Genomic DNA, 65,353 nt, shown 5'->3' on the forward strand with positions numbered 1-65,353 from the left:
AAACGCATGTCTTTTAATCACTCAGTCAGTGTTTCAACAGTGGAAAGACGTCCATAAAACAGCTTGTAAACGTAGCATTTACCTCAGAAGGTTTTTTTTAATTTGATTTAATATATGCACTATATTCGCCTATATATTCATTATTATACTTAACCTGTAAGTTATGTCTTTATTATTTAATGTAGGCTATGTTTGAATAAATTTGTCATGAAAATAACAGCCACTATAAATGATTACATTTCAACAACTTTATAATTAGATTTAGAAGTTAATACAAAAACTGCCTTATGTGAAGTTTACTTGCATATAATAGTCTGGGCTCTGTAGCTTTTATGTACCTTTAATATTATAGTAATGTATAAGGGTAAAGTAAGGGCTCCCTATATAGTTTACAGCATTATCTTTAAGAAAAGTACAGTTATAATTGAATTAATTTAAGGACAGACGCATGTTTTTGAGTAAACAACTGTTTAACAAAAATAAATAAAAAGCCATTTTTTAAAACTGCTGTACCGAAGCCGTACTGAACTGTGATTTCCAAACCAAGGTACGTACCGAACCATCAGTTTTGTTTACCATGCACACACCTACTAACTATCTATCTGTCTGTCGCTCTTATATTAAAGACGTCTGAATGACTTTGTTCATGAAAAGTAAAGCCTGTTCTCTGTCACTCAGGCTGTGTTCTGCCTCAGGGTTTTGTTTGCATTGCCGTGAAAAGTGCTTTTACTGTAAGATCTGAATTCCTGTGTGCCATTATAAACAGCTGATGAACAGATAATTTCAGTGCTTTTGACAGTTCTTTTGCACATTTGCATGTACCATATGCACACCTTTGTGTAAATGACCTGCAAAGTATATCTAATCGCTCCTGCCTGTTACTTGAACATATGTTTTGTTATGTTAAGTGTCTAGAAAATATTCTGGGTAATTTATGTTGTAATGCTGTAAAAAGTGTGTGACAGTTTTGTTTGTCCTCAGGCTACAAGTTTCCTTTAGCATTATTTTATGGTGCTAGACAAACACGATGGTGTTGTGCATAGGAAATTCTGGCTTGACGTGTGTGCACAGGTTTCATGTCTATAGTACTGCCAGTAATTCCTTTTAGCAATACACACACACACACACACACACACACACACACACACACACACACACACACACACACACACACACACACACACACACACACACACACACACACACACACACACACACACACACACACACACACACACACACACACACACACACACACACACACACACACACACACACGTAATTTTGTCTCATCAGAGGTTGCCTCAGCTCAAGGAAACATGCCATTTAAAATGCAGTGACAAAAATAAATTAATCAATATGGTTCCCTATATTCACTAGCAGTGGTTCAAATAATAAATTGAAAAAGAAAATTGCTTTAAACAAGAAAGAATGAGAGTTCTATTTGCATTCAATATTTGCTTTATAGAAAAAAATGTCTACTGCTTTTGATATGCAGTAACATGATGTTGATTAAATAGGTGGTAGATAAATATGTATCTGTGTGGCAGCAGGAGACAGAGTGCTACTATCACAGTGGTCGATTTGAGACGTGAAGCCGCTGTTTTCATTACAGGTCCTCTTCAGCTACATTTATGGTAAAACCGTTTGATCCGTCTGAATCCTCTACCAGTAAAAAGCCAATTGAATGCAAAAACAGCAGGACTGAGTAGTTCAAAATTCCACTCGATACAAAGGTGAGCCTCTATTTTTGATTAGATTGCTCATGATGTTTTGTCAGTGTACATTTTTGATGTCTGAAAAAAGTAATCATAATCAGGCCCTCTGTAAATATTAAGTTATACATTTAAAAACAGAAAAAAAAATAGTATTGTCTTCTAGCTGTGTTCTGGGTTTCAGTGTTATTTTTTAGTAGGCCTATTTATATAGTATTTTTTTTTAAATAACTTTTATTTTTATTAACTTTTATTTTAATATTTATAGTAATTTTAGTACTTTAGTACATTATTTCAGTTAGTCGCAAGACACTTTTCATTTCCATTTTTCATGTAATATTTATGTTTTAATTAATTTAAATCTGCAGTCCATAGCTTTTCCTCTTTGTCGCCATCTCTGTTCGAAATCTGCAGTTGCAGATAATCGCGGAATTATCCACTTCACGTGAATCAATGTGCCTCGGGCACGGCGGAGAAAGCCAATGTTTTGAGGAGAATGTGTGGCTGCGTGCCAGTGTGAATAACGTTACTGCCATACGGAATCACAGACTTGAAAGTTTGACCAACATAAATGTCATCTGAACAAGTAAGTAGCGAACAAGTAGCGTGTCCTGATCAACTAATGGGAAAAAAGCATTGCAATACATCGCAATGATTAAATCTAACGATTGCTTATCGTCGTCAAACCGTGCAAAAATACTTTGTTTTCAAATAGTTAATACGTGACTACATTTAATATGTAGGCAGCCTACAGTAGGCTATAAGGGCTACCTGTTGTTCAGTTTCCATTTCTGTGCAGTGACTGCAGTCCAATTTCGAATTGTCTTATGTGGAGCAAAGGTGAATTCCCATATATAGCTAGCACAAAATGATTGAGATTTACCATAATGGAAAGGCAGAAAACTGTATTAATTAAGTAAACAAGTATGCTACTGTTACAATTGAACCATTGCGTTAGGCCTAACGTTACCTGTCCAGCAGTTATCTCTGCGTCCGTTTTGAACCCCTTCAAAACACAGAGTTTTCGCATGGGCCACTCCGAAGTCTTTTGCATTTTACAACTGGTGAATGTCCAGTTGTCACTGGTGATAGTTTGAACTTCTGGATCCGCCATCAAATTGATAAGTTTAATCACATCAAGTGACAATTACATCAAATCTCCACCTTCAACATCCTCACACGCAATACTAGCCGGGACACCTTCTTTATGTGTACAGATGTGACGTAATGACGCAAAGATTAGCTCGAATTTCCTGCGGTAATCTAGACTGGTTTTACAAGACTCTCGTACATTCATTTGTAAATTGAGCGGAAGTAGGCTACGTAGGAGGGCAGAGCCAGGCTATCAGAAATCCACCAGTAGGCTATCACTGGAATTAAAAACATTATTATATAAATAAACTTACCGTTGAAGATTAGTTTTGAACACTGGCTGGATATGTAAGCTAATTGCTCAAAAATTTATTTTTGATAAATTTTTACCAAAACAAGTTGTTTCATTTCAATTAATGAAAACTTTTTTAATAGTATTAGTTAAAGGGTACATAACAAACAGTTTCTGACAATATCATGTTAATCTTGAGTAGCCTACTCTAGAGTAGTACTGCATCCTTCATATCTCCAAAGAGTCTTTATTTGATCATATTTATAAAAGACATACGTTGTACTGATTCTTTCCGAAAACAGCTGAACTCCTGGAGGTGTGCAGTGAGCAAAGAGTCACGAGGACACACAGTACATCATGACGTTATCCCTGGATAACTTTCGATTAACTATAAGTCCCTGTTTACATATGCACTTACGCAATCCAATTGAGAACAAAACACAGACGTTGCAATTTCACTCACTGCCTGTGGTTTCGACTCATGTGCACTCAGAATTCTGCCCTTTATGACGTCATAAACTCGTTTTTTGTGTTTTTTTTTCTTTCACAGTGTAAAAAAAGTCAGAATGCATGAAATAGCATTAGACCCCTGCTTTAACAACAAAACAAAACAAAAAAAACACTGTGGTGTGTGAACATATGACCTTTTTATTTATCACTGAAGGATGTGGAGATGTTTGAGTAGATTTTTTGTCTACATCGACCGGAGAGTGGGACATGGTAAACCCAGAAGGGAAATCTGTTGCTTTGTTTCACTCATACGGTGTTCTTGACCAGCTTTCAGTCAATGTATTGCTTGGAGACACGTACAACTTGTCGTTTTATTGATTGCAATAAATGCGAAGCTATAATGGAACGTTGGAATAAGAAACACTGTGTCTGTAATTGGACACACACATCATTCTTCCACCACTTCAAATGTAATTTTCAATGTGAGGACCAAAAACATTATTCGTTCATCCTTCAGAGATTGTCCTCATTTGTAAAACCAAACATCTGAAAATGTAGGAAATACAACATTTGATAGAAAACACTTTTATTTGAAAAAACAAAAATCAGTTACCACTATAACCAGGAGATGGTGACAGAGGAGCATTTATAGGCCCATATTAGCCATTTCCAGTAATGTTTTTCCACACGTTACAATATTGAATAAATATTAAACGTTATAAAATTTGTCAAGGTGAACTAGTATGAAGTACAACCCAAATTCCGGAAAAGCTGGGACATTTTTTTAAATAAAAATAAAATGAAAACGAAAAGACTTTCAAATCACATGAGCCAATATTTAATTCACAATAGAACATTGATAACATATCAAATGTAGAAAGTTTACATTTTTATCCACTAATTGAGCCCATTTCAAATTTGAGGCCTGCTACAAGTCTCATAAAAGTTGCAACTGGGGCAACAAATGGCTGAAAAAGCAAGACAATTTTGATTCAGCTGGGAGAACATCTAGCAACTAATTAAATGATATCAGTTCTGGAACATGATTAGCTATAAAAGGGATGTCTTAGAGAGGCAGAGTCTCTCAGAAGTAAAGATGGGCAGAGGCTGTGAAATCTGTGAAAGAGTGCATAAAAAGATTGTGGAATACTTTAAAAACAAAGTTCCTTAACGTCAAATTGCAAAGACTTTTCAAATCTCATAATCTACAGTGCATAACATCATCAAACGATTCAGAAAAACTGGAGAAATCTCTGTGCGTAATGGACAAGGCCGAAGACCTTTATTGGATGCCCGCGGTCTTCGGGCCCTCAAATCATACTGCACCGCTCATCACCCTAATTGTGTCAATGACTACTAAATGGGCCCAAGAATACTTCCAGAAACCACTGTGTGTAAACACAATCCACCGTAACATCTGCAGATGCCTACTAAAGCTCTATCATGCAAAAAGGAAGCCATATGTGAACATGGTCCAGAAGAAGTGTCATGTCCTGTGGGTCAAGGCTCATTTCAAATGGAAAAGTGTTCTATGGTCAGTTCAAATTTGGCATTCTTGTAGGAATCATGTTCACGTGTCCTACGGGCTAAAGTGGACGGAGAATTTCCAGCGTGTCATCAGTGTTCAGTTCAAAAGCCAGCATCTCTTTTGTATGGAGGTGCATAAGTGCATTATGGTATGGAAAGCTTGCATGTTTTGGAAGGCACTACTTTATATACTAAAAGGTGTATAAAGGTTTTAGAGCAATATTATGCTCTCCTCAAAACGACGCCGGCCTAGTGTATTTCAGCAGGACAATGCAAAACTGCATACTGCAGCTATTACAACAGCATGTCTTCGTTGTGGAAGAGTCCGGGATCTTTGACCTATAGAGAACATTTGGGGCATAATTAAACTACAAATATGTCAAGACGACCACAAACTCTTCAGTATAGCTGGCAATCTAGATCAGGCAAGAATGGAACCACGTTCTAACACCAACACTCCAGAAACTCATAACCTTGATGCCTAGACGTCTCCAAACTGAAACATGTAGCAGGCATCAATTTTTAAATGAGCTCAATTACTGGATAAAAGTGTACAATTTATCTGTTTAAACATTTGTTGTGTTAGAATGTATATGTTATATTGTGAATAAAATATTGGCTCATGTGATTTGAAAGTCTTTTAGTTTTAATTTTATTCAAATTTAAAAACATTTCCATAATTCGGGGGGTTCTTGCAAAGTCTCAAGAAAGGTCTCTGTCAGTCAGTGCAGCGCAATCTCACTGATTTCAGCACCCTTTCCATTTTTTTATTGAATAGTGCACAAGAAATCTTGAATTTGCAGTGTTAATGCTTTATTTCCAAACGAAAGTGTGAAAACCGATGATTAAATTGATTGATTAAATTATTTAGCCAATTACAACAATAAGCTTATGCTATGTTCACATCATAACTACGGTAATTTTTAAGAGATGGAAACCCATGACGTTGTACTCTGAGGGCTTTTTTGAGTTAAATTTATACGTTTCAATGGCAACACTATCAAGCGTGAAGTGAATCTGCAGCAGTAGGGTTCTCTTTAGGTCAGTGCGCTTTAAGTCGCTTATGTTCATTATTATTGTAATGGTATGCGCTCAGAGGCATAAGGTTTATTAATGCCATCTTTTGTGATGCTTTTGCTTGCTCTGTGCTGTATACGTGACGTGTTCATGCGTTTTGAAGGAGGTGTGGCTTTAGAGCGTTTTGAAGGCAAGGTGGAATCTTATGCTTTCAAAGCTATAGCTCTCCAAAATTCGCCTACCCTACCTTTAAAAAAGCAACAACAAAAAAAAAAAAAAAGCATAAAAGACAAACAAGCATGATGCATTATCCACTTATCACCAAACATGTTATTATGTTGGTAAACCTTGAGCTTGAATGAATGGTGTTATAATGAAACGCAGGTGTCCTTTTATCTCAACACACTTTAGATCAATATGGTGGCTGTTGAAGACTCTAGATCACTCAGTCTGTATTAAAAGCCCTTCAATGAAACCATTATAACAGAGAATTAGCACTCAGTTAGCAGCCTGGGGAAACAATGGAGGAGGGAGAGGTGGCATGGAGCAAATGACCACCGAGAGTTTACACAACCACATGATAAACAGAGGTGGGTGGACAGTATGTTTGCTATATGCAAAAGACAGTGACAGAATTCAGCACCATTTATACTTTAGTCATCGTTGCAACGGTTTAACTCGCTGTTAGTCTAAAATTAGGCATGTGTAATTAGACAGAAAGGGAATACAGTGTAGCTGATTTAGGGGAAATGAGAAGAGAGCAGATGGAGAGAGAAGGTAAAGTGAGATGAAAAAGCATTTACTGAGATGCAGTAGAATGTTTTATGTAGAGTATTTAGACACTCCTTTAGTTTGCAATAGCAAAGACAAATAGAAAGAGGACACTGCAGACGCATTTGCTCTACATGCAAAGCGCTTTGTCTTTAGAAATATGTTGCTAATGTGCTTCAGTTTATTGTTTAAGAGCAGACACAAGAGAGAAATGAATGGGAAAAGAGAATGCATGAAGTGTGTGGGGTCTGTTGAATGATGTCCATCACTAGCAGGGGAATGTGTGTCCTGGTACAGTAAGAAGTCTGCTTTCCATCTCTATTTTAGCGTGAAATTCAGATAAACAGAGAGGAATTTCATTTAATGTGTGAGAGATTGTTCAATAACTTGTGCACTGGTCTGTGTAAATGTGAATAAACGACAGATGTTATGCAGGTGGATTATAGCAATGGAAAAATAGGGGTACAAGATTGTTTTACAAAAATAAACCGACTCAACAGAAACAAAGTTCATTTTTCTTATACCCCATTGACAATTTTTCGGGGGTTTATTTGAAGTGTTACTATACAAAATTTCATTTTTAAACACTTATATTTTGTAAAAAATATATATCTTAAAACTTACGATAAAAATTTAAAATACTTAGTAAAAAAATAATAATGTTGTTTTTAAAGCTTCTTATTGAAAATTGTTTTATGAAAAATCAAAAATCAAAAACTAAATAAAAAAAAACCCCAGCAGAAAACCCAGACACAGAATGTTTAGATGCGTTTAGACAGATTTACTGAAAAACAAGAAATAATAAGACAATAATTATTTGCAGTGAATTTGACTGCTGAAACAGATGCACCTACTGAAAGACAGATATGGGGAAAGGATGGAATAGGCCAAGAGGGATCTTTTGGGATGGGTGATGGGTGGAGAAGAATGAGGTAGCGAGAGAAAGAAAACAAGAGAGATAGATGACAGCGGAGGAAAGACAGATGGTGGAGTGACTCCAGTTTTGGTAGAAGTATTAATGGACACAGCTGTCACCTCTCTCTCTCTCTCTCTCTCTCTCTCTCTCTCTCTCTCTCTCTCGTCTCTCTCTCTCTCTCTCTCTCTCTCTCTCTCTCTCTCTCTCTCTCTCTCTCTCTCTCTCTTCTCTCTCTCTCTCTCTCTCTCTCTCTCTTCTCTCTCTCTCTCTCTCTCTGTATGAGTGAGCGAGTAAGAGCAAGAGAGCCGTGCAATGAATATTAGACACTCCTAAATTGAGAATTTGAAACATTTAATTTTCAGTCTCTTCCTCTCTATCACTTTATTCCCTGATCCCTCTTCAGTGTTTGATGAATCCATGCTGCAGCTGAAATGAAGAAATCAAGAGGTCAAGAAGTTTTGCCAGTGCCTCTTTCTCCATTGACTGCCATTCAGAAGTAGTCATGTGCTCTGACTAAATATTTCAAGTACAATTTGTAGTGTATTTAAACATATTGTATTGGATGTTTAACCATTGGACATTGTGTTTATTTCTTTTAAAGCCACAATACGTCATTTTGGACGACGTCTGGAATTATATATATATATATATATTATATATATATATATATATATATATATAATATATATATATATATATATATAATATATATATTATATTATTATTATTTTTTTTTTTTCATTTTGCTTTAAAGAACCAGGGGGTCCACAGCCTTGGAAAATGTAGATATGTAATATATAGCCTCATTTTTAAAAGCGTGATCTAGACCTAAAAATATAATGGGGGGCCGTGGAATCATAAAATAATAATATACATCTTCTGCCATCTAGTGCTCATAAAGGAAACAGCACAGACTCTCTCTCTCTCTCTCTCTCTCTCTCTCTCTCTCTCTCTCTCTCTCTCTCTCTCTCTCTCTCTCTCTCTCTCTCTCTCTCTCTCTCTCTCTCTCCTCTCTCTCTCTCTCTCTCTCTCTCTCTCTCTCTCTCTCTCTCTCCTCTCTCTCAGTGTGTGTGTGTGTGTGTGTGCCTCATGCAGCATTAATGGCTTTTATCAAAGTGAATTAGGCATGAAGGATAGAAAACCTGAGGTATCCCAGTGGACTGCACATCAATGAAAAAAAACTGAGAAATGTAAAACACCCGCATAACACCTGAGAGCAGAAAATTAGCCTGGAGACACTCCTCCAGATAAAGAACCTATTAAAGAAAGGACACATTAGCATAATGTTATTGTTTGATATTTCAGGTGTCTGCAATGAAACAAGTTTATTTATACAATCCTAGAGCCACAGAGAATCTCAGCTTCTCAGAGAAAGAGACTGATGAAGACAGAGAGAAGGGAGGAAGAGGGGAGATCTGTAAGATTCACTTCTCATAAGGCAACACCCATCTGAAGACTGGAATTGGAAATATAAGAAATTTGTGTAACTAAATATTATACTACTAATAATAATAATATATGTTTGATGCTTTCTTAAATTTGTAATTGACGTCAATATTGTTTCTTTTTTAAACAAGTCTTGATCCCACATGTTGAGCCATCTCAAATAAATGCAACTAATCTAACCTTGTGCATTCTAATAAATGCACTCATTAAACTTTTTTTCATTATGCGTGCCGAGCCAGTAGTTGGCAATGTCACTTTGTAAAGAAACACCAGGGGCCTGCACACATGTACGCATTCTTCTACAGGGCCTATAGACTGAACACATAGTACACGTGCATGACCTCACGTTTCCACAGATTCGAAAAAGGTTCAGTACAGTGCAGTTCAGTACGATTAGGGATGCTAAACCCTGATCCGGCTTGCATTTCCCCCGCCAACAGCATCCTTAGTCATTCACAGACAGTAAATAACAATGGAGGACATGAATGAATGAAAACCTTTATTGCCCCAAGGGGAATTTGTTTTGCACTCAAGGGAGTCACAGTAAACATTAGAACAAGTAAACTTGACTTACAATAAAAGTAAAATCAAACCATACATCCAACATCATACAGCAGACATACAGCAGATCTTGTTCTTGCTTCTCAGAATGTGGCTGTTGTCACAAGGAGACACGCTTTGTTTGGAGCCAATTGGCTGCAGGCTGCAAGGAAAAATACAGCCGGAAATCACGTGCAAGTAATGATTCTCTGTCAACCAATCAATGTTCTGGAGTGAGTCTAGCTCCACCCTTAAGTACCTGACTGGGCTACCCCAATGGAAAGGAATTAGGGGACCATTAATATATATTATTCACAATGGAATTAGGGTACCGTCAAAAACTCCTGACAATGGAAATGACAATAATTGCATACTGTAGTGAACTGTACTGAACCGTACCGCTCAGGAAAAAAAAGTATACATTTTTATTTTTATTTTCTGGCCCTCAAAATGCAATTGGCATGTAAATGAATGCCCTGTAAAAAAAAAAAAATATTGTTGTTTTTTGTTTTTTGGTTTAGCTTAAAAAAGTAAGTAACCTGGTTGCCTTAATTTTCAGTTTATTTCTAAATATTTTTTTACAGTGCAAAATGCCTAAAAAGTTTTAGTAGAAAATAGTGTCATATAAATCCCCTCTGTGGAATACAGTTCAAAATTAAGTGTAAGTAATTGGACAGTCTTTGGTTATCAAAAAAATTGTCTATGTCTTTGTTATTTTGCTCTAGCACCTGTGTTATCCTGAGAGAAACCATGAGGGTCATGGTCGAACCAGTCTTCCCTAATTCATCACTGTGACCTGGGCTCTAGAATCAGACACCGAGCAGCCATTAAAGAGTTTCACCATCTGGGCTGAATGTGAGGTTAGGTGACTAATACATGTTACATGGGCTGTTTCCAAATGTGTTGTGTGTGTGTGTGTGTGTCTGTGTGTGTGTGTGTGTGTGTGTGTGTGTGTGTGTGTTGGCGTGTAATGCCTACGTTATGGGGACAAAATGTCCCCACAAAGATGGCAATATCTGAAATCCTTGTCTTTGTTGGGACATTTTTTAGGGGTTGTGGCATATGAGGACACAAATGTGTATAATGAAGGTATTACAAGGAGAGGGTGAAATATGAGGACATTGGCCATGTCTCCACATTTCAAAAGGCCTATAAATCATGCAGAATGTTTCCTGTGATGGGTAGGTTTAGGGCAGTGTAAAGGAATAGAAAATACAGTTTGTACAGTATAAAAACCATTACGCCTATGGAATGTCCCCATATGTCACAAAAACAAACGTGTGTGTGTGTGTGTGTGTGTGTGTGTGTGTGTGTTCACTGCTTGGAAATGTCATATTTCTATACTCCTTGCTGTAATTGTGCTAAGGAAAATAAATCAATTTTAAAAGTAAATGTGTTAAAAGATGTTTTTTTAAGGGGAAGGCCAGTGCAATATATTTATTATCTTTACCAGCAATTTGTCAACAGAATAAATATAAATAATGAGTAAAAAATAACTCCAAAAGGGATTAAATAGTGCAAATCGAAATCATTGTTACCTTTTTCATGCCTTTTCACCCCCTTTTTACTATGTGAAGGCCAAGTGATAGTTTTGCCAACAAGACGGTATAAGTAACAGTTAATAATTGACCGTCACTGTTGCACAATTCTATCAGAGTACATTCACATTTGTTTTTCTTATCAGAATTAGTCAATGAAATTGGCGTTACGTATAAAACTCACTTGTGTCTATAAAGACTGTTTATAATCTATTAGCTAAACAGATTTAGGCTAATATCATCAGAATTAGATTTTAACACACTTATATTTTGACATTTTAATCGTGAACGGAGATATAAAATCAATCCTCATACAGCAGTTTATTGTATTTTCAGTGTGACGGGTTAACCAGGGAAATTGTTTTGAATCCCTGTCAGAAATATTTTCGTCTGAATTCAGATGTTGCCCTGGAGCAAAGTACACTGTGTGCCACGGCAGACCCTTTCCTCTCTGGTGACTATACATGTTTAAACGTAAAAGGAGTATGTATAGAGAGCATGACTACAGGGTTGTAGTGTTCATATGGGGTGAGACATAAAGAAATACTGTCATGACTTACTCATGCTGTGCCAAACTCTTTTGCCCCCCCACCACAGTGATCATAATGTCATAATGACCACATCTGACAGTCTCCAAAAAGGACTAAATCATTTAATTCTATCACAATATTAGGACTGAAATTTAAGTTATTCTCTGATAATCTTAAACCCATGGTGGTTTCAGTAGTTATTATGGCCAGATTTGCTACCAGTTTTAAACAATCTAAACGACTGTCAAAAGTTTCAAAAAGATAAAAAATCATATGACTCCAAACTTTTGAATGATAGCGTATTTAGATGTGCTTTATTTATTCATTCTTTATCCTTTAGTATACTGAATATCTTATATGAAATGTGACAGAACATTCTGTAAAGTAACAATAAATAAATATATGAATAAAAATAATTCTCAATCTTGGAACCCTTTTGTTGATGGCCACTAGAGGAAAGTTTTGATGTTTCATTTCCCAGCAAAATGGTAATGGATGATAATTATATGTTATAACTTATCAGTTTCAGCAATGTCTGATGCCAGATAACTAATGGATAAACTTATCTTGTGTAATATTTATATTTTAGAATGATTAAAAGAACAGGATTCACTCACGGTGCTAAACGATTATTTAATCTAAAAAGGTAATCATATTGAAATTCCTAAATTCTAGTTAGTCTTGATGACAAATGGTACTTAAATGAATAACTAGTCGAGAGAGAGAGAGAGAGAGAGAGAGAGAGAGAGAGAGAGAGAGAGAGAGAGAGAGAGAGAGAGAGATTGTATTCATAAGGCATAAACAGTTGCTAATAACCCTTTGATCCCTCACTAAATAATCCAATTACAATTCATTTGTCACGACCATGCTTAAACTTTTGTAGCACTTTTTTGATGCACTTCCAAATGATTGGTAATTAGAGTGTTCATAGTTTAGATCTGTTTGGCATTACTTGCGCGAAGGCCCACAAGCAAAGAAAGTGATTTTTTTTTTTTTTACAAACATGGAGTTTATTGGAATGTGTTAATCTTGATGGACACAGAACCACTAAAAGCTGATATCATACAAGGATTTGTTTAAGAGGGCCAATAATGATGTTTTAACCTAAAGACGCATGTTAGGGGGCACCAGGTAACAGTCAGTAGCGTAGAGTCTCTGATCTTCATCCAAAAACAGCTTGTGGTTGAGCATTAGGCCTGATTTTACCCCAGTACTTCACATCATGCTTTTTCCACTCACGTGTGCCAGGTTGCTTTGTGCTTTTGCAGTATAGTTGACAGGGCAGAGGCAACTGGCCATTGGGAGATAAGAGTTCAAAAGTCATGCTTTCACCCCAGACTGGGCTGTTTTCTTGCGGGATGCATGTAATTGTGATTCTCAGGACCAGAAACAGATGGAGCGGTGTCGAGGTGTGATGCTATGTAACTTAAGAACTGTCTTGATGGTACAAAATGTGGTACAGCTGGTCGTTGAAGATGCCGGCGTAGGTGCTTACGGCGCGAACTGTGTCGTCATACAGGTTTCTTGATGAAGGGAGAAAGAAAATGTCAGAACAAAATGGAACATTCAAATGTATTGACCATGTAGGACTAGGATTTTCATATAAAATTGGACTTACTTGGCTTTCTCGTCCAGTTTGTAGCCCTTGAGGGTCTCTACATAGCCGCTGGCAGTGCCGACGCTCTGGTCGTAGTAGGACTTCAGGGTGTCCACCACAGTGGCAATGGTTCCCTTCTCCTCCTCCTCTGCCTGCCTGGGCATACGGAAGCTCTCCGCTCCTGCAGGGGATCAGAGAAAGTTTGGGAGATAAGTATTTTTCTATTCATGTTTCATTGTCATTTCACACAGCTAGCTGCAGTGGAGATAATAATCTAATTGTGCGTGTGTGTGTGTGTGTGTTTAAAAGTGTGTGTACGTACCCAGAGCAAGGAAAGCAACGAGCACTGTGATCGCCAGTAGCTTGTTCATAATGCCAGGTAGGTCTGAGGGATTTAGTATAGCACTGGTCAGATAATGACAGAACAAGAATGAAAATATAAATATGACCACTAGAGGGCAGTATTTTATCCCTTGTGATAAACTAAATGCAATTAAGTCATCAAAAAAGCCGTATAAAGCATAAATATGCTGATATAAATCTAGTATAATTCTTCAGTTGCTGAACATTGCAATGCAGTTATAGCTGTATAACTATTTTAATTTTTATTTTATTATACTCTTTTGCTTTATTTTTTATATATGAGAGCATTTTTTAATGAAACTAGACAGACATAAACATACAAAAGTCATGTTGTACTCAAAATGCATGTGTTTTTTTTTTTTTACCAACATATTGTTAATTTTGCAATAACATCCACACAAAATGCGTTAATATTCCCCAAACAGTCCTCTATAAAGACTTATGTCATGTGCATTTTAGGAATTCAGCAGGTTTATGGATTCATAGGTGCTAAGTATCATAAAACCTGTCCTATTATCTGAACATTTTTATAATGCCCTTTAATATAGGAGGGAAAATATGTCTGTACTCACAGTTTCTCCTCTGCTGAAAGTGTGTCAGATCGGTTAGCGGCAAAAAGTATTTGGCCTATCTTATATATATGGGTGCAGATTTATTGACCTGATAACCCAAGTGCCAAAGTGCAACTGTCTCAGATAAATGTTATGTGTGTGTGTTTATGTAGAGCTGTGCTTTTTGCTGGGGTTTGTTGTAAGATAAGAAAGACTAAAATGAGATTACCTGTTAAGAAGATATGGCTCTTCACATAAAGAGACAAACTGACTGATCGCTTTAATGTGCTGGCTTTGATCAACAGTCAGACATTTAAGAATAAGGAAAGCTCATGGCTGAGCTCTTTTAATATGATAATACATGATAGTGTCTTTAATATTCCGTACCCTGTCCACCAGCAGACAGATAAATGCTCACAGGCTCTTGTCTTGCGTAATTGAACTTCCACACGTTTCCAAATAAAGTCCTAAGTCTGTTTCACCATAGACACGTCAGCCTGTTAAGGCTACTCCAGGTTATGTGTGTAAAAGTGTGTTTGTATCTGGAATCAAGGTGGGATGTTTTTTGAGTTTATGAAATCAATATCAATATGAAATCAAATCAAAGGGATACATTTCCATGCTTTGGAAATGTTGTGATGTCCTTGAACAACAAGGAAAGCCCTACTTTAACTGAGAGTCGTGTTTTGGAATATGGTAGCTGTTTTCTAGCTGTTCATTCAATGGTCCAAGTGGTTAGACCATATTGGACAAGCAACAAACAAGCTGGAATACTATTGGAGACAGTCAAGCTTTTGTTTGGAACATTGTCAACCATCTAATTTAGCTGCAAAGCTATGAGCTAAAGCAGGATTTCTAAGGCAGACACTAGCAGTTTTATTTGTATTTTTAGTTTCGGTGGAAGGATTCAGGTGTTCATGAATGTGATCACAGGGCTCCAGATACAATTTTCAATTAAGGAGCCATTGGCTCCTATAAAGGAAAAAGTTAGACGCCAAATAATTTTTTCAAGTGCCACAAAAGAATAAACCGGTTTGAATTTTATTACATGCAATTATATGGACAATGTTACATTTTGTTTTTAACTTCTTGTATTTTTTCTTATAAAGAAAACAGTTTAAGTAAAAATCTTGTTTTAGCTAAACTTCACTAGGGACCAACTGGCAAGCATTAAAAAATATCCGCAATGTTATTTTCCTTTAGATAACAAGTCAACAGAGTCAACAATGCAAAACAAGAAAGGAATTTTATTCACTATTTAAAATAGCCCATCGGGCAGGGCCGTGATACGATTTTGTTTTAAAGTTCTGGACGTTTATTGCCTACAAAAACAACCGGTTTTGGACTACAACGAGCTTCTTCCCGGGTTGTTGACATCATAAACCCTTGCTAGTCTCCACAGATGTGAATTCTGCCCGTAATGGTAAGGGGCGTGGCGTTTCCGGACAACCTGTGCTTGGCACTTCAGCCAATAAACATACCTTTGGCCACCTAGCCAATCTAAGACCATTGTGTTTTTCAGAGGGATGGGCTTCAGAGAAGCAGGAAGCAAACGAGGCGTTCAAGGGACAGTGGAATAAAGGTAAAATATAAGAAAGATACTGCATTTAAAAAATAAAAAAAATAGTATTGAGGTATTGAGACATGTTATACTGTGCCCCATAAACACAACCAAGCCTAGCAAAAAACTACGGAACCACCCCTTTAATACATTTCAAAATACTTTTCATATCTGGCTTTATTGCTGTTATTTTAGGGTTTTGATCTTATCTCAACTCTTTGACTAAGCTAGGCATGTTGCATATTAATTGATCTAGGAACCTCGAAGTATATTTTAGTTTTTGTGTATTTTTTGCTACTCGATAATGATGTTCTAGTAGAGGTCATTTGTGGCGTATAGAGCCCAGACCTCTCAGTCCTGCCCTGATTCTATTTATTTGTGCTACTGCTTGTTATTTATTAATTTGTTCTTTATTTTAGTACTGACTGTTTACTTGTGTTAATTGTTAGTAAAATACTAATGATAATTTTTTTTGTGGTGGGGCCATCAAAAAATTTTTTTCCTGCTGGCATAGCCGTCAGCGATGTTGCTCGATAGAGATGAGGGCTTTGAAAAAGCCTGATATTGTCATGACATCTGTTTCTGCGCTTATTTTGGCCCTTTTTTCCACAGTAACTTTGCTGTGCATCGTCTTATTTTATTACATTAACACACAACAAAAGATGTGATAAGCTACTCATCACAGAATGGTCGGCAATAGCAATCTCAGTAAAAAATATCACTCGCAAATTCATATTTTTGGTCGAAAATGCGGCGGTTTTAGTTGCAGTTTGCAGCCCTGGCCTGGATCATTAAACAAGAGGACTCAAGTCCCAATAAGCATGGCAGCAGGACAGATAGTGAGAAGTTTCACCGTTTCTGTGAACTTTAATTATAATTCAGTGACACTTTTGTTCCTTAGAGGGATATTTGGGATTCTGTGTTGATTGAACATGTTCAAAACACATATAATAATAAATATTTGATATAGTATTTAGCTATATTGATATAGCTATTGTGTTAATGAGAGAAAGCGAGAGAGGTAGGGAGGGGAAATGCAAGTGTTGCGCAACATACCCAGTCAAACCTCTACAGGATATTACAATTGAGAACTTTGGTTTTGACTGCCACCTATAAAACACTCTTTGCACACTTGCAGGCATTTTTATATTTAAAAACAAAAACAACAACAACACAAGCAGGCAGAACTTCAGGTGGTCGAATGATTCCCTATAGTACCTTAACCCTTGTAACGCATTTAAAGACCTGTTGCATTTATTAGTCCATGCTATTAGTACATTCACACCCTTATTATTAATACACTCTTAAAAATGAACAATTACTGGAAGTCAGACATAACTTCCTGATATGATGAATGTATAGAACTCGTGTAAAATATAATTAGTTATGAACGTGAAATTTAGAGGGTTTGTCATGATTTGTTTATGAAAATGTGGGGTTCCTTTCTCTCCCTGACTGGGAATGTATTATAAAAGAATAGTAATATAAAAAATAAAAAACACTATATATTTGTGTTGTTACATACTTTTTCTGTGAAGTCTTAAACTTTTTTTCTTTGGCCCCTTTTTATTGATGTGTGTATCTGTATTTTTTTCTTTTTCCTTTTATCTGTGCTGTTTTTAGACATTTTTCTTTATATTGTGCATTGTGTGGGGAGGGGGGTGATTATGCAGAAAAAAGGGTAACAATGAAAAAATGTTACTGTTAAAATGTCATTTTTTGTTAGATTTTAATATTAATGTTCAAGCTGCAATGGTTCATCAATAGGTGGCAGCAGAGCTTTTTCAAGTTTAGAGTTTAGACCATTTGATCTATGAACTTTGATCTGTAATTTGTAATTTTAATTTAATTCTAGAATGTAATGTAATTTAATTGTAATTTAATAAATAAATAAATACTTTTAAAAAACAGCACCATTTCCTGTGTAAAGCCCCAGTTCTCTTCTGAACTCAAAAGGCGTAGCAATTTAGTTTACATGGTTATATCTTGTAAAAGAAAATGGGCCCAAATGCATTGAGGATAAACACAACACACTAGATAGATTGTATGGTTGCTTACTACATTCCAATCCCTAAATATGGCTATGGGAATTTTTCTTCTATTTTATCTTTAGGTGAAAAGTATGCCCCATCAGCTATATAACACCTCTTCTCAAAAAGTACACAATTAATGAACAATTTCAGACATTACAGACAGCTTCCATGTTATTGATTGTTATAAATAAAATCTATTATTTATTTTTATTATTATCATAATTAGGGATTAGTTCACAAGTATGAGCAAATATATAGTAATGCAAGTATTTTATTATTATTATTATTATTATTATTATTATTATTATTATTAATCTCTATAATCCAAGTTAAAGTTGAAAATTGTATGAAATTAGCTTTTTATCAGTGATGGACAGAATGAGTCTAGAATAATTGCTTTCTAGCATATTCTTCGATATTTGATTTTATATTATGTTCAAGATTTTGTATACATTAAAGAGTGGGACTATGGAGCATATCAGTGTTCATTACACAAGGGTTCAATGCACGTGTGAAAACGGACCTTTTCATTTTGTACAGTATACATTCAAATGAATCACATCCAAAACCAGGGTTTGCATTTTCCGTAGGTTTTTATTTTATTTATTATGAGTCTTGTTTCTTCATGAGGCACACACAATCAGATATTTCATAATCTGTTAATGCTGAACCGCATGTTATTTTTCCCTCTGCGCTAAATGCAACAGTATCAAATACACAGATACAGTATATACATGCAACAAAACTGTACTGACATGATGACTCCGCTGGACACACAGCTGTCAGATAGTTTCAGATTTGGATCTATTACTGAACAGTGAAAATGCATGTTTGCTGTGTTGAAGTAGTCAGTTGGTTGATGATCAGTGGACTCTAACCCTCATGAGGCAGGACGGTATCCAGCACTGGCTTGATGTTGGTGATTGCTTTGTCCAGGTGTTCGCCAACGTAGGGCCGGAGGTAATGGCCATAAGCACCGAGAAGAGCCAAGCGAGCTCTGTCCACGACAGGCTGGAGCTCACCGGCCAGACCGCTAGAAGAAGAACACAAAACGCAATGGGTTTACTCACATGGAATGACTGGAATTAATGATGTTAGAATGATGCAGTGAGAGCCAGGGTGACGAGTTTGAGGCAGCCCTCACCCGATTATTTTGACGGCGCTTTCCACTCTTGGGCTTTGCTTAATTTCTTCAAAAATCTCTTTGGCTCTTCCTCCTGTTGGTGAGCCTTCTAGCATTGGCTGAGTGGAGGTTTTGACCTTTTCCCAAGCGTTGACAAGCCTCTTAAAGAAAACTGCCTTCAGTCCCTCATATTTCTCAACTAACTCCTTGTCAGGCTCGGGCCATTGCTGTGCGTAGACACACACCGACACTACAAGAGGAAATGAAGAAGGTTATAAAAGAGCACTGTGCCTGCCTAAACAGCAGCTTAACAGCAATAATATCTGGTTGTTATTGTGTGTCTGAGATCTGAAAACACAGTTCGGGACAGATAAAGCTCTGCACAAGTATGTGCATCTTAATGCTGAGATGCCACTTACATGTAACATGACAGTCATTCATTTATACAATACTTCATGAAAATTGCCTTATTTTACTTCTTGTTTGAATTAAATCTGCTTATCTCCCCTTAAGGTCATAAAGTTAATGGGCAAATCGAGATGAACAGGCCCAAGGCCTTCTGTTCTAAAATGTCTTTTCTTTTTGCACCAGTTAACTAAGATCCAATTTTTCAAGAGCTCAAGAACTGGTTTTTACCTTGGAGTGCAAGGATGAGCGCAAAGGTCAGCTTCATCTAGGAGAGGAGACAGAAATGTAGACATGAAATGCTTGGAATATATATGAATATCACTAGTTTTCTCTTAAAGTTATTTGAACAATCCAAAAGTTCAATATACAGTCAAGAAGATCCATTAATAATGCAGTATGCATGGTTTAATATGCATAGTTTTGCATTTGCACAAAAACGAGATTTTAAAGTCAGAATGCATTTTAGAAATGTAAATTCTCTTTAAAATAGTGAGGCATTGTAAGTAGTTTATCCCCATGCATGTATCAACAACACCTTTACCTTGTGCTAGTGAGATTCCTGTAGAGAGAAATAAAGGACTGGAGTCAACTGCACCAGCTGAGTCTGCAGTTATATTGTCTGCCGTCCATCCCTATATCTGCTTGACCGCTTGACCAAACAAACGTCATCACACACACACACACTCAATAACTCACAATCAATCACACAGTCCTGCTGCATGTACACACATACACCCACGCGGGTGGACCTACTGTTCCTACATGGCAAACATGTACTGCATGGTTTGCCCACTCAAAGTCCACTGTTCCCTGTATGTGTATTAATTAGGCATGCGAGGAGACTTATGAAATCACTAATTGAAGATGTTGTTCTCTGTGCTCTCAGTGTTTAAAGATGCATTAGGGATGAATGCATTTAGCAGGCAGCTTCAAAAGATTCCCTTCCTAAAATATAAAAGATTTATATATAAATCTTCTAAGTCCATCTGATGTTTTTTGTTTGTTTAAATGAGCATTTTTGTCAGGCTCCTATAGGTTTCTACCTAATACCGATACTCTGAATGGGCTCAGGCTGGGATTTAGCGGGTTTGGAGTAAAAGTACTTGATGATTGTATATACTACGTGTAGAGAGCATTCACTCAGCATTGTTATCTAATTTTTGACCCAGGTGGCTTTTAGAGGCTTTTGCATTGGAAGTCTTCAATAAACACACAAACATATAATGTAAAAAAGTAGTCTGGTAAAAATAGGGAAACATGTACTGTATAAATATGAAGGCATTTTGCTTGTTTTGTGTGTGTGTGTTTTTTTACAGGTAATTTACTTGTATTTTGAATGACATTGCATTGTGTTGAGTTTTAGGGTATAATTATTACCGTAAAGTTACTCGCTAATGTCATGGCAGATATTACCAGAACATTTTCTGTAATAATTTTTTCTGTTTAGTCATTACATATAATTAAATATTATCTGGAAAATGTTTACTTGGCCCCACTTTATATTAGGTGGCCTTAAGTACCATGTACTTACATAAAAAATACTAAATAATAAAATTACAATGTTCAAATTGTATTGCAAAGCACTTTAGCTGATATTGAGGTGGATACAGGTAGAGTTAGGGACAGGTGTGGTGGTGTGAGTCAGTTTAAGGGTAGGGTTATGTGTAAGGGAAGTGCCAACTGTGTAATTACAAATGTAACTACAGAAATTAATTACAGACGTAATTACATGCTGGTATTTTTAAAATGTAAGTACAATGTAAAAACATGTATGTACACAATATTGTAACAAAAGTTTAATTAACATGTTAGTACATAGTAGTTAAGGCCACCTAATATAAAGTGGGTCCGTTTACCTTTTTACGAATTAAATATTTTCATTTCTACCCATTATTAGAGGGATATTAGCTGTATAAACCTAAAGAGAAATATTTTTGTTCAATTCAAATTTACTTGCATAGTAGTTTTCACAATACTGCTGTTACAGTTATAAAATATTAAATTGTGAAAATATTTAGCTGGTTTTCCATTGACCCCATATAAACTTTTTGTGACCTCTTGCCTCTAGGACTAACAGCCTTAGTCCTAATGGGTTGTTATCAGGGCTATCAAAATCCAGTGTTCTGTATTTTGCGTACGTGAGTTTTGGTTGTATGTGGCTATTGTAGATGGCTATATTTTTTTTTAAATAAAATAAAATAAAATTGTGTACTGTGCTAATTAATTGAGACTTCTTACAGCTCTTGCAGGTTGTTAGCCTTGTTTGTTTCGTTGCTTCTATTGCTCTCCCCTTTTTTGTAAGTCGCTTTGGATAAAAGCGTCTGCTAAATGATTAAATGTAAATGTAAATGTCTTGGGTGACCCCATATCCCACTTTCCAAAAGTAATTTTATTAGTACATCCCTGGGCATTAAAAAGATGCCCTGGGCATCTTTTATTAGAGCATGACACTAGCAGCACCAAACACAATCTTGGTGCTGCTAGTGTCATGCTCTAATAAAACATAATTTTTGTAACAGTTGCAATGATATATAATAAATTGCATATGCTGTCTGTCATTTTAATAAAAAAATATATATTAATAAATGAATTATGTGAATATACTTCTCAACATAGAAGTCTCTTAAGTAATCTGAAAAGCTCAAAATGCACGTTTACAGTTTATAGACATTCAAATAAACATTTTTACATTTCTTCCACATTTTCTTAACCTATTCAGCACTAAATTTACTAATTGTGCTTGTACAGCAGTTTCATTTTTTTCCTTGCATGAGTGCCAGAATCAATATTCTTGATTTTCATGTACATAAACTAAAAAGGGTTGAGCAAAGGCTGTCCAAAGGTTGTGAACAGCTTTCCACATGCTAAATTGACAGAAGCAGACCCAGTGAACTTTTTACTTTGGAACATAACGTGTCTAATTTACAACCTGTGACCTTTTTTCTTCCTTTTTTTTTGTATAATTAGATTAAATTATATTGCAAATATTTATCCCTTTTATTCATTATTCATTCATTCATTATTCACTTGTTTCCATTCTTTTTCTCCATATTTCCTACATCATCCACTATTTCTCATGCAAAGATTCCACAATCCATTTGTTCTGTGATAATATCCAGCACGTTTATTATTTTGCTGTTAAAAGGAAACATTCTTCTTTTTTCCCCTCTCTAGTTGCACAGTTTAGTTGCGCTTTCATTTTTTACGATACTTCATGTTTGCATTATTACCATGGAATAACTACATTAAAGGTATGGTTCAGTGAATTGATTCAACAATATCAGTATACTACTTAAAACTTATATGAGGTTTGATCAGGGGTCTTTGTGTTCCCTGGAGGTCTGTCCTGATTATTTATCTTGGGTTGATCTGAAGGTGGGCATTTTGCTTTTCATTCTCTCCCAGAAGGAACTTGCACTATCTTTGGCCCACTCCATGTAAGAGTCAGCTACAGGTTTGAGATGTTCCTCATAGTACATGCCAGCGAAACCAGTCACTGTGCTGCCAACATTTAGAACTTTAGTCTTTGTGTCCCTGTATTAGACACACAAACAAACACAGAAGTAGAACAACATGTTCACACACTCAATTTTAGCATTAAATAAATATATATGTGACCCTGGAAAACTAGTCATAATTCGCACAGGTATGTTTATAGCAATAGCCAACAATACATTGTATGGGTCAAAATTATCAATTTGTCTTTTATGGCAAAAATCATTAAGTAAAGAACATGTTCACCTGTACACCTGCTGTACTCTTCCAAGAAGTCCATTGTCGTCTGGAGCAGGAGAAGGCAATGGGTTGCATGATGTAAAGCATACTAGAGGGCCGAAGATTTACAGATTTAGAGATAAGTTGCATGATAGGAGGTATAGTACCCTTGATATTTTTTAAATCTATATCATCTTTAGTATTTAGTATTTTATATCAAAAGAAGCTATGTATATATATATATATATATATATATATATATATATATATATATATATATATATATATATATATATATATATATATATATATATATATATATATATATATATATATATATATATATATATATATATATATATATATTACACACATATATGTGTGTGTAAACCAAACCTTGCAACGTCACGGCCAGAACAAAGAGCACCAATCTGGACATCTGGCCGAAAAATCAATAGAATTAATCAGTTGCTGATAATAGATTCGGAATTGCTTACATATACATTATTACAGTTTGATGGTAACAAGTAAAACTTAAACAAATAGTAAATATATACCTTTACAGTTTATGTAGTAGAAGTGCAGAAGTAGACGTGGTCTTTTTTTTTTGGAAGAAGAACTGCCAGCCACACTCACTGTTGTTTTCTCTTACGATGAGGTTGTCTTTGGTTCAGTGTTTTCTTTAATGAGTGCCAGCTTGCTCCAGCGATGCAGTATTTGTATCAATTCACATTCTGAGAAACAGATCAGACCATTTCTGAGCAGGCACTGTCTTCTGTTTACTTTGATGAAGAGAAAAAAGAAGTGGATCTTTGTAAAGTTTGGGATATACATATATCCCAACATATGTATACCCCATATATACAATATATATGGGGTATATGTATATTTATTTATGTATAAATATACTATGCTGGGTTAAAAACAACTCAATTTGGGTTGAAAATTATTTCCCCCCATAAATAATACATAATAGTATATAATAAATTAATAAAAATGAATAAAATCACATTTATATTGTATATATTTTTGTTGTTGTTTTTGTTTCTGTTTTATAGGGTGTTCACTTGAAGGTAGGCTTGGGGTCTATATGGCCCTGAGCCATATGACTTTTTTTCTCCATTAATCTTCCAATATTTTAAGTCAATATTAAAATATTATTAGCAAAAGAAATATTTTAGCAAAAGAAAATGCAAGACAAATATGGAGAATAATTAGCAGAATCAAGATCAGTTCATCAGAATGATGTTTTTGGTTCAGCAGCCATTATGTTGAACTCATCTGGTACTTCTACTTATATTGTTATAATAATATATGTGAACAGTAGTAGGTTTTAGAATGTGTACCAGTGAAATGTAGATGTACAGCATAGTCTTCTACAAAAGGTCTATACATATGATATTATTATATAAGCATTATTATTATATAAGCATATTTTCAATGACTGTTAGCACATATGTAGGATGTTTCAACCTTGATCCTTAGAGGCACAGAACAGAAAAACAAGTTTACATTTGTTGCATTTAGGCCAGATAAACTCAATAGTGGGATGTAATTCAAAGAAAAGGGGTCAGTTAGTCAGTCCGCACGACTGCTGAACTATGGGTTGATATTAATCATGGAAATGTAATGATCATTAACTGAGGACAAACAGTGACTTTAACCTCATGTGGTCTGATCCTTTGACCTATGATTTGCAACTTTTCATACTGGTTTATATATTATATATTGATTGACCCTGTATTGATGGATGCTATGTTAATGCTGTGGCTTAATGTGTAATTGGTGTGTGTTTGTATATTGCTCTTTATCTGTTATTATTGCTTTTGGAAATAACAGATTTATAATTGATGTAGCTTATTCTCATGTAGGTTGCCACAAATAAATACATTTATATTCAATATTTAATTGCTAATGTGAACAAATTTCAAATGACACAAAACCAAACTGGTTCTTTTTTCACCCTTTATTGTTTTGAAAAAAGAAAGAAAAAAATCAGAATGCATTTTTAGATTTCACATTTCTTCCATAATATTTAAATGCATCCCACAAAATTGTAAACTATATTTTATAGATTACACAATGACAAACAAATCATCACAGTTTGAAGTCGTTTTTGAACTGTAACAAATGCCCAGCTGGCATGACAGGGTGGAGGTGGGGTGTGGGGGGGGGGGGTGGGGGGGGGGGGGGGTCACATATCAGGAAGCAATTGCAGGGTTGCAGAGATGAGGGGTATAAGGTCATCAGATTTTTTTTTTTTTAACTGAGGGACAGCGTCTGCTTCATCTTCTCAAACTGCTCACTAAACCAGCTCCTGCCAAGACAAAAAAACACACATTCATGTTAGAAAAAGCCACAGAAATGCGAAGCAGCTTCTATGCCAGTACAGGAACAATATGGATACCTTATTTATGTTTATGTTTATTTATAAAAAGCATTCTTATTAAAATAAATAGGCCTATACCACGCATATAATTATAATGATCTTACTTGGTTTTAGTGGCAAACTCGCTCTTATCCAACTTTTCAAAGGTGTCCTTGGTCTTCTCTGTCAGGTCATCTGCAATCGCCTTCACCTGGGTCTGGAATGTGGCAAAACGCTGCTCCAGTGTGGGCTCATCCTGGGCCTCTGTTTACATTTCAGGTAAACATAAATGCATACATTTGTACTGATGTGAAATAGCATTATATATACTTATATAGAACTTGATATGTCCTAGAGAATATTTTATTTTGAGAATAAAATAACAGTTTGATCAGATAGATGATTTTACCTGTCTGTACAGCAAGTACAAGCATCAGCACGGCAGCAGCCAGGTACAGTTTCATCTTTACAGTCTTATCTGTAACACAGAAAATAAAACGGGTTTAGAGAGCAAGCGATTACGGGGCAGTGGTCATAAAAGAACGTACATTATACGTCACAGCCGGTGCGTAGACGGTCATTAAAAAAAACTATATATTATCATTTTAAAGAACCGCATCTACTGCAATGAGAGTTACATTTGGATATATATGATAATGAAGACGTTCGCTTTTGGAAACTAAACAACGGTGATAGCTACAAGTAAAGATACAAAACGATACTAAATAAATAACAAAACAACAACAAAAAAATGCTCCTTTCGCTTAATATAATGCTTGTTTTTCACAATTTCTAAGCGGTGTAATTGTGAAATATTGTTTTTAATTAACATGGGGGGGGGGGGATATAAAAGCAGCTTAATGTACCGATTATGGCACGCAATGACGCCTAGATGTCGCCAATATACTATTTACTTGAAGGAGAAAACTCTGTTGTTTCACTGAAAAACTAGATTCGCTGCTTACTCCGTTTAAAAATGTGGAAAGTTAACACGAGAACAACAAATTTTGATGCAAGTTGTCATACCTTTTTTGCAGTCCTCAAGAGAATTGTGTTGAAATTGTGATGACCCACAGATGGCTTGGCCCTTTATAGCTGTACAGAGCTGACGTAGTGTGATAACGCCACCTCTGACCTATCAAGGCCTCCTGCGATCATACTGTTCCCGTAGGCTTACGTCTCTCTGCTGTTCTTCTTTCTGTTTTGCCATGTCGCAAATGGCTTTAGTAAACATTTAAGAGGTGAGTAAACTGTTTGCCATAACAGCTGCATTCCCAGAGGTTTAGTTCAGTTATTCCTGATAGCCTACATAGCATTAATGACAGTGCCTAAATGAAACAATATTACAAAACAGTAGGCATTTTCTTTATCTGGTACTCTGGTGCACTGTATGGTACAACGTTCATTCATTATCAGGGATCTTACGATTGCTTACCTGCTCTTCTCAACACTTGGATATCTGTAAATTCTTCTGAAAGTCAAAACAACAGTGTCCGCAGATTAATTCATTACATCTTTCCTCAGTCAGATTCCACTGTCTACAGCTCCATTTTGCACAAAAACGATTATGTTAACAGTTAACTAAATTAGTGTTGTTCTACACTGGTAAAGTCATTATTTATTGAATATTCAAGATTAATTAAAAAAAAATATCTAAAACTTCAGTTAACGTTGTTGCTAAGAACATTTATTTTTATTTATGTATGAATTTCCTTACTGTCCATTCAAAGTGGTTCATAATGATCACGCTGCATTATTGTATTTGGCTGCAACTGGAACTAGTGCTTGGGAAAACCTCTAATCTGTAATGCACCATTTCTTTGTATCATTATGGAGACCTTATCCCAGTTGAGGAGGAAAGAGAGGAAGTGGGCAAAATGTCAACATTTGGGAAATGCAAACAGATTGCATGTCAGGTCACGTCATGTTATGATGGCATGGCCTCACCATCCACTTTGCTGTCCACAGCTCTTTAACCTTTTTGCCACATCATAACATGAGATTAGAGAGACTGAATTTGGAAACTGAAGTTGTTTATCTGAAGTTGTGTAGTTGCATAACCTTGCTTCATTCCTATAGCATAACAAAGATGCAGGATTGCCTACTTTGAAACCACCTTTGGATTTTAGGTCAGCGAGATGATTGGATTGCTTAACTTTACTGGTCCAGTGTCATGCACTAGCCTATCTAATTGCATTAATGGAATGTGTTGCATGTTCATTGCAGCAGAAAATGTATGCCATATACTGTGCTTAAATGTCCAAAACAAATCATTAGCAGACACAAGTTATAGCCTATATTTAATTTTTAATTAATTTTTATTAAGCTACCGGTCTGGCAATTTATTTATTTACTTATGGCTGACATTTACTATTTTATAGGCACATGCACATTCAAAATAACTGAGCTTTTTATTAGTTTTTTTTTTTTTTATACTAAAAATACTTTTATTTGGGATGCATTAATCAAAAATGACAGTTAATTCAAAATTGTTGGGAATAAAAACCCATAAATGCTGCTATTTTTAACTTTAAATTCATCAAGTATTATTTGTATTAGTTTCCACAAAAATATTAAATAATGTTTCAACATTTACAATAATATGAAATGTTTCATGAATATTAAAAGAAACATTATAATAGAAAATATATATTTATGAATGCTAATATTTAACCCTTTTATTTATTTATTTAGATAGGGACCGTGCATATTAATTAACATCAGTACAAGTACACAATGTAAATATGCTAGAGTTAGCACCACAGCTTATTTTCATCTATTGTCCCTAGGCAGATAAAAAACAAAAAGGACAAGCACGCATACATACCCTCAATAGTTTGAGGGACACAGAACACACTAACAGCAAAACACTAACAGCAACATGTATAAATGTATAAATATGGAACAATTTAATTGTAATAAATAATATTTCCCATAATTATAGTTTTTACTGTATTTTGATCAAAGAAATGACTTATTTCAAGAACATTAAAAAATCTTACAGTTACCAAACTTTTTGACAGAAGTTTATAATTATTAAATTCACTTTATGTACATTCCCAAGCCAAGAGTTACAATCTTGCACCACTTATCGTAAATCTGACACACACACACACACACACACACACACACACACACACACACACACACACACACACACACACACACACACACACACACACACACACACACACACACACACACACACACACACACACACACACACACACACACACACACACACACACAGGTCTGGTTCACTTTCTTTGTGGTTACTCTCCATCGACATAATGGTTTTTATACCGTACAAACTGTACATTCTATCCCCCTGCCCCTAAACCCGTCACAGGAAATGCATTCTGCATTTTTACATTTTTAAAAAACATCATCCTGTATGATTGATAAGCCTTTGAAAAGTGGGGAACGCTGTCTGGTCCCCATAATATAGGTGATCTCAGGTTTTACTATCCTTATGGGGATATTAGGTCCCCACAATGTAATATAAACAAGGGCACATTTATGGGGGCTTCCTAGAGACTTTATTATTTTTATACTAAACAAACTGTAAATTATATCCCCTTACACTAACCTAACCTAAACCTTTCCACTTTCTGAATTTCAAGATTTTTAAAACACTTGATTATATGATTGATTGTATCAATCAATCAAAAATCCCCATAAGGTCAAAATTTACTGGTATCTATCCGTGTAGGGGCATTTGGTCCCCATAGTGTTGGGAATACCAGCTACACACACACACACAAACTCAGCAGTTCTTTATGGGCAACATCCAATGAACTGTTTATTTTTATTATCTTGATTAAGATCTCTCTGCCCTTTTATTGATTCTCTCTCTCTCTCTCTCTCTCTCTCTCTCTCTCTCTCTCTCTCTCTCTCTCTCTCTCTCTCTCTCTCTCTCTCTCTCTCTCTCTCTCTCTCTCTCTCTCTCTCTCTCTCTCTCTCTCTCTCTCTCTCTCTCTCTCTCTCTCGCTCTCTTTTTTGTGCATAATACCATACTTTCTTGTACTATGGTACATCTATTAAAAGGTCTTGACTGTGATAGAAAATGCTGACAGAGAAAAGTATCCAGAATGCTCAAGTGCAGCATACAAGTGTTGAAACCGTCTAGACTCAAGAAAGGGGAAGTGAGGCTCTGCGCAAATGAGGACACAATTTGATGCGGGATCACACCAAGAGGCCGTGATCTGCAGTTACCTCTGCTCACATCTAAATCAGTCATATAGTCTGAGGTGTGTGTGTGTGTGTGTGTGTGTGTGTGTGTGGGGGGGGTCTTTTGTTAGTTAACTACAATCCTTGTCATGCATGCATAATTTGCCACTTCTTTTTCTTTGTTTCACATATTCATAGTCTTTCATTTACTCTGTGAGAATAGTCGGCATTTCTAGTCGGCGACATGCTGTGCCATATCAGGTTCATTGTTTGACCTTTTAGACAAAAGGTGTGTTTTAGGGCTATTATTTTTTAGTTTTAGAATGATTGGATAGAAGTGCAATGTAATTTTGCATGCTAAAAACATGACATGTTAGCTCATCAAAAGCTTATTGTGCAAACCTGAAAAAAAGTTGTTATTGATTAAAAACAAGTTAGTATGTGTTTATAATATACAGGAACAGGCCTGTGCTGGGATTCTTAAGCTTTCGCAGATTAGTGTGTGTGTTTATTTCTGCCAGACCAGCTGCATGATTAAAAGCTGAAAGCTTCAGATTGAAACTGAATTTGCTACTGAAAAGGAATGCTGTGGTATTTCTGTTTCACCACAAGCTAACTAGCAGATCAATCCATTTATAGTGAAGAAAGAGACTTTTTTTCCTGGGAAAAGGGGGAGTAACCAAGATTACAACAGATCTTTTCACGAATGCTAACCTAGTTATGTAATCTTTTCTTTCTTAATATTATCTCTTTTTTGTATTTTTGTATTTTTATTAGTTATACTGAATTGAAGAACAAATTAAGAAATTGCAAACAGCAATAATAAAAGTGGGTTACAAAGATTGAAACTATGATGGCATAAATAAAAATGGTGGAATCCTCGCTCGACTACTAGACAGATAAAACTGTTGTTTGTTAGTGCATTGTTTGCAGTCTCAGTGAATTTGTTGTTGTGGTGTGTGTTGCTTATCCAGATGTGAGAGCAAGATAGCAGAGATTTGAAAGGAAAAACAAAGACAGTGAACATAACCAGGGGCACAGCATGTTCCTTTATGCTGCAGTCCCGCGGGCAAATAAATGGAATTTGGCAACAGATCTCAACATGTCTTTCTTAAGATTCAAAGCAGCAGCAGGAGAGAGAGAGAGAGAGAGAGAGAGAGAGAGAGAGAGAGAGAGAGAGAGAGAGAGAGAGAGAGAGAGAGAGAGAGAGAGAGAGAGAGAGAGAGAGAGGGAGAGAGAGAGAGAGAGAGAGAGAGAGAGAGAATAGTGGTTTGAGAACAGACCCTTTGATCATGAGAAAATCAAAGCTGAGAAAGAGGGATCTGAGATTGAAAAGTTTTGTGCATCAAGAGTTTGAGGAGAGAGTTTATCAGAAAAGTGTTTATAATGATCTTTATAACGTCCCCCCCCCCCCATAAAGGATCATGTAAACAAAGGTTCCTATCAGTATGAGTCAGAATGAAAATATAAAATGTAACGCTGTTTTGTACAGTTTTTTCTTGTAAATTAACAACTAATAAGTTTGCAGAATTCCTTATATTATTATCTTAGACATTCCCTTTGGATGCAAATTTACAGTTTACTATTGTCTTTAGAGCGTTATGAGTTTTTTTAACCATTGAACCCATGTCTATTCACACATGTACACACACATCTGGTTCGCTATCTTTGTGGGGACTCTCCATAGATGTAATGCTTTCATCTACTATACATACTGTATATTCCATCCCCTTACACTAACCTTACTCATCACAGAAAACGTTCTGCATTTTTACATTTTCAAAACATTTGGCTAATTGATTATAATATAATTATAATATAATTATTTTAAAAATCAACATTAGCAGACTTTTCCTTGATCTCGAGAACTACGGATTGGTTTAGATTCTCTGGTTACTGCATGGAGAAGGAAAGGTGTGACCAGTAGATTAGTCTTGCCCACACAAGTCCTATTGGAAAAGCAGGAGGCAGCAGAGAGATGCGTGACAGTGAGCTGAAGTTAGAAATGGGGGAATAAGGGGGTGAATGGAATCCAAAGTTGCAAACACAGATAAAAAAAAAAGTAGACCATTCAAGTCTAAACATACAAACCCTGAAATGTTAGACTACGCTAAATGCTTTTTGCAAGCCCATATATGTATGTGTTGTTCTCTGACTCATATTACAGGCCTATATTAATAGTTGTGTGACAGTGCATGTTTTAGCCAGACTGATTTCTTAGCCTGTTATTAAGGGAATAACTCAGATTATTGGCCAGAAATATACTGCAAAACAACTTGAATAACACCAGGGTTACCTGTTTTTTTGTTTTTTGTAAGATGCATTAGCGTTCAAAAGTCTCGGGTCAGCAAGAGTTTTAATGTTTTTAAAGAGGTCTCTTATGTTTACCACGGCTGCCGTAAAAACAGCAATATTATGAAATATTATTACAATTTGAAATTACTGTTTTCTATTTTAATATATTTGGGATGGAATTGGAAGATATTACTCCAGTCTTAAGTGTCAACTGATTTGGTGCTCAAGAAACGTTTCTTATTATCAATGTTGAATTTTTGTGTGGAAAAAGTGATCTATTTCTCATGATTCTTTGATGAACAGAAACAACATTTATTTGAAATATACATTTTTGTAACATTCTAAATGTGTACAATTTAATGCATCTGTGTTGAATAAAGTGTTGGAGATGTGTGTGTGAGATTGTTAACATGGGGTTGTTGGGAATTGGGAACATGAATGTTTTCTCAGGTACTTTGTAAACCTCTTGAAAATAATCCAATGAGATACTAGTTGTGTAGTTGGAAACACATTTATTGCAAACAAATTTAAACAGCAGTGCACAAACATGTAAAGGAAACGAGCGTTTATGTGACTAACAAAGCTCATCTTTGCATATTTTTAGTTCAGCAGTTGAAGGCACTTTTGAATTTTATTTGGAATGATGTCAGGTTGGCCCCACTAACTAGAAAAAATCTTTTAGATAACTTCCATAGCAAGTGATTGATCTTAAAATCACTCTACTGTATGCTAACAAAAGACATTATGGAAAGTATATCCCCAGACAGTGGGTTAATACTGAGAAAGTAAACATGGTGAGTACATGGTATTCTTTTGTCCAATAATGGACAGTGCTAGTCCAATCGAGTCCGGTTAACCACTTATCAACCTCTCACAGAATGAAAAAAGCACATTTCAGTAACACAAAACCTCCCTTCTTGTTTCTGTTTGGTGTTAACATTAGATGAGCTTGGAGCTCTTAAGCTTGAGTTGGAAGAGCTGCTGAGGCCTCCTTGATCTTGTCCATGACAATCTTCAGCTGCTCACGGATCTTCTCGGAGTAGGGGGTGAGGAGGCTGGTGAGCTCATCCACACGGCCCTCTAGGGAGATGCGGAGGTCCTCTGCGGTCTGTTCCAGCTTCTCCTTCAGAGCTCCAGCCTGGACCTCCAACTGCTCGCTCATCCCCTGCGCCTGGGACTTCATCAGCTCGCTAATGGCTCCCAATTTCTGGTTGGCACCATCCTGGGCCTGGGCTAGGTATGGCTCTAAGCGGTCCTTCACGGCATCAGCGTTTTGGGAAGCGCGAGACTGCAGCTCACCCAGGTAGGTTGCCACGGTGCTGCAGGGAATGAAAGTGACGATTAAAAATAATTTTCATTAGTTAAACGCATTTATCCACTTTATCCAAATGTTGAGCTTGCATTTGACCCAAGTGGGCCCCACTTGCAATACATTCAAACCACCTGAAAGAACATCCAGACTTACTTGCGGATCTCCTCGGTGTCCTTGTTCAGGCGTTTCTTCAGTTTGCGTGTGTAGGTGTTGACACGGTTCTTCACATCGTCTGCGTTCTGCTCCACCATGGTCTTCAGCTCTTGCAGGTACTGAGTGGAGCGCTCCCTGGCGTCGGTCATGTCAGTTTGCAGTTTGCCAGCCAGGAGCTGCAGATCTTTGTTCAGCTGACCTGCAGCGTCAGTGGCGTATGGAGTCAGCTGGGTTTGAAGATTGTCACTGTAGGAGCTCAGCTCAGCCATGGTGTCAGTAATTAGGGTGCTGCATCAAACAAAAAAACACACTGGTCAAATACAATGTTTCAGCAGCACATATGTTATTATTTGATAATGAGTGTGATAGTGCTGTAGATAGATGTTAAAAGGGCTGCTGAACTTACTCAAGCTCTCTGCTGAGCTGGGAGCCTTTGATGTTCTGCACCACGCCGTCAGCGTGTGTGTTGAGTTCGGACACAGACTGCCAGAAGCGTTCCACCATCTCCTCCCACCTGGGCTGAGGGGCATCAGCCTGGAACAGGCTACGAGCATGGCAGCCTAAGAGGGTGTGAAGAGACTGTTAACTTTATGCAATATTAAGTTTTTCACAAATGAGTGATCTACATAATGTACACTGATTACAAAGCTTAGCAGATGACCTGTATAAAATAGGTGATGTAGTAGTTGATAAGATGTACTATAAACATTGTGCACAGATAGAAAAACTAAACAATGAGTGAATGGAGAATTTTTTTTTTCATACCAGTAAAAACTGCCAGAGCAAAGAACACCACCAGAGACCTCATTTTGATGGACAGACAAGTAGATAAACCTGAGGAAAGATCACAGAGAAAAAAATCAATAGGCTGTATCTTAAACCACTGGTAAAAAAAAAAAAAAAGAAGATATATCCTATATTAAAAGAGAAAATAATCAGATCAAGGTCGTCATAAAGTATAAACTTTGGAAATTTGAACTTTTTTTTTATTTTTATTTTTTTACTTTTAATCCTAACAATGGGTTAGTCTTTAAAAGCTCTTTGAAAAAATGCACATAAAAGCATCTGAAGATACGAGTAATATGCATGCGCGATGCGGGATTGCTTCAGTAGGCTAATACGCATTCAATAATAAGTTACCGTTAACTGGAAGTTTAGTAGACAATAGTTTTACTGACAAAACTGGTTATCCTGCATACAAACCGTTAGGTAATAAGCTGTTGATTAGGCTACTTTGATGAGTGAGGATCGAGCTTTACTCACCTGAGAAGAGTGATTTTCCTCCGTGTAGAGAGAGTGGGGATGTTAGGTCTTTTATACAGTCCCGGGACTCACCCGCTGCCTTCACAATAGCTGCCACGTGATTTCGCCTTTGTTCGGTGCTCGCGCATCATCTGGCGCGTCACTGACTGCAGCAAGTGTGCGAAGTCCGCATCTTTCTAACTAGGTGGAGATAAATTGCGTAATTTATATAATTCATCCTATTTCACATTGTCTTCGGGAATTGTTAATGTATGGTATGGCTATTACACAAACTTTGCGTTCCTAGACTATATCATTTATAGGCTACTGTATTAAACACACAGATATTTAAAAAGAATACCGTTGGCTATACATAGCTTGAATGCAAAAAAACGTCATGTTTGCCTTTAATAACAAGTATTTGATATTATTATTTTATGTATATTTTTTATTTACGTAATTATTTAGTTTCAGTATTGCTGCGATGCGAAGTTGTTGTCCATCAAACGGGCAGTTTATAAAGTCTGTAAATATGACTGTGGGACAAATTCCTCGTGATTAAAAAGACAATTGAGCCTGAAGGTAAACTTTGTTGCAGGCGCCAACATTGTTGCTCGCACGGTTTACTTACTTCGATGGCCTATAAACATGGATGAGGCTATTAGCATTTTATAGAGGCCTATTGACCTCCTATTGCTCACTTCACACATTCGGATTAGCGTTCACATGAGCAATGACAATTCATATTGTTACAACATTGATAGTCTACAACAACAACAACGGTACATTTTATATTATAAGGCCTATATAATAAGTAAAAACAAACGTCATTATAACAGTGCATTCCTTGAAATTTTGTTTAGTAAATTATGTAATGATATTATTGTATAATCTGTAGTAATGTAGCTATTGATGATTGCAGCCCGTTTGATCACAATGCCCTTCCACGTCTATGTGTTTATCTTAAAAAGATAAGACATTCTTTACTACTCTCTGTAAAGAGTTAACATAATGTATACAGCCCTATGTTTGCTCCAGCGGTTCTGAACATAACACCACCCAACATGATCATGTTCTTTTGTAAAACAAATCTTTTTTTCCGGACCAGAAAGCCATGGGTAATTATGTTTTCTTTTTCTTTTTTTTCTTCATGACAACGACATAAGAAAGCCTTATCTCTCATCTTTGATTCCACCTATTCAGTGATCTTTAGCCTCTTGTCCCAACTTGTCCTTTCCTTCTGGCTCAGCTCTGTCTCATTCACCCCCGCAGCTGATGAAAACAAACATGGCTTTAGTATGCAGAGGGCCCAGTATGATCACTGCACATGCAGACCTCCACTATTATTTATACTCCTCTGTACATTCAATATGCTGTTGATCCCTCTGCAAATATATTTTATTGAAATAGTTTAACACCCTAACTTATAATACTAGTCTATTTTATTTTATTTTATAGTCAATTTTGAAACTCTTCTTTTTGTATTCTTGGATGTTTTTGCCTCCTAAGGATAAATCAAGTCCATATGACCGATAAAAGCATATTCTAAATGGATTGTTGTAAATGTAAGATTGAAGTTTTGAGCAATGAAGTTTATTCTTGTGTTGCACTGTGCCAAGGTGACCACTGACAATGATGAAACGTCTGGTTGTCTTCTAAATTCTGATGCATTATAAAAATAGATACTTCCCATTTATGAAATCGAGAGTATAGGGCACCATTTGAATACTGCTAACTGACAGTGTAGACAAGAACAACATTGTAACTACAAGAGAAAGACACAAAAAGGCAAGCTTAAGAAAGATGTATCACTCTTATGGTTGCTTCTGGCCCTTCCCATGCTTTTGTATTGCCCTCTTAATGGATTAGTTAGATGAAAACATTGCAAACAGAGCTCCCTTTGTAAAATTCCTTTTTCTGTTTTTGATAACAGTTCTTTCATAAGGGGCAGACCATTTTTTTTTGTACTGAAGTATATTTGACCTGTGGATTCACATTTTAATTTTTAGGTGCTGCATCTAATAAATAATGAAATTGGAGAAAATCGCTGCCTTGCACTGTTGTTAGTTGCACTCAAATCATACTTGTTCACATTACTTAAAAAATTAATGTAACTAAATTAACTTAAGTTTACTGAGTTGTTTCTACTAAAAATGTGCATTGCCACCTTTACTTAATAAGTGTTTGTTAACATTGTTGAGTGAAACGAACAAACTGGCCAGTGGATCTGTAGTTCCCAGCATGCTTTGCAAGTGACTGCATTAGGAGAGTCAATTTAGGGATTAAAGTGTTATTTTATGTGTTTTTTTTAGTAAAAGGAAAGATGTTTTTAGTGTATGTTAGTGTTTAATGTTCAGTTATGTTTGACATAGAGGAGTTTCTCTAATTATGCTTAACATTATGCAGAAGAGTGGTGCCTGTGTTCAGGCTTTGGGTACTCATATGAACACATTAATTGGATAGATGCCCTGCCCTCAAATAAATTATTTTTGAATTTTAAATATTCACTTGTAGAAGAAGTAGTTAATGTAACAAGGTAAATTAAATTGATAAATGTGTTCCCCTAACATAATTAACTTTTATAAATGTAACATTATTAAGTAAACTACACATATAAATATTATGTAAAAGTGACAAACACAACAGTGACATATTTTGTCAGCTTTATTTGACATTCTTTTGGTCATATAACTTAATTGTTATTTGTAAAACTTACTCAATTAGATGTGTGGAACCACTCGACACTGCTTTTTTAACTAAATTTAACAAATAATTTTTTGAGTGTGAGAAATATATATATTCATATATATTTATAAATGTAACATTATATATATATATATATATATATATATATATATATATATATATATATATATATATATATATATATATATATATATTTATTTATTTATTTTTCTCGAAAGCAAACAAACATTAATACATTTTGTGCGTTGATTTAATTATACGCTCTTGAAAGGACTTCAAGGTTGTTTATGTCCTGTGTGGTTTTTGGATAATTGTGTGGAAGGTGAACAGTAAGTAATGAACGCATGTGACCTTGGCCAACTCATCATTTAGCAGAATGGGGCTGCAAGGTCCAGTGTACCGTGTGAGAGGATCTATGCGCTGATAGCATCTATTCTTCAGCACAGCCATGACTCAAGCAGATATGTACTGACTGGATTTATCCAACACAACATTACACAAGTGCTCTACAGTGAGGGCTGATGAACTCTAGTGACTCCGACTCTTTGTTTTTCTCTCTTCTTGCTTTCTGTGGTCTGTAATTGTTGTGTCATTTGGGATGATTGTCTACATTAGTCATTGTTTTCAACAGTCAGGAATTCTGGGTCAAAGAACTGTCAGCTGCTTTGTGTCAGAGAAATCAGTCATCTGCATCTTAATCTGCGTCTTGATCCCCTTGTTTCTGTGCAAAAAGTTATTTGGTCACACTTTATATTAGGGGTTTTTACTAACATTTAAAATAGGAACTAATGCACTGACGGTTTTCATGTTGTACTGCAAAACACTTTTGCTGCTATTAAGGATGGATATAGGTCAGGGACAGTATGACTTTTGAAAGAGAAGAGTCAACATTGTAATTATAGATGTAATAACAAATGATTTACAGCTGTAATCACATGCAAGTATTTACACATCAAGTGCATTCAAATGATTCATTTAAATGTTAGCTTGATATAAAATGGGACCATTTATGTTGTGCTTCTAAAGTACAAATAACCAGGCCCACATGCAGAAAAGTGGAACAAACAACATTCACAAACTTCTACAAATCCTCATCCAGCCCTTGGATGCTTTAACTCTTTCCTCTCCGGCATTTTTTAATTTTTATTTAAGTTTGCTATCCCTGCCAGCGTTTTAGATAATTTTCACAAAAATGCCATGTCCCCCAGAATATTTTGTTATATGAATCGCTGAACATGCTAAATATTAAAGAAAAAATCAGAACATCTGCTTTAAACAGACAATATAGCTTCATGCATAATTTTTTTTCATCAACACTTAAATATATTTTGTATACAATTTTTTGTTGTTGATCAGATTCAGAACAATGATTATAGATGAAGTATCATAGTTTATCAACACCCTCAAACCACAGTCCCATAGCCTGTGTTCCAATTTCATTTAAACTCTTTCCCTGACATTGACAAGTTATCTTGTCTATTATGAGAATTTTTATGTTTGTGTTAACTTTTTTTGGGTCCCTTTTCTGTTTAAGGTCACTTCAATTTGCACATTAGCAGATGCTTTTAAGAGTCAGTTTATTAAAAGTGATCAAAGTTAATATGTAAAACAGCTTGATACTCATGTTAGGTCTAGTTTTCTGGTTTGATAGGGCCCTCATCAGCTGTGCATACAGGCTGAGAGACCAGCTAGAGCAACTAGAATCCAGCTTAGGCTGGTTACAGCTGTTTTTCCAGGAAGTTAATGTCTTGATAATGACGGCATGCTTGAGTGAACTCTTGTAAATGTCAGGATTAGCTTCTTTGTGCGAGGTAGAAGATGATGGTTGTTTTTTTTTTGTTCCAATGGAAGTGTGTGGGAGACTCTTGGGAATGGCAGAATGGGTACTTTTACAAACCTGCAAGGACAGCTCCCAACATGTTGCCGCGGGCATATATGTGGGTGTTTATGAATGTTCTGGCAGCACGCATATGCCTCAATGCATCCATTAAAAGGAACTGGCAACCAGTCAATAACAAATGCGTTGAATGACATGTAAATCTTAATCATCTTATTTTTGTGGTGACTTGAAATGATGGTGGGCATCCACTAGGTGGCATGTGTGGTGCACAAAACTAGTACATGGCATAATAATATGTCCACATAATAACTTGGTTATTGGTGTAACTCTTATCTTTATAAATTGGCCATCTTTCTTAATGACCTATATGACCGGGGTGGTGTGGTGTGGTGAAGAGATAAAACTGGATATAACTGGATATAATTGTAGGATTATGTCACAAGACAAATTACTGTCCCATCCTAACTAATTGTACTTTGTACTTTACACTCATTCTATCATTTAATATCCTGACTTTTAGATAACTACAAGGATACTAATAACTACCGGTAACCACAGTATACCGTTTAAAAGTTTGGTGTCAGTAAGATTTTTTTTTGTGTTAAATATTTTCAATATAAATCAATATTTTATTCAGCTAGCTCACATTAACGTGATCAAAAGTGACATTAAAGATATTTATAATGATACAACATTTTTTATGTCAAATAAATGCTGCAGTTTTTAACATTATATTCATAAAAAAATCTCAATAAGAAATTGCTGAAAATTCAGCTTTGCCATGCAGGAATAAATCACATCATATATATATATATATGATTTTTTTTTTTTTACTTTAAATTGTAATAATATTTGACAACATTTACTGCCTTTTTTACTGTAAGCAATTTCATACATGTTTTTTTATTTATCTTTATTTAACCATTTAATAATGTTAAAATATTGATGAAAAAGAACACATGAAGCAGAGGATCTGTTCTTTCTTTTGATATATTGCATGTTCAGAATTTCATTCAACACAATATTTTGGGGGCCATGACATTTTTGTGAAAATAATAAAACGTGGGTGATGGCTGACAACTAAAAAACAAAACAAAAAACTAAGTTTGAAGCAAATTCGATAAAAGAAAGTGATATATATCAGGAGATAGAGTAACAATATTATTAGAGTAACAATATTTGAGTAATTGCCTTGTATTAGTAAACATATATTTCTTAATAGATGATTTTTGACATCATATACCTTTCCTAATATATTTGAAAATGAGAATGCTAGAGAAAACATAGCTTGGTATTAACTTTGTTATCTGTCATTCTGTCACCCTGTAACTAGTAAAGAAACATGTGAGACTCATTTCCTTTAACAAAATATTTATTTAATTTAAATTAAAAGTAATCTTTCAGATTTTACATACAAATCATAGTGTAAATGTAGATGAATGTAGAAACATTTTTATTGGACCTTTGTGTTTTGTTTCATGGCTGTGAATAAATACTTCCATCAGGTCACTGTAATGCCAGCAGGAGTTGTTAATGTTAACCACAGAAAGTGAAGAACACGCTTTCACATTGAACTGTATCCAAGATCTAATTACATTAGCAGCAATTGTCAAAAGTCTGTTGGAAACATCTAATTTCTCTTGATGAAGGACTCGTAGAGTGAGGTGAGCTGGTCCTTCAGGTTCTGTGCGTAGGGGTCCAGCTTTTCCTTCAGGTCTTCAGCATACGGTGTGAGACTCTGCTGGACCACCTGAGCTCTCTCTCTAATCTGGGCTTGAAGATCCTCAGCCAGAGGGGTCACGGTCTTCTGGAACTCCTGCAGACGCTGGTCAACCTTCTCCTTGAGTTCAGCAGTGTAGGGCTCCAGCTGAGCCTGCAGCTCCTTCACGCTCTGCTCCAGGTTTCCTCTCAGCTCCTCACTCTTCTGGAGCAGAGTGGCCTTCAGGGTCTCAGAATCCAGGGAGTCTGCATAGGGAGTCATGGCGGCCCTGAGCTCCTCCACTCTCTGCTGGATCTGGCTCTTGAGGTTGTCAGCATAGGGCTCCAGCTGGTCTCTAACGGTGATCAGGTCCTGGCCCAGACGCTCCCTCAGTACTTCAGACTCTTTGGTGATTCTGGTCATCAGCTCTTCAGCCAGAGGATCCATCTGTTTCTTGAGGGTGACGGCATATTCGCTGGCCATATCAGCACTCTGGGTCAGTCTAGTACTGTTAAATGGAGAAGGACATTTGAGTTTCATATCAGGGCATAAGTTTAATAAATCACAGTGTCCCGCAGGTAAATATTCTTGACTTACTTGACTTCCTGTCCTAGTTCAGAAGACCTGATCATCTTGACGGTTTCCTCTGCGGTTTGTGTTGCTTTAGAAACATAGCTCCAGAATGCATCAGTCAGCTGCTCCAGCTGGGGCTTGGGCTCATCAGCATAGAAGAGGTTGGCCTGGCAACCTGTTGATGGAGAATTTCAGTTTGATCAAATTATTTTGTTAATAGTCTGTGAATTTATCAAACCTTAAAACATTTTCACATTGTAATTTTCTCTGAATTCTCACCTGTAAATACAGCAAGTGCAAGCACCACAAGAACCTTCATGGTGTTCAGTTTTAGACTGTTAATGTAAAGAAAACACTTAATGAATGTCTCTATCTTTTACATAAATGTAAATAGTGCTGTATTTTGAATTTACTAAAAAGTTCTTACCTGTGTCTGTGTTTAATTGACGCTGTCCTGTCTGAAGAACAAGTGTGAAGTTGCCGTTTCACATCTGTATTTATATAGCATGGGGACGTGATTGCCATTGTGGAAGCCCAAAGTCCAGTGGGGAGTGCCTTGCTGTCATTACTCCACATCATAACGCAATTACTGTACTTATTATCACCAAAGATTTCTGAATTCAATATCAGACTAATATAACTTTTGAGCAATGAACTGTGTTAAATGTCAATATAAATATTGTTGACTATTCAGTGAAATATCTAAGTAAAAGAGTTTTCTTAATAAAGAAATTATAGTATTTCTGGAAGTATCCCTGTATTATTCCTGGTTTTGTTTTTTACAATTACATGGGATTCAACAGAAACAATATAATTTTGAATTCATTTTAACACAAAGACATTTTGAATAATGCCCTTTTTACTTAATCTATAAAACCAGACATAAGCTGATGTTGAACCTTTGAACTAATAACAGTAACAAATGATACCAGACTTTGTTCGCTTCCTGATAAGATTTGACACATCACTCAAAGATATATGTTTTTGATCCTGGATGAATTGTTGAGCTATAAATTCATTCTGTGAAGATGGATATATTTCAAACTTAAAAGTCTTTCAGCTCGTTTTATTTTAATGAACCTGTCCAGAGCTATAAACTGACCTAAAGTGATTCTTAGGATGAGTTATTATCAGAGTCAGGGACCATACACGTAACACTCTGTCCAGGTTACACGCTTGGTAAACCCTAAGAGATTTGGCCGGCCGTTTGAACCAATCTAATGCTGCTGAAGGATGCCTGACCTTCCTAACATTTAAAAAAAATGCAGAGTACATGGGAACTAGAATTTTTTTAGGTAGAAAAAAATAATAATACAGAAAGTGAAGTTAACATTAGTTTTGTCTATAGTGAAGTGTTCTTATCCTTTGGCTAAACGAAAGACCTTATCTGCCTGATATAGAAAGTAATAAGGAGCTGATTCTAGAAACTGTGTTTGTTCACTGAGACATTGATTATGAGTAGTCCTCAAATAAGCCATAAAGTCTACTTGTATACTTAGAAGTTTTAAAAGATATGTTGGTGAAACTACATTTTGATTATGCATGTATAATTTACCATTGGAAATCTGAGAATATAACAGTCAAGAGCATTGTAAATCCAATTATTTTAAAATACTTTAAATATAATTATTATTTTTATATTTATTTTTTATATAGGTGGTACAGTGACCATGTGGTACAAGTTGGAGCATTCTAAAACATGGCAAGCCTAATCATTTGTGTGATGTTTATATTGGCCAATAGAGAGTGCTGTTTGCCAAGGCAGTTTAAAATCATTTTTTGATTCGTCTTCTTAATTTTTTTGAGTGTGCAGGGATGTCTTGTCTTCTGTGTCTTTTGCCATAAACCATTTTTAACCACTTAAAAACACGCATTGATGCCTTTTTGTTCTCTTCCCTATAGCTTGAGCTAAAAAATGAATTATATGCAGCCCTTGTGTGGTGCAGCTTGGCAATTCTCCCTTAATTCATCATTTGTTTTATTTATTCTGCTTCTCATCAGTAAGTATTCCTTTCAGCAAATAGGCCAACGTTAAGCCTCCTGGTCAAACGTACCGTAACATAATTGTAGCCTACATGAGCAAAGCCTGAGCAGAACTGTATATTACACATCCAGGTAAGTGTGAGGTTATGTTTTTTTTTTTTTTCATGTAAGTTATACTGATACCCCTTTATCATAGCTATAACAGCATAAGGCTTAATAAGTAGTTTGGGAAAATGTATTTAAATGTTCTTAAACCACTGCTGTGGAAATAAAATGCATGTATTTTTTTTAAACTAGTGAGGTAATATAAATTGTTATGAATATATATTTTTTTGTTCTTAAATTAAGGGCTGCTATTTGTTTAATGTTGTTTCTGAGTTTAACAGTGGTATATTGTTCTTTGTGATGTTGTAGGAATATATCATTTTCAGATATCTGGTCACCTTAAAAAAGACTCATGAATATTTTTCTAGATAATTTATTCTGCTTGCTGTCTTGAATATAAACAGCAAATCTGCTACAGTTTTTGCATTGTGTCAAAACATTATGGTGTCTTGTGGAAGCATGACAAAAAATAAAAGCTCTTTTAAATCTCTCTGTCCATTACTTTCTAAAACATTTTACAACTTAATTTATGGGAAAGAAAAAAGTTTAATAGATGCTGTTAATGTACATGAGAAATAAATCGTCACTCGATTAAAATGTTCAGATGTTTTCTCCATATGTTTTGCCTTCTAGCTGTTGGTAACAGATAATCAATACAGATTTTTGGAGGAAATCAACATTTTGTTAGTTGTTAGTGCTGGATAAAAAAATAAAAAAAGACCACTTATATATTTAATTTTGGATTCAAAATGTTAATTCACAGAAAAAATGGCTTCTTAACAATAAAACAAATCAAATCATCCAAATTCCTCAAGTGCTCTTTGACAGTGATCTAGGTCTTCAGGTTGTGCGTGTAGAGATCGTCTCAGGTTACGTATGTAACCATGGTTCCCTGAGAGGGAACGAGACGCTGCGTCGAAACGCTAGGGGACGCCTCTGCGTGCCATGTCATGAAGCACTTGTGTAATCAGTCCAATAGCGGGACGATACGTCACGGGCGGGTGACGTCATCGACCAGGAAGCTATAAAGCATGCCCGGACCAAACAGTCACTAGCTTCTGGAAAAGTCGAACAAATCGATCACAGGCATGCCGGGAGTATGGCATCTCGACGCAGCGTCTCGTTCCCTCTCAGGGAACCATGGTTACATACGTAACCTGAGACGTTCCCTATCTCGAGGGAACTTCGAGCTGCATCGAAACGCTAGGGGACCTCAATACCCACGCCGCCAGAGTCCCAAATGTCTGTATGTGTGAATCAACCCAGAAACACCCGGGACCCCGGTGTAGAGGCTACATCTAGATTGTAAAACCTCACAAATGTATGCGGAGAGGACCACCCAGCCACATCACATACCTCTGACAATGAAACTCCCGAAATAAGAGCCATAGAGGCAGCCATACTCCTAGTGGAGTGGACGCGGACCCTCATAGGTGAAGGATGTCCGGCCGACTCATAAGCGAGCGAAATAGCCTCGACTATCCACTTGCTAAGCATCTGCTTTGAAGCCGGTTTTCCCTTGCTCGGGGACCCAAAAACACACAAACAACTGTTCTGAGTTTTGCCACAGGGCAGCCCTGTGGACATATGCATCTAGGGCCCTGACCGGACATAGCAGATTTAGCTTCTCTTGGTCTTGACTAGTGAACGGAGGTGGACAGAAAGCCTGCAGCATTACTGGTCCCGGCACATTAGTCGGGACCTTGGGAGCATATCCTTCCCTCGGGAAGAGAAATGCTTTTACCATTCCTGGTGCAAACTCCAGACAAGAGGGTGCCACTGCCTAAGTAGGCACCCTCAAGCGTGCCGCAGGTCTGCGCCTCAAAGTACCACGAAGGAAACGCATGACCCAAGGGTGTTTCCCCAATGATGCATTATCTAATGGAATATGATAAGCAGATATCGCCGACACATATACTTTCAGTGTTGACGGAGATAACCCTGCGGATAATTTTTCTTGTAGGAACTCAAGAACTGAACCGAACGGGCAGTTAACAGGATCCAAAGCCTGGTGCGTACACCAGGCGACAAAAACTCTCCATTTGAGTGCGTAAAGTCTCCTTGTGGAAGGTGCTCTGGAGTGCAACATGGTCTCTATCACCTCAGTAGATAGACCCGTGTTTATGAACTGGGCCCCCTCAGGGGCCAAGCCCACTGTTTCCACAGTTCCGGGCGCGGGTGCAGTACTGACCCCCCCGGCCTGCGAAAGAAGATCTCTCCTGACTGGGATTTCCCAGGGAGGACCTTCTAAGAGAGACATAATGTCGGCGAGCCATACTTGGCCCGGCCAGAGCGGGGCTACCAATAAAAGCTGAACCCCGTCCCGGCGGACGCTCTCCAGCACTCCTGGGAGCAATGCCCGAGGGGGGAAGGCGTACAGACGCAGCCTCGGCCATATCTGTACCATTGCGTCCAGCCCCAGCAGGGCTGGATGCGTGAGGGAGAAATATGCTGGACAGTGTGTCGTCTCTCGAGACGCAAACAGATCCACCTGGGCTCGCCCAAAGCGGATCCACAGCTCCTCCACCACCTCGGGTGGAGTCTCCATTCTCCCGGCATCACTCCCTGCCTCGACAGGGAGTCTGCCGCTACATTCAGGACCCCCGGGATGTACATCGCCCTGAGCGAGAGCATCTTGCCTTGGGCCCATGTTAGCATATGATGCGTCAGCTTCCACACCCGACGCGATCTCAACCCTCCCTGGTGATTTATATACGAGACCACCGAAGTGTTGTCTGACCGAACTAACACAGGGCGGCCCCGCAGGTCTGAGAGGAAGTGTTTGATTTTATATGATTGAAACACAGCCATCAGCTCCAGCTGGTTTATGTGCCAGGAGAGCTGACGGCCGCTCAGACCTTGGGCCGAGCGGCCACTCATGACCGCTCCCCAGCCAGTTAGGGAGGCATCCGTCGTTAGCGTTACGCGACGACAAGGAGCCCCCAGAACTGGACCTTGGGACAGGAACCAAGGATCTTTTCACTTCACTAAGGCACGTAGGCAGCGCCGCGTGACCTTGATCAAGCGAAAAAGGGTTTCCCCTCAGGGAGAACCCCTTGGTCCTGAGCCACCACTGTAAGGGTCTCATGTACCGCAGGCCAAAAGGTACCCCGTTGGACGCTGCTGTCATCAGCCCTAATACTCTCTGAAAGTGTTTCACAGTGAGTGACTGACCTAGCTTTATCTGGTTCACGGTATCCAGGATCGTTTTTATCCTGGGAGGGGATAGCCGAGCCGACATTATTTTCGTGTCCCAGACTACCGCCAGAAAAGTAGTGCTCTGCAGCTTATAGGTGCCAGCACACATTTCTTTCCATTCAACCTTAGCCCCAACACTCTCATATGGGCGAGAACAGCATCTCGATGCTGAACGCCCACTGTTTCGACTATGCTAACACCAGTTCCAATCGTCGATATAGTTGAGCACGCGAATGCCCTGGAGTCGCACCTGAGCCAGAGCTGCATTCACGCACTTGGTGAAAGTGTGGGGTGATTAAGCTAGGCCGAATGGCAGCACTCAATACTGGTAAGCTTCGCCCCCGAAAGCAAACCTGCAAAGACCTGTCTGTGCTGCGGAAGGATGGAGATGTGGAAGTATACTTTTTTTTTTTTTTTTTTTAGGTCTATTGTGACACACCAGTCCTCGGACCTGACGTGACACACGATCTGTTTTATCGTGAGCATTTTGTTTAGCTGATGCAGATCTAAAAATAGGCCTTAACCCTCCATCCTTCTTTGGAACTATGAAGTACCGGCTGTAAAAGCCCGACTCTCTGCAGAGGGGAGGGACCCGTGTATAGCCTCTTTTCGCAGAAGAGTCTGTACCTCTCGTTCCATGACCAGAGGCTGCTCGGGGGTTACTACCGTAGGAGTAACCCTGCTGAACACGGGTGGGTGTGACCCGAACCCTTTTTATAATGTGAGCAGGACCCATTCTGAGATATTCGGCAGAAGTTTCCACGCTGCCAGAAAATCTACTAAGGGAACCAGCCTCTCGAGGCTGGTCTCTGGATTTTCCTGGGTGGTCAGCCCGGTGTCCTGTAACAGATAACCGGCAGGTAGCAACCGAACTGACCGCCCCGGGCCCTCACGAGAGGGCGCGAACATCCCCAAGCCGCTACGTTTCCGGGCGGACAAGGAGATATATGTTTGCCGGGGACCGCCGCGCCCTGAAGCACCAACGGTGGCAGGGTTGGCAGACCAACCCCCCCCCCCCCCCCCCCCCCCCGATGGCACCGGGAACGAGCGGGCGCCTCGGCGAGCCGCACTCTCCCGGAGGGGACTGCCATCGGATGTCCTGCGCCTCTGACGTCAGGACTTCTTAGCCGAGGCCTTCCTAGCAGTAAGGACGGCCCTCAGATCCGCCCTACCACGGGAAGGTCCCGGCTGAGCGCGTCGCCCGGACCCCCGATCTCTCTGCGGGGGGGGCCCCGAGCGGCCACGCTCTCTCTTTGTTTTGCTCGGTGTAGGTTTGAGAAAGGATGTACTCGGCTGAGGCTGCCCCGCCCGACAGCCCCAGAGGGACATTTTGATTTATTTATTTATTTATTATATATATATATTTTTATATTTCACATCTCAATATCAATATCCCCCAGCAGGTCTGCTTGTTTTATATGCTTGCAGGGCAACCGCCGTATACAAACCGCCGGCCGCCTGATCTGCTGCCGAATATGCCCTACCCCCAAAGCCGACTTTTTTTTTTTTTTTTTTACCGGCTTGTTGTGGGCAGCTGTGGGGCTGTGTGACGATGTGGACTCGGGGGAGAGATAGCTCGCAAGCGTCTCTTCCCCGCGAGACATCGTCGCCCTTTCTGAATGATAGATGCAGACCCATAATCTACGCGATGCCTCGGCAAACACGCGATCTGAGCCACTAAACTCAACCCCGTAATCTACACGCTGCCTCGGCAAGCGCGAGATCCGCGATCGAGTCATAGAATCTATATTGTAGACCCGTGATCTACACGCTGCCTCGGCAAACGCGAGATCCGAGCCACTAGATTCAGCCCCTACTAATCTCAAACATGCTGTCTGCTCGCCATTATATTGTTCTTTCTCTTTCTTATTTTATTTATATATTTATTTATTTTTTGGCGAACTTCTTGACACTCGGCCGGCCAGTCTAAACTTAACCTGGACACAGCGCGAGTTACACCAATAGCACCTCTTTTTATGAGTGTGTGTGTGTCGTTTTCTTTTGGCAGATCATTATCAGCGCTAACAACATCCAGTTCCTCGGAGCTGGAGTGCTGCTGCGTTTGTGCCTCAGCGCGAGCGGAAGAAAACCACAGAGCGTGCTTCCAGCTCGCTAACTGAGGCATGAGATCCAGCGGGTAAAGGCAGAGATAGGGGATCACCCGTCTCGAACCCCGCCACTAGATCCAACTGCGATCCCCAGGATGCGAGCCTTCGCTGCGCCTCGGCAACAGCGGGACCCGAGCCCTGAGGACCGCGAGCCAAAGCACTCTCCTCGAAGAGTGCCCGGCGTGATCTTAATATGCGCATTGGGAGTCTCTCGCAATGCTCTCATTCGACCCCCTCGAGAGCTGACTGGGCATGCTCGAGCCCCAAACACATCACACAGACGTGTGTATCCCCACCCGTGATGTAACGTGGGCAGGGAGGAACACAACACCTATACTGACTTGCCATATTTCTTTCTTTCTTTCTTTTTTTTTTTTTTTTTTTGGACACACACACAATAAATGGACATACAATTCACACAGAGCGCTTGTGAAGACACAGAAGCTAGTGACTGGTCCGGGCATGCTTTATAGCTTCCTGGTCGATTACGTCACCCGCCCGTGACGTATCGTCCCGCTATTGGACTGATTACACAAGTGCTTCATGACATGGCACGCAGAGGCGTCCCCTAGCGTTTCGACGCAGCTCGAAGTTCCCTCGAGATAGGGAACCAGCTCTTCTCTCAGGTTGAGGCGTCATGTTATGCCTGTAACTCCTTCACGCTTTGCTCCAGGCTCTCTCTTAGCTCCTCACTTTTCTGGAGTAGTGTGGCCTTCAGGTCCTCAAAATCCAGGGATTCTCTTATGTAATCCGCTCCCCGCTGAAATGGACTGGTGACATATTCAATGTAGGGCTTTAATGCACACCTCACAGTGCTCACTTCCTCTTCTATACGCTCTCTCAGAACGTCGGCACCTTTAGTGATTTTGGTCATCAGATCTTTAGCCAATGGATCCATCTGTTCCTTCAGGTTGATGGTGTACTGGCTGGACATATTAACATTTTTTGTTAGTCTATCATTGCATTAGAAATGTAGCCTAGAAATCTAGTCGCACCCTGGTGGCAGCAAATCTAATCTGCCCGCTCGTCTAGCAACTCTCAATACAGTTCTGAGCTGTAAATGCCAAACTCTGGTAGAGCCAATCACGAGTCGGTGGGCGAGGCTTAACATAATGATGGCAGAGTTGCACTTGCGTGCTTCTAGTAAAAACAGAAACTGTCGAACGGCGGTCTTTTGAATCAGCTTTGACCGCGAATCTGAAAGTCTTTTAGTTAAGCTTTTCTCTGAGAAAAGAACAAAGAACGGCACCAAAGTCATTCTTAAGAAGGGAACGTGTTCTGAGTTTTGCCGATCAGATACGGCGAAAGTTAATCTGTCAACTAGCTCTGCTTCACCTTCATTGCTCTGGTTGGTTGTAGCGCTAACCAATTGCGTGCAGAGGGAGTTTGAAAGACAACCGTTTATCCCGCCCCTCAGATTGAGCCCTGTCAATGGTGAGCTCCAGACCAAACATCTTGATGTGGGTCTGGCTTGTCACACTATTAGAAATGCTGAAGGCAGTTTTTACAACCAACAGTTTCCTACAGGTACATTTTCTTAACTTACTGGACATCCTGTCCCAGTTGGGAAGTCCTAATCTTCTTGACAGTTTCCTCTGCGGTGCGTGTGGCCTGGTCAACATAGCTCTTGAACGCCTCCGCCAGCTTTTCCAGCTGTGGTTTGGGCTCATCAGCATAGAAGAGGTTTTCCTGGCAACCTGATGAGAGTGCAGAGTATTTCAGATACCATATTATGTTCAATATGAATAATGTATCTTTATACCTTATAAAAATATTTCTGTCAGCTTTATAGGGATTTTCACTAGACTAGAAATCTAGATGCAACGTAGCGGCAGCAAATCTAATCTGCTGCAAGTATCGTCTAGCAACTCTCAATACACGTCTGAGCTGTAAAAACCAAACTCTGGTCAGGCCAATCACATCGTGTCAGTGGGCGGGGCCGAGTTGTGCTTGTGTGCTACTAGTAAACACAGAAGCTGGTGAACAGCGGTCTTTCGAATCAGCTTTGACTGCGACTCTGGAAGACTTTGAGTTAAGCTTTCTCTGAGAAAAGAACAAAGAACGGCACTGAAGTTATTCTTAAAAAGGGAAGAATGACTTCAGTGTGTTTGGACTCCTTATGTGTTTGGAGTTTTGCCGACCAGATACAGCGAAAGTTTAATCTATCAACTAGCTCCGCTTCACCTTTGTTGCTCTGGTTTGGTGTATCGCTATCCTATCGCGTGCAGAGGGAGTTTGAAAGACAACCGTTTATCCCGCCCCTCGGATTGAGCTCTGTCAATGGTGAGTTTCCAGACCAAACATCTTGATGTGGGTCTGGCTTGTCTGGCTAGATTTCCACCCAAAAATAAGATGATTTAATTTTTAACTCACTCTTATGTAATTTTAAACTTGTTTTATATTTAACCTTAACCCTAATTTGTAAATTATATTTTGAGAAGTGTCAAATGTTTTTGTCCATACAATGTAAATTTTAAGGTTACCAAAATTCTTTAAAATATTTTCTTTTATTTTTCTGTTGCATCTTCTCTTGTGGCATCTGAAATAACTTACTTCCCTACTTTATAGTAGGGATACACAAGAAAATGTATAGGGCGCATACACCCTTAAAAATAAAGATGCAAGGAAGAACCAAAAATGGGGTTTCACAGTGATGCATAGAAGAACCATATTTGGTTCCCCAAAGAACCGTTTGGTGAAAGGTTCTTTAAAGAACCATTTTTTTTCTAACCAAAGAACCTTTTTGCACTACAAAGAACCTTTTGTGCAATGGAAAGGTTCTTTGGATATTAAAGGTTCTTCTTGGAACCATACACCCTGCCAAAGAACCATTTAAGAACCTTTATTTTTAAGATTGTATAATACATTTAAAGCACATTCTCCGAAAAAAGGTACAGGGCTGTCACTGGGTCGGTACTCTAAGGTACAAAAGTGAAAAAGTGCATCTGGTATTAGTTAGCCTGGATGCCACCCGAACTCAGCCCCGCCGACAACATTTGAGGATGGGCAGTTCAGTCTGGACTCGATCCATTGAGAAGTGATTATGCCCGAACAGAAACTGTTCGGACCAATGAACTGGGGAAAAATGGCGTTTGGGGGGTAAAATGTGTTTAATTTTGGCAAGGTTGCCTGCTAAAATTCGCATTCATGGGTCCATATATATCACATAATAGTCGCTTCAACCCGCAGACATGGAAAACAACCCGCAGAAAAAACGCAGACTTGGCAACACAGTGCATTTGAGTTCTGTTGACATTTTACAACTAAGTGTCGCTTCGTTGCTCTGATTGGTTGTGGGTCTATCCAATTGATGTCTTTCCTGGTTCAGTTGAAACACGCCCCATAATCACAGCCCAATCGAGCAGTTTCAGACTCATATTCTGACTAAAATTGAGTATGACCGCGTCAGGCTAGGTATTAGTTCTTTTAAAGGTACATATTAGTACTTTAAGAGTGCGTATTAGTCCTTAAAGGTACATATTACCTTTTTTGTTTTGTACCTTAGGCCTTACCACCCCAGTGACAGCAACGTACCTTTTTTTCTGACTGTAAATAGGGAAGGTATTCCTGTTCATATTGCAAAATTTGTTTTTGTAATGTGTCTAACCTGTACACACCACCAATGCAATGACCAGGAGAACCTTCATTGTTTTCAGTTTTGGCCTGTAAGGAAATGACAGGTCTGAGTCCCTTACATTAATTACATAAATAAAATTAATAAATAATAATAATAATAATAATAATGGACCATTATTAATTTCCTGTCAGTGTGTTTATATCCCCACTGTTCAATCTGAAGTGGTATTTTGGAAGTAGTGGTAACATATCTCCATTTATTTACCAGAGAGAAGAAATTGTTGCAATAGAAACCCAAAGTCCAGTGGGTAGTGTATGACTGTCATGATTACTCCATATCAAAATTTCCTGACTGGGACTTTTTGTCACAACAGGTCCTCACGTTCAAACCATAAAAGCTGTCAGACTGTTTAGCTAAAAGCAATGGACACTTAACAACAAGTAAAGGCCTGGTGTCACGTCACAACACTAACTATGTGTTTCGACAGAATGTATTCCTGTTTACATGTGTGATGGCCAATATTGATTAGATTGGAGAAGGACTATGAATGTTTATCAAGCACTATCTTTAATGTTCTTGTGTTTAATTTAGGGCTGTCAAGAGTGCCCATCCAGTTATGTCCTTTGGTTTTGCCTCCTCCATTTTTTGTTTTGTTTGGTTATTCTTTTTTTTTCCTTTAGAGATTTGTTATTTGATTTGCTAATACACTGTAGAATAATATTTTTTAAAAAAGTTACCTGGTTGCCTTAAAATTTTGAGTTAATTGAAATAAAAAATTTGAGTTAATACAATGACTTTTTTTGAGAATCGACAACCTTTATTAAAATATTATTAAAAGAATTTGTATTATTAAAAGTGTATTGGGTAATTGTGTGTTTTATTTGTGATGACACAGCCAAATTGATAGAATCATATTTTGAGTTTCTATTTATTAAATTAATTACCTTCATTGTATCAACTCAAATTTTTAATTTCAATAAACTCAAAATTTTATGGCAACCTGGTTACCTTTTTAAGTTAAACCAACAATTTCTTTGCAGTGTATGTATGTTTCACATACACCTTTAACCAAAGTTTTTATTTATTTAGTATTGTTTATTTTTTTATTGATTCATAATTAAAATAAAATGCATGATTTGTAATCATGAAACAGGAACATCACACACATTCACCGCCCCCCCCAGAAATAATTATGTTTCTTATTTATTCTAAATAAATATCCATGCATCGTTGCACACAAAAATAGAAAATTTGCAATGTAAAAGACATTGGATGTTGAAAACATTTGACTTTTTTTTTGGTTTAGTTTAGAACATGGTAGGATGAATGAATGGAAGAGAAAACATGGATGAAGGGCTTGTACAAGGAGTTGAGCCGGGCCTTCAGGTTCTGTGCGTATGGTCCAGCTTTTCTTTCAGGTCTTTAGTGTAGATTGTGAGACTCTGTTGTATCATGCTCTCTTTCTAATCTGGGCCTGAAGATCCTCAGCCAGAGGGTCACGGTCTTCTGGAACTCCTGCAGACGCTGGTCAGCCTTCTCCTTAAGTTCAGAAATGTAGGGCTCCAGCCTAGCCTGCAGCTCCTTCACACTCTGCTCCAAGTTTTCTCTCAGCTCCTCTAGGGTCTCAGAATCCAGGGATTCTGCATATGGAGTCATGGCCGCCATGAGCTCCTCCACTCTCTGCTGGATCTGGCTCTTGAGGTTGTCAGCATAGGGCTCCAGCTTGTACCTCAGGGTGTTCATGTCCTGGGCCAGACGCTCCTTCAACACTTCAGACTCTTTGGTGATTTTGGTCATCAGATCTTCAGATTGAGGAGTATGTGTTCGTCTAGTGTGGTGATGTAGAAACGAAAGTGTAATTTATGTCTGGTAACATATTTTTTATTTTATTTTATTATTATACTAAAAAATAATGTTGCTGGTAAATATAACGTACTTGGCTTCCTGTTCCGGTTGGAATGTCCATATCATCTGTGAAGTTTCATCAGTATAATGGACTGCTTGGGCAATATAGTTCCAGAATGCATTTATTAAGTGTTCCAGATGTGGATTTGGCTCCTCTTCATTAGATAAGTTGGCTTGGCTACCTGTTGTGGGAATTTAACAAATCAGATGATTCAAAAGTAATTTAGCCATTTTGCAGGTAAAAAATAAATAAATAAATAAATAAATAAATAAATAATATATTTTATTTTAGCTACTTCAAACAATGAAGAAAGATTATGATTCATTCACTGCTATTTCAACTATTTCATTACAAAATATTTTAAGATCACAAGACATTCATGTATCCAAACTTTTGACTGGTAGAATGTATTATGTTTTATCAGTAGGGACATAAATGTAAGTTACATATATTTTACTCTTTTAATTTTTTTAAAAAGTAATTTATATCAGTGCTTATGTATATCTAACCTGTAAAAACAGCCAATGCAAGAATCACAAGAGCCTTCATAGTTTTGGGGGCTTAGTCTGTAAAATGACAATACATCTTGTTAATTTAAACAGTTTAATATAATGTAGAATATATTACATAAAACATGTTTTAAACTGGTATGTAGTAAATGTATCTTCTTACCTTTGTCAGTATGATTTAATGTACACTGTCCAGTGTGAATAGCAAGTGTGGCGATGACCGTTTCATATGTGTATTTAAATAGCATTGGGAATGTTTTAATCTCCAAAATGTTTTTTTATTTTTATTTAGAAACCTTGTGGCTGCAGACTCTGTGTGACCAGATGTGTAGATCTGGACGTCATTTGAAAGGACCAGGCCCATGAGTTACGCATACCTGCGTCAGCACTAATTATGAAGTACAAACTTTAACATAATGTATGATCTATTATAAGTACAACCAGAAGTGACTGGAAGATGTACATTTTTGGAAAGTCAACCTTATCTAATCTTTATTATGTGTTACAATAAATCATATGAGATTACCTCATTTGTGCATGTACAAATTTGTTAGAGTTGCTTTATTTAAATAATCTTTTTGTCACTCATGCAGATTTTGGAAATAGTATATGGCTGAAATATATATATATATGGTGTCAAATGTACATTTGAACCTTTCAAACCAGACAGTGACTAACACTTCTCATGAATAGATAAAAAGCCCATTTATAACTTATTTTTTTGTCTGGTGATTTTATTAAAAGATCTTTTGTATTTGCTTCGGGCTAATTAATTAGATTAAAAAAAAAAAAAAAAAAAAACTTGATTATCATATTTGTAATATTTAGAATGATACAGCTATGCTGATCTACACAACTGGACATAATATTCAGAATCATTGTTAATAATGGAAGGTGGTTTATTGTTAATAAATAAGACAGTTGATATTTATACTTTAACAAGAAGAAACATTTTATGTCAGCAGTAATAAAGAGAAGCTAAACTGAAATAACAACAGCTTTTACATAAAGAGAACATTTCTGCATCTGTATATGAATGGTGAAAGTGAAGGGAAAAATCACTTTTCCTATTAGTGTTTGGTTGATCATCTGTAAAACTTAGGTCCTAAAGATCTCGTTGATGCCTAATAGTATGATATAGGTCATGGTTATGGGTGATGTATGGGATTTTGGAGTCTCAATTCTCATAGAAGGAAAAACTGTTTTGTTAGTGACAAAGTAAGAAGTCTTTGAAGCATCTAATTTCTCTTGATGAAGGACTCGTAGAGTGAGGTGAGCTGGTCCTTCAGGTTCTGTGCGTAGGGGTCCAGCTTTTCCTTCAGGTCTTCAGCGTAGGGTGTGAGACTCTGCTGGACCACCTGAGCTCTCTCTCTAATCTGGGCCTGAAGATCCTCAGCCAGAGGGGTCACGGTCTTCTGGAACTCCTGCAGACGCTGGTCAACCTTCTCCTTGAGTTCAGCAGTGTAGGGCTCCAGCTGAGCCTGCAGCTCCTTCACGCTCTGCTCCAGGTTTCCTCTCAGCTCCTCACTCTTCTGGAGCAGAGTGGCCTTCAGGGTCTCAGAATCCAGGGAGTCTGCATATGGAGTCAAGGCTGCCCGGAGCTCCTCCACTCTCTGCTCGATCTGGCTCTTGAGGTTGTCAGCATAGGGCTCCAGCTGGTCTCTAACGGTGATCAGGTCCTGGCCCAGACGCTCCCTCAGTACTTCAGACTCTTTGGTGATTCTGGTCATCAGCTCTTCAGCCAGAGGATCCATCTGTTTCTTGAGGGTGACGGCATATTCGCTGGCCATATCAGCACTCTGGGTCAGTCTAGTACTGTTAAATGGAGAAGGACATTTGAGTTTCATATCAGGGCATAAGTTTAATAAATCACAGTGTCCCGCAGGTAAATATTCTTGACTTACTTGACTTCCTGTCCTAGTTCAGAAGACCTGATCATCTTGACGGTTTCCTCTGCGGTTTGTGTTGCTTTAGAAACATAGCTCCAGAATGCATCAGTCAGCTGCTCCAGCTGGGGCTTGGGCTCATCAGCATAGAAGAGGTTGGCCTGGCAACCTGTTGATGGAGAATTTCAGTTTGATCAAATTATTTTGTTAATAGTCTGTGAATTTATCAAACCTTAAAACATTTTCACATTGTAATTTTCTCTGAATTCTCACCTGTAAATACAGCAAGTGCAAGCACCACAAGAACCTTCATGGTGTTCAGTTTTAGTCTGTTAATGTAAAGAAAACACTTAATGAATGTCTCTATCTTTTACATAAATGTAAATAGTGCTGTATTTTGAATTTACTAAAAAGTTCTTACCTGTGTCCGTGTATAATTGATGCTGTCCTGTCTGAAGAACAAGTGTGAAGTTGCTTTTTCACATCTGTATTTATATAGTATGGGGACGTGATTGCCATTGTGGAAACCCAAAGTCCAGTGGGGAGTGCCTTGCTGTCATTATTCCACATCATAACGCAATGACTGTACCTCCAACCACCAACACAGACGTTCAGATTCAGCGCAGATAATAATAACAGTGGAACTTGTCATTAAAAGCAGTAATGATTTTTTATGAAGTTTTTAAATAGGTCAAAATGAAAATACATATAAAATATTTTGTGCTATTTCAGCATTTAAAATTGCACAGATGTAATCAAAGTGAAGTTAAAATAGATTCCCCCATTGATTAAAATTAACAAATATTTGGAAACATTAATCTGCCCCCCCCCCCCCCCCCATGGGGTGGGTTAACACCCGTGGGTCCAAAATTGCATCATCATCGTTTTAAAAAATCTATAACTTGCGCACCACAAAACTAGACATATATGGTATCATTTGAAAGATTGGAACCGCAGCTTTCTTAATAACCCAATAACTTCTGCATTGATATTACATAGAAGAAAATAATACGGCCTAAATTCGACCCCCCTGTAATGACCCCCCTTGAGAAAATCATACAAATAATATTTCACGAGTTTGTGTGCCCATATAATCTTAGTGAAAGTGGTAAACAGATTTGGCTTGCTGTCTGCTATAGAGGGGCTCGGAGAGGATATTCTACCCGAGCTCCGATTGCCCCCCTATAACAGGCAAATTGAATGAATAAAATAATGAATGAATGAGTCATTTATATAGCGCTTTCATATGTACTACTGTACACCCAAAGCGCTTTACACTCATGTCAGGGATCTCTCCTCAACCACCACCAATGTGGTGTACAAAAGGAGGAGCAGGGGAGGAGGAGGGATGCTTCAGGAACCAAAAAGGGGAAGAGGTAAGCTGCTGGTTTTATACCTTGGTATTAATTGAAAGATTAGATGGGCGTACTCCTCCCGAAATTACGTTTATTAACTTCACTTCACGAGTTTGTGTGCCCATATAATCTTAGTGAAAGTGGTAAACAGATTTGGCTTGCTGTCTGCTATAGAGGGGCTCGGAGAGGATATTCTACCCGAGCTCCGATTGCCCCCCAAAAACATAATGCAGAAATAGACAGCAAGCAAGAATCATGGAAATTTGAACAGCTCATGATTACGGGAGGAGTCTGCATAATTATTCCAGAAGACCCCCCAAAATTGTTAAATAGACTGAATGGAAGATGGCACTGTAGCAGTACTGAGGTAGGTAACTGCTGTGGCAGTTTATGAAATAGGTGAGGGGTTGCAGCAGCATCAAGCAGAGCACTGCAGCAACATTCTCGAATTGGCGAGGCGCTGCAGCAGCATCAAGCAAAGCACTGCAGCAATGTTCTCGAATTGACGGGGCATTGCAGCAGCATCAAGCAAAGCGCTGCAACAACATTCTCTAATTGACGGGGCACTGCAGCAGCATCAAGCAAAGCGCTGCGGCAACATTATAAAATTGGCGGGGCACTGCAGCAGTAGTCTCAAAAATGGTGGGGCACTGCAGCAGCTTTCCCAAATTGGCAGGGCACTGCAGCAGCATCGAGCAAAGCACTGTGACAGCATTCTCAAACTGGCGGGGCACTGCAGCAGCTTCAAGCAAAGCACTGCAGCAGCATTCTCAAAATGGCGGGGCACTGCAGCAGCATCGAGCAAAGCACTGCAGCAGCATTCTCAAACTGGCGGGGCACTGCAGCAGCTTCAAGCAAAGCACTGCAGCAGCATTCTCAAACTGGCGGGGAACTGCAGCAGCCTCCAGCATTCTCAAACTGGTGGGGCACTTCAGCAGCTTCAAGCAAAGCACTGCAGCAGCATTCTCAAACTGGCGGAAACTGCAGCAGCCTCCAGCATTCTGAAATTGGCGGGGCACTGGGGCGGCAGTCTCAAAATGGTGTGGCACTGCAGCGGCAGTCTCAAAATGTCGGGGCAATGCAGCAGGATTGAGCAAAACACTGCAGCAGCAGTCTCAAGATGGCGGGGCACTGCAGCGGCAGCCTCAAGATGGCGGGGCACTGCAGCGGCAGTCTCAAAATGGCGGGGCAATGCAGCAGCATTGAGCAAAACACTGCAGCGGCAGTCTCAAGATGGCAGGGCACTGCAGCGGCAGTCTCAAGATGGCGGGGCACTGCAGCGGCAGCCTCAAGATGGTGTGGCACTGCAGCGGCAGTCTCAAAATGTCGGGGCAATGCAGCAGCATTGAGCAAAACACTGCAGCGGCAGTCTCAAGATGGCAGGGCACTGCAGCGGCAGTCTCAAGATGGCAGGGCACTGCAGCGGCAGTCTCGAATTGGCGGGGGACTGCAGCGGCAGTCTCGAATTGGCGGGGCACTACAGCGGCAGTCTCGAATTGGCGGGGCACTGCAGCGACAGTCTCGAATTGGCGGCTCACTGCAGCGGCAGTCTCAAATTGGCGGGGCACTGCAGCGGCAGTCTCAAAATGGCATGGCACTGCTGCGGCAGTCTCAAAATGGCAGGGCACTGTAGCAGCGGTCTCAAATTAGTGGGGCACTGCAGCGGCAGTATCAAGCAAAGCATGGCAATGGCAGTCACAAATAACGAAGCACTGCAGTGGCAGTATCAAATTGAGAAGCACTACAGTGGCAATATTAAATTGTGGAGCACTGGGCACTGCAGCGGCAGTATCAAGCAAAGGATTGCAGCGGAAGTCACGAATTAGCGAAGTACTGCAGTAGCAGCATCAAATAGGAGAAGCACGGCAGCATAAAATTGGCGCAGCACTGCAGTGGCAGAATCAAATTGCGGAGCACTGCGGCATCGAACTGCGAAGCACTGCAGCGGCTGCATCAAATGGTGGAGCACTGCAGTGGCAGTATCAAATTGTGGAGCACTGGAGGGGCAGCATCAAAAATGGAGGAGCAGTGCAGCGGCAGCATAAAATTGGAGGAGCATTGCAGCGGCGGTATCGAATTGCGGCTCACTGCAGTATCGAAAAAGGAGGAGCACTGCAGTGGCAGCATCAAAATAGGAGTAGCACAGCAGAGGCAGCATTAAATAGGAGGAACACTGCAGCGGCAGTATTAAATAGGAGGTGCACTGCAGTGGCAGCATTAAACTGGAGGAGAACTGCAGCATCAAATTGGTGGAGCACTGCAGCAGCGTCAAATTGCGGAACATTGCAGCAGCAGCATTAAAAAGGAGGAGCCCTGGAGTGGCAGCATGAAACTAGAGGAGCACTGTAGCGGCAGCATCAAATAGAAGGAGCACAGCAGCGACAGTGTCAGAAAGGAGGAGCACTGTAGCATCAAAATAGGAGGAACACTGCAACACTGCAACGGCAGCATCAAATAGGAGGAGAACTGCAGTGGCAGAAACAAATAGCAGGAAAACTGCAGCATCAATATAAGAGGAGAACTGCATTGGCAGTGTAAAAATGGCGGAGCACTGCAGCGGCAGTATCAAAAATGGAGGAGCACTTTAGCGTCAAAATAGGAGGAACACTGCAGCGGCAGCATAAAATAGGAGGAGAACTGAAGTGGCAGAATCAAATAGGGGGAAAAACTGCAGCATCAAATAGGAGGAGAACTGCAGTGGCAGTATTAAACTGGAGGAGCACTGCAGCAGCAGCATTAAAAGGGGGGAGCCCTGCAAGTGGCAGCATTAAACTGGAAGAGCACTATAGCGGCAGCATCAAATAAGAGGAGCACTGCAGCGGCAGTGTCAAAGTGGCGGAGCACTGTAGCATCGAAATAGGAGGAGCACTGCAGCGGCAGCCTCAAGCTGGAGGAGCAACGCAGCGGCAGCATCAAATAGGAGGAGCACTGCAGCAGCGGCAAAATGACAGATCACTGCAGTGGCAGCATTAAATAGTAGGGGCACTGCAGTGGCAGCATCAAAGTGGAGGAGCACTGCAGTGGCAGCATCAAAATTACGGAGCACTGCAGTGGCAGCATTAAATAGTAGGAGCACTGCAGTGGCAGCATTAAATAGTAAGGGCACTGCAGTGGCAGCATTAAACTGGAGGAGCACTGTAGCATCAAAATAGGAGGAGCACTGCAGAGGCAGCATCAAATAGGAGGAGAACTGCAGTGGCAGTATCAAATAGGAGGAGCACTGCAGCAACAGCATTAAACTGGAGGAGCAATGCAGCGGCAGCATCAAATAGGAGGAGCACTGCAGCGGCAGCGTCAAAATAGACGGATCACTGCAGTGGCGGCATTAAATAATAAGGGCACTGCAGTGGCAGCATTAAACTGGAGGAGCACTGTAGTGGCAAGCGAAGCCCTGGAGCATCAAGCGAGGGACTGTGGCATTAAGTAAAGGACTACAATGGTGATATCTAGTAAATCCAAATACTGCAGCAGCAGTATCAAATTGGCAGAGCACTGCAGCGTCAAGCGAAGATGGCTTGTTTGATGAGGCTGAGGTCCGAACAAAGTAAAATCGAAAGGCCTCTGAGGACCACCAACCCAATAGTTTAATTGATGGTGTGGCAGTCTTTTTGGCCTGCGGTGGTGTCTGCTCCAATGCGGAAGAAGTGAGGTGAATATAAGTAAGCCTAATTACCAGAGTTGGTGGGGATCTGCTGAAGCTTTTTTAATGAACTTCACTGCCTGGTGACAGGAAGGTTGTTCTCATCAGAAAACAGCGGGTCGAGAAGTGAGGAGATCAGCACCTCCCTGTGGCAAGGGAGAAGGAAAGATATTGATATTGCTGGATGGGTGTCGGGAGATTGAAGATAGGAATGAAAAGGCAGTTTTTAAATTGATCCGTTTATTGCTTTTGATGAGGAAACGGATGGTGTTCTTGTTTAAAACTTAGAGATCATAGATGGTCGGATGGATGGTTGTAGATTAGAAATTTAAGCAGCCGAGATAGACTTTGATGGTACTAGATTGGGTGGACATCTCGTATGACATCAAAATTGAAAAAGAGGGAGAATTTGGGAAAACAAGTTGGTTGTAGGAATTGTTTGAAAAAGCTCTCCAAGTTGTCCAGTAGGATTGCAATGCTGGGGTTGGAACGGTGTCCACCTTCGGGCTAATGCTCTTAATATTTATGGCAAAATCTGGGAAATATAGAAATTAAGATAAAAACTCTCTTAAAACACTCTTCACCTGAAAATTCTGTTGGTTCCTCAGTGACAACTTTTATAGCGTCAAACAACTAACTAAGCTAAACTTATTTAAAACAAATACTTGAAATAAAATCATAGTGATAAAACTGCCTTAAAAGACAGAAACATCTTGGAAAATATAAAGTGTAATTTGATTGTTTAGTTCAACTCGTATCCATTAGAAACCACGGAGGGGCGGGGCTTATGAGCTATACTGGGACCAACCACCTGGGGTGATTGAGGCGCGGAGGCTTGGTGGAGACAGGTGATGGATCCATAGCAATGATGTAGTAGGAACTGTAAGAGCAATGCAGCTGAGAAGGAGGCAATAAACTGTAGAGGAAGCAGAAGCTGGATTGAATAAGGTTGGAGAAATTAGGGGGGGGGGGGGCAGGACCGTTTGCGGAGGCAGCCTCACGCTTTGGGTCTGCACCTATAGCAGAGAAAAATTTTAAAGGGGGGGGGGAGGGCAGGACCGTTTGCGGAGGCAGCCTCACGCTTTGGGTCTGCACCTATAGCAGAGAAGAAATTAAAGGGGGGGGGGGAGGGCAGGACCGTTTGCGGAGGCAGCCTCACGCTTTGGGTCTGCACCTATAGCAGAGAAGAAATTAAAGGGGGGGGGGGGAAGGCAGGACCATTTGCGGAGGCAGCCTCACGCTTTGGGTCTGCACCTATAGCAGAGGAGAAATTAAGGGGGGGGAGGGCAGGACCGTTTGCGGAGGCAGCCTCACGCTTTTGGTCTGCACCTATAGCAGAGAAGAAATTAAAAGGGGGGGGGGGCAGGACCGTTTGCGGAGGCAGCCTCACGCTTTGGGTCTGCACCTATAGCAGAGAAGAAATTAAGGGGGGGGGGCAGGACCGTTTGCGGAGGCAGCCTCACGCTTTGGGTCTGCACCTATAGCAGAGAAGAAATTAAGGGAGGGGGGCAGGACCGTTTGCGGAGGCAGCCTCACGCTTTGGGCCTGCTCCAATAGCAGAGGAGAAATGTATTATATAGCTTTTCTTGATTTAACAGAGAATAAAAGCCAGAAAGCACAGAAATATAGGAAGCGTGGAAAGAAGAACAGAAGAAGCTATACTTACCTGTGGGAGGGTGAAAGGTAACAGTCGAAGAGGCCGTGGAACTATTGCGAGCAGACGCGGAACTAATGTCTGCGGCCGCGATAGTGCCGGCCGAATTAAGGGGCGGACGTGAAAGCGTAGGCAGCTGCGGCTGCCGGCTGAAACTGAAACGGACCGTATAGATCGTGCAGTTGTTTGTGTTGATGTTTGCGTGTTGCTGCGAGAACGCTGAATGCGGCGTGAGAGAGAGTTTTGGTGAAAACACACGAGCAGATCGTGAAGTTGCGCTTTTGAATTCCTCTGGGTGAAATGGAAAACCCGTGCTGGATTACGCTTGAGCGCGTTGACGGACTCCTCAGCAGGAGGTACGAGGCTTAACGTTACTGCTGAAGAGGATGATGTTGATGATGATGAAGGCCTCGATGCATCGCGATGAGGATCGACCGAGCCCCGTTATGATTCTAGATGGAAGAAGAGAGAGGTTTTCTTGAGCGAGGTGTTATGTGGAGCGGAGAGACCGGCGGTCTGGAGATCAACAGGTGAAATGAGCAGCGCAGCCAGTCAAGCAGAGTTGGGCAGGCCAAATGCTTCAGGAACCAAAAAGGGGAAGAGGTAAGCTGCTGGTTTTATACCTTGGTATTAATTGAAAGATTAGATGGGCGTACTCCTCCCGAAATTACGTTTATTAACTTCACAAAATGGCATATTTTCATCACACAAACACACCTAAAATAGACTAGTCATATATCAAATGAAAGTTATCGGCGACAAGCTGAGCAGTTTATTTCACCGATCCAATAATTTACAGTAAGTTTATTATCAAAATAATCACAAAGATGGAAATGTCTCCTTTGAACAAGCAAACACATGAGTCATATTCCTGTTTGGATCACAAACTCGTTGTAAAGCTACTAGCCTCAAACGCTATATCAGCTCGTTCTTTAGGTTGTTTGCTTCAAAATGAGACTATTTTCACATGTCTGTGAGCAAGCATGGCCAAACGACACTGTAATATGACCGATGTCCAGATCAAAACATGTGATGCAGACAAATATTCTTATTATCCTTAGTTTTGATTGTCAATGTTAGCTGCAATTTTTGATGTCACAAATTGCATCATATGAAGAAAAAAAAGCTGAGAATGTTAGCTCTTTATAGACATGTAGATCATGCTTCTAGACCAATCAGAGCCCGAGATATCATTTTACAAAGTTGAAGAGGCGGAGCCTTCTTTTCAAATTCCTAATGGCCAGTTTATGTCAATGAAGATGAGTAGGAGTTATTAGACACTAAATCTCAATAACATGTTTTTTGGAAGGAGATATCAAGAAAATATGCAATTTTCCACCACTGCTTTAAAATTTAGAGTGTTTTCTGTAAAATGAGACAATTTTTATCAATTACTCCAATGTATGTGGGTAGGGCGCTCTTTTAAATTCAGATGTTCCTAATTCTCTCTCAAAAAAAAGGCTAAAATCGTAAAGACTAAATTAAGTCATCCAGAAAAATACAATAATTTAAGGTCCATCTTAGGTATACTAAAACCAGACAGAGCCCCAAGTTTGAACATTTGACCTAATAAAACAACAAGCGATAAAAGACGTTCTGCACACTCTGATAAGATCTGACACACTTCTCAAAGCCTCTTGATTATGCTGGCATCAAACATTTTACTCTTGTCCTTTAGCTTTGAACCTTGGTTACATGCGTAACCTGAGTCATTCCCTTTTGAAAGGGAACTCAACGTTGTGTCCCCTAGGGGCCGCTATGGGGAACAGAATACCCATGCTGCCAAGCTGAAGGGATGAGTGCCCTATTGGCTGAACTAAGTCGAAGGGCTCTAAAGAGAGGAAGCCTAATGACATTCATGTTCAGGCCAGCATCCAAGGAAGGTCACAT

At 38.9% G+C, this 65,353-nt stretch overlaps 8 protein-coding genes and 1 pseudogene across 9 annotated transcripts; all 9 read right to left on the reverse strand.

Annotated features, from left to right (window-relative positions):
- Positions 1-12,447: 12,447 nt before the first annotated feature.
- apoc2 (apolipoprotein C-II) lies at positions 12,448-14,454 on the reverse strand. Of its 2 annotated transcripts, none has more exons than XM_067448750.1 (4): positions 14,367-14,454; positions 13,754-13,816; positions 13,453-13,612; positions 12,448-13,357 (listed from the first exon to the last, which is right to left on the reverse strand). In XM_067448750.1, the coding sequence occupies exons 2-4, from the start codon at positions 13,800-13,802 to the stop codon at positions 13,261-13,263; spliced, it is 306 nt and encodes a 101-aa protein (XP_067304851.1). In that variant the 5' UTR covers positions 13,803-13,816; positions 14,367-14,454; the 3' UTR covers positions 12,448-13,260. The 2 variants fall into 2 exon arrangements, with proteins under 2 accessions (XP_067304851.1, XP_067304852.1); XM_067448751.1 differs by having other exon boundaries at positions 13,754-13,836; positions 14,367-14,425.
- A 4,059-nt stretch (positions 14,455-18,513) lies between these two features.
- On the reverse strand, positions 18,514-20,133 carry apoa2 (apolipoprotein A-II). Its single transcript, XM_067448752.1, has 4 exons — positions 20,012-20,133; positions 19,699-19,735; positions 19,084-19,312; positions 18,514-18,972 (listed from the first exon to the last, which is right to left on the reverse strand). The coding sequence occupies exons 2-4, from the start codon at positions 19,733-19,735 to the stop codon at positions 18,813-18,815; spliced, it is 426 nt and encodes a 141-aa protein (XP_067304853.1). The 5' UTR covers positions 20,012-20,133; the 3' UTR covers positions 18,514-18,812.
- Positions 20,134-22,117: 1,984 nt separating this feature from the next.
- Positions 22,118-23,899, reverse strand: apoc4 (apolipoprotein C-IV). The gene is made up of 4 exons (XM_067449673.1): positions 23,742-23,899; positions 23,581-23,623; positions 23,212-23,293; positions 22,118-23,004 (listed from the first exon to the last, which is right to left on the reverse strand). The coding sequence occupies exons 2-4, from the start codon at positions 23,621-23,623 to the stop codon at positions 22,821-22,823; spliced, it is 309 nt and encodes a 102-aa protein (XP_067305774.1). The 5' UTR covers positions 23,742-23,899; the 3' UTR covers positions 22,118-22,820.
- Positions 23,900-25,132: 1,233 nt separating this feature from the next.
- apoc1 (apolipoprotein C-I) lies at positions 25,133-26,667 on the reverse strand. The gene is made up of 4 exons (XM_067449674.1): positions 26,579-26,667; positions 25,962-26,030; positions 25,678-25,816; positions 25,133-25,501 (listed from the first exon to the last, which is right to left on the reverse strand). The coding sequence occupies exons 2-4, from the start codon at positions 26,014-26,016 to the stop codon at positions 25,447-25,449; spliced, it is 249 nt and encodes an 82-aa protein (XP_067305775.1). The 5' UTR covers positions 26,017-26,030; positions 26,579-26,667; the 3' UTR covers positions 25,133-25,446.
- A 5,842-nt stretch (positions 26,668-32,509) lies between these two features.
- apoeb (apolipoprotein Eb) lies at positions 32,510-34,835 on the reverse strand. Its single transcript, XM_067448753.1, has 5 exons — positions 34,746-34,835; positions 34,248-34,316; positions 33,889-34,042; positions 33,483-33,770; positions 32,510-33,336 (listed from the first exon to the last, which is right to left on the reverse strand). Exons 2-5 carry the CDS (start codon positions 34,288-34,290, stop codon positions 32,976-32,978), a joined length of 846 nt encoding a protein of 281 aa, XP_067304854.1. The 5' UTR covers positions 34,291-34,316; positions 34,746-34,835; the 3' UTR covers positions 32,510-32,975.
- Positions 34,836-40,706: 5,871 nt separating this feature from the next.
- Positions 40,707-41,987, reverse strand: apoa4b.2 (apolipoprotein A-IV b, tandem duplicate 2). The gene is made up of 4 exons (XM_067449675.1): positions 41,970-41,987; positions 41,822-41,877; positions 41,567-41,717; positions 40,707-41,477 (listed from the first exon to the last, which is right to left on the reverse strand). Exons 2-4 carry the CDS (start codon positions 41,859-41,861, stop codon positions 40,901-40,903), a joined length of 768 nt encoding a protein of 255 aa, XP_067305776.1. The 5' UTR covers positions 41,862-41,877; positions 41,970-41,987; the 3' UTR covers positions 40,707-40,900.
- Positions 41,988-43,987: 2,000 nt separating this feature from the next.
- On the reverse strand, positions 43,988-52,946 carry si:dkey-7f3.14 (apolipoprotein A-I-like). The gene is made up of 5 exons (XM_067449676.1): positions 52,697-52,946; positions 52,544-52,598; positions 50,483-50,633; positions 49,547-49,862; positions 43,988-44,491 (listed from the first exon to the last, which is right to left on the reverse strand). The coding sequence occupies exons 2-4, from the start codon at positions 52,581-52,583 to the stop codon at positions 49,577-49,579; spliced, it is 477 nt and encodes a 158-aa protein (XP_067305777.1). The 5' UTR covers positions 52,584-52,598; positions 52,697-52,946; the 3' UTR covers positions 43,988-44,491; positions 49,547-49,576.
- Positions 52,947-53,815: 869 nt separating this feature from the next.
- LOC137083510 (apolipoprotein A-IV-like) lies at positions 53,816-55,218 on the reverse strand (annotated as a pseudogene).
- A 613-nt stretch (positions 55,219-55,831) lies between these two features.
- Positions 55,832-57,387, reverse strand: LOC137083732 (apolipoprotein A-I-like). Its single transcript, XM_067449681.1, has 4 exons — positions 57,236-57,387; positions 57,088-57,143; positions 56,833-56,983; positions 55,832-56,743 (listed from the first exon to the last, which is right to left on the reverse strand). Exons 1-4 carry the CDS (start codon positions 57,385-57,387, stop codon positions 56,167-56,169), a joined length of 936 nt encoding a protein of 311 aa, XP_067305782.1. The 3' UTR covers positions 55,832-56,166.
- Positions 57,388-65,353: the final 7,966 nt, after the last annotated feature.

The sequence above is a fragment of the Pseudorasbora parva genome, chromosome 7 (assembly GCF_024679245.1).
Source record: "Pseudorasbora parva isolate DD20220531a chromosome 7, ASM2467924v1, whole genome shotgun sequence".
Taxonomy (NCBI): Eukaryota; Metazoa; Chordata; class Actinopteri; order Cypriniformes; family Gobionidae; genus Pseudorasbora; species Pseudorasbora parva.

Coding starts and splice junctions, on each gene's coding strand:
- apoc2 (XM_067448750.1), bottom strand. CDS start 13,802: ATGAACAAGCTACTGGCGATCACAGTGCTCGTTGCTTTCCTTGCTCTG. Junction 13,613..13,753: donor CGTTGCTTTCCTTGCTCTGG/GTACGTACACAC, acceptor GATCCCCTGCAG/GAGCGGAGAGCTTCCGTATG. Junction 13,358..13,452: donor AAACTGGACGAGAAAGCCAA/GTAAGTCCAATT, acceptor CCCTTCATCAAG/AAACCTGTATGACGACACAG.
- apoa2 (XM_067448752.1), bottom strand. CDS start 19,735: ATGAAGCTGACCTTTGCGCTCATCCTTGCACTCCAAG. Junction 19,313..19,698: donor GCTCATCCTTGCACTCCAAG/GTAAAAACCAGT, acceptor TTCCTCTTGTAG/TGTCGGTGTGTGTCTACGCA. Junction 18,973..19,083: donor AGCGCCGTCAAAATAATCGG/GTGAGGGCTGCC, acceptor TTCTTCTTCTAG/CGGTCTGGCCGGTGAGCTCC.
- apoc4 (XM_067449673.1), bottom strand. CDS start 23,623: ATGTCCAGATTGGTGCTCTTTGTTCTGGCCGTGACGTTGCAAG. Junction 23,294..23,580: donor TCTGGCCGTGACGTTGCAAG/GTTTGGTTTACA, acceptor TCGGCCCTCTAG/TATGCTTTACATCATGCAAC. Junction 23,005..23,211: donor AGAGTACAGCAGGTGTACAG/GTGAACATGTTC, acceptor TGTCTAATACAG/GGACACAAAGACTAAAGTTC.
- apoc1 (XM_067449674.1), bottom strand. CDS start 26,016: ATGAAACTGTACCTGGCTGCTGCCGTGCTGATGCTTGTACTTGCTGTA. Junction 25,817..25,961: donor TGTACTTGCTGTACAGACAG/GTAAAATCATCT, acceptor AAATGTAAACAG/AGGCCCAGGATGAGCCCACA. Junction 25,502..25,677: donor GAGTTTGCCACTAAAACCAA/GTAAGATCATTA, acceptor TTGTCTTGGCAG/GAGCTGGTTTAGTGAGCAGT.
- apoeb (XM_067448753.1), bottom strand. CDS start 34,290: ATGAGGTCTCTGGTGGTGTTCTTTGCTCTGGCAGTTTTTACTG. Junction 34,043..34,247: donor TGCTCTGGCAGTTTTTACTG/GTATGAAAAAAA, acceptor ACACCCTCTTAG/GCTGCCATGCTCGTAGCCTG. Junction 33,771..33,888: donor CAGCTCAGCAGAGAGCTTGA/GTAAGTTCAGCA, acceptor TGTTTGATGCAG/CACCCTAATTACTGACACCA.
- apoa4b.2 (XM_067449675.1), bottom strand. CDS start 41,861: ATGAAGGTTCTTGTGGTGCTTGCACTTGCTGTATTTACAG. Junction 41,718..41,821: donor TGCACTTGCTGTATTTACAG/GTGAGAATTCAG, acceptor CTCCATCAACAG/GTTGCCAGGCCAACCTCTTC. Junction 41,478..41,566: donor GAACTAGGACAGGAAGTCAA/GTAAGTCAAGAA, acceptor TCCATTTAACAG/TACTAGACTGACCCAGAGTG.
- si:dkey-7f3.14 (XM_067449676.1), bottom strand. CDS start 52,583: ATGAAGGTTCTCCTGGTCATTGCATTGGTGGTGTGTACAG. Junction 50,634..52,543: donor TGCATTGGTGGTGTGTACAG/GTTAGACACATT, acceptor CACTCTCATCAG/GTTGCCAGGAAAACCTCTTC. Junction 49,863..50,482: donor CAACTGGGACAGGATGTCCA/GTAAGTTAAGAA, acceptor TAATATGTCCAG/CCAGTACACCATCAACCTGA.
- LOC137083732 (XM_067449681.1), bottom strand. CDS start 57,387: ATGATGTGGAATAATGACAGCAAGGCACTCCCCACTGGACTTTGGGTT. Junction 56,984..57,087: donor TGCACTTGCTGTATTTACAG/GTGAGAATTCAG, acceptor CTCCATCAACAG/GTTGCCAGGCCAACCTCTTC. Junction 56,744..56,832: donor GAACTAGGACAGGAAGTCAA/GTAAGTCAAGAA, acceptor TCCATTTAACAG/TACTAGACTGACCCAGAGTG.